At 36.1% G+C, this 72,089-nt stretch overlaps 2 protein-coding genes across 12 annotated transcripts; both read right to left on the reverse strand.

The window, feature by feature from the left end:
* Positions 1-8,463: 8,463 nt before the first annotated feature.
* On the reverse strand, positions 8,464-11,000 carry LOC108373856 (titin). The gene is made up of 2 exons (XM_017629802.1): positions 10,926-11,000; positions 8,464-10,866 (listed from the first exon to the last, which is right to left on the reverse strand). The coding sequence occupies exons 1-2, from the start codon at positions 10,998-11,000 to the stop codon at positions 8,656-8,658; spliced, it is 2,286 nt and encodes a 761-aa protein (XP_017485291.1). The 3' UTR covers positions 8,464-8,655.
* A 6,574-nt stretch (positions 11,001-17,574) lies between these two features.
* Positions 17,575-57,149, reverse strand: LOC108374088 (uncharacterized). 11 transcript variants are annotated; one of them, XM_017630097.1, is made up of 11 exons: positions 56,843-57,149; positions 53,389-53,873; positions 52,759-52,892; positions 48,083-48,213; positions 35,336-35,872; positions 33,981-34,083; positions 22,872-22,992; positions 22,460-22,778; positions 21,850-22,362; positions 21,068-21,280; positions 17,575-18,211 (listed from the first exon to the last, which is right to left on the reverse strand). In XM_017630097.1, exons 5-11 carry the CDS (start codon positions 35,495-35,497, stop codon positions 17,987-17,989), a joined length of 1,656 nt encoding a protein of 551 aa, XP_017485586.1. In that variant the 5' UTR covers positions 35,498-35,872; positions 48,083-48,213; positions 52,759-52,892; positions 53,389-53,873; positions 56,843-57,149; the 3' UTR covers positions 17,575-17,986. The 11 variants fall into 11 exon arrangements, with proteins under 11 accessions (XP_017485586.1, XP_017485567.1, XP_017485559.1 ...); XM_017630078.1 differs by having other exon boundaries at positions 53,389-53,880; XM_017630070.1 differs by having other exon boundaries at positions 53,389-53,842; positions 56,577-57,149.
* Positions 57,150-72,089: the final 14,940 nt, after the last annotated feature.

Consider the following 72,089-nt stretch of genomic DNA (forward strand, 5'->3'; position numbering starts at 1 on the left):
CCAACGTGTGCCAACAGCAACAAAAAGGCAACCTGCAAAGCGTTGTGGTCACCCGCCGGGGTCGCCTCTGAGAAACAGCGATCGGAGGAGGGGCCATAGACAAGACGAGCACGGAGCTGCTAACCAGAACCAGCAATCAAGTTACGCAGACGCAATGAGAGCAACAAGGATAGCGGTGCTACCCCAAGAGTACCCCGCCATGTCTCTCACTCCAGAGCAACTAACATCACTGCAGGACATCATTATGGATGAGGTTCTGAGGGGGTGGACCCGCCCACTTATTTTTACGGGCGTCTACTTCAGACCGGGCCTGCTATTGGTGGACTGCAGAGACGAGGCAACTGCCGAATGGCTGAGACAGACAGTACCGTCGCTCAATGGGTGGGAAGGGCCGGCGCTTTACACCAGGAGCGGAGATGACATACCACCAACCCATAATGTCACCATCTTCCTCCCATGGAGCATAGACAGGGGCCAGGACTATGCACTGGGTCTCCTGAGAGCTCAGAACGAGAGCCTCAACACATCACTCTGGAGAGTCATGGAGGCAAAAGTTGAGGACGGCTACCTACGGCTGAATGTGGCTGTCGATGAAGACTCCTTCTGTAGCATGAGACGGCAGAGTTTTAGGCTCAATTACAGGTACGGGAACGTCCTCGTCAAGCCATGGAAGCAGAGAATTCCTGGGGACGCTGCCCACACGACGCCAACAGGTGAGGCATCAACAGGCATGGCAATGGCCGTCGATGAGCAGTGCGTAGAAGGGCCTTCGACCTCCGCAGCTGCCTCATCGACAGCAATTGATAGAGACAAAACTGTCGACGAGCACCGCGTGGAAGGGCCTTTGACCTCCGCGGCTGCCACCGCGACGACGGAGACGACAGGACGGGCAGCTCAACAAAACGTGCCGTCGACCAGGGAGCTGGAGGAGCTGGCAGAAGGCTTGAACCTTCAAAGCCCTGGCAGAGAACTGGAGGACCTAACGCTCTCAGAGATAGACGAGCCGATGGTCCAGAGTAAAAAATGAGGACAACACCACGCCTTAGGATTGCCCAGATTAACCTCCACCACGCGGTAGCTGCATCTGCAGTCATCACAAAGAAGTTCACTTCGGAGGATCTGGGCATAGTCTTAGTCCAAGAGCCGTGGGTGTATAAAGGTCAGGTGAAGGGCCTGACGGAGAAATCTATTAAGGTAATCTGGGATTTGGCATGTGATAACCCAAGAGCCTGTGTTATGTTAAAGAAGGAGACTAATTACTTCTGCATTTCAGAGTTTTTAACGAGAGATCTGGTGGCTATCCAACTAACGGTAAATCTCCACGGACAAGCAAGAGAGGTAGTTTTTGCTTCGGCTTACTTCGCAGGGGATGCCGCCATACCACCGGAGGAAGTCAGAGGACTTGTAGAGTACAGCGAGAAACTGCGCCTTCCATTGGTTATTGGATGTGATGCCAACGCACATAATGTACAGTGGGGCAGCACTGACACCAATAAAAGGGGTGAGCTTCTACTAGACTTTATATTAAGTAAGGACCTTAGTATTTGCAATGTAGGTTATAAGCCCACTTTTGTAACTAGGGTAAGAGAGGAAGTTCTGGACGTTACTCTTGGGAACACCTGGGTGGATAATCTGATCTCGGACTGGAAGGTCTCCTCGGAGCCCTCAATGTCGGATCATAGGATTATACAGTTTTCCCTAGAGATCTCCATGAATAGAGCCACGCCCAGTAGGAATCCTAGGAGGACCGACTGGAACAGCTATCACAGACTATTACAGGCAAACCTAACCACCACAAACGTAGAGAACAGGGCTAAGCGATGGGTGGAATTGGAGGCGAAGGTCGGCAGCCTAAATGAGGCAATAACGGATGCCTATACATCAAGCTGCCGGCTGACTTCACCAAAAGGACAGAATAGAAACCCATGGTGGAACTCCAACCTCTCAGGTCACCGGAAAGAGGTCAGAAAACTCTTTAACCGTGCGAAACGTACTGGGAATTGGGATGACTATTTGTCAGCCCTAACCACCTATAACAAAGCGATTCGCGAAGCCAAGAGAAACAGTTTTAGATTGTTCTGTGAAGGCATCACCTCCACCCCGGAGGCTGCCAGATTGCACATATGGCGATAAAACTACCAGACGGCAGCTACACCAAAAGTGAGGAAGAGAGGGCCTTGGCCCTCCTGACAACACACTACCCAGGAGCATTGACTCCGGTAGCAGAGGATAGTGATGAATACCATAAGCCGGCCTCGGAGGACTGGAAGACGGCAAAATGCCTGTTCACCTGGTCGACCGTACGATGGGCCATCGATTCGTTTGAGCCCTATAAGACCCCTGGGGTGGACGGCTTATGGCCGATTTTACTCCAGAAAGAACTGGACCTGCTTACCCCGATTTTAATCAAAATCATGCGGGAAAGCCTGGCACTAGCGTATCTCCCAAAGTCGTGGAGGAGAGCCTGTGTCAAATTCATTCCTAAGATAGGCAAGAAAGACTACTCGCTGGCGAAATCTTTTCGCCCGATTAGTCTAACATCATTCCTCATTAAGGCAATGGAGAAGATCATAGACAACCACATAAGGTCCACCACCCTGACGTCATTGCCGTTACATCATGGGCAACACGCCTATCGTGCAGGTAGATCGACGGATACAGCGCTGTTCCAGCTGTCATCTACCATACGGAATGCACTTGAGGGGGGGGAGGTAACACTTTGTGCATTTTTAGACATTGAAGGAGCCTTTGATAACACCTCACACGAGGCAGTAGATCGAGCTCTAGAGAGAAGGAACGTAGACATCCCGATCCGAAGATGGATCAGTACAATGCTGCGAACAAAACTGGCAGAGACCGTAGCTGACAATAAAATCATACAGTTGATGACGGTAAAAGGCTGCCCGCAGGGGCGCGTACTGTCTCCCCTGCTTAGGAGTATACTAGTAGACGAACTACTTGAGTTACTATCCAACAACGGCATTTTGTGCCAAGGATATGCGGACGACATAGTAATTATAGCGAGGGGCAAATTTGAAAGCACCCTCTGCGACATTGTACAAAGAGCACTTATCCTAACTAAAAGATGGTGTGGCACGGTGGGCCTTAACATAAACCCCGCCAAAACAGCCGTTATTACTTTTACTAGGAGAAGAAACCTTCCAGGCATGCACCCTATAACATTAGGAGGCATAGAGATAGAAATATGTAATGAAGTAAAGTATCTAGGAGTCATCTTTGACAGCAAAATGCTATGGAATAAGCACATTGAGTACGCTGTAACAAAAGCCACACGAGCTTTAATGGTGTGCAGGAGACTGGCCGGCAAATCATGGGGGTGCAGCCCCTACATCCTACGATGNCAAGAATGATAGAATACAAGATTGCGCCGTCCTGCGTGTTGACATTTGCGTACCACAAGTAAACAAAGAATAGAGCGAAAAGAAGAACGAGTTGAAACAGCCAAAGCAGTTCACTTTACTACGAAAAACGTGTTTTAATTTTGCTAAATGCGAAAATATTGAATTTTTCACCTAATCTATTAGAGAACAGTGAACATTGTAGTGCACTCCATTGCTTTGCAATTAAGGCTGCTGCAGAAAACTGCAGCAGCATCTCTGCGGGACTGATAAGCTAACTTGCTAATGGAGGCTGCGTGGAGCAGAAACAAAATCACTGTGAGGAAATGCTGTTAATATAATAATAGAGAAACATTTTGGGAACGGCTTTGCCGTGCCCTATGTACACAAAATGCACCGATTCGTCTCAGCGCTACACTTGCATCTACGCTTCTTGCATCTTGACGGTTATCGCAATTTAACACACAGCACTTCATTGTATTAGTTTTTACGCAGTCTTCAACTCAAAAATCACTCACAAATTGCAAATTAACACGATTTAAACTGATTCTTCACTTATAATTCAAATTTCTCTTTCGCAGATTTGTAAACAAAGGTTTATTTAAAAGTTACCACAACTGCCAAAATCGGCAAAACCAAAGTAGCGGTACCACTGACGGCGCCACCTTTGTTCGCTGCACCGTGGTTCGAATCGTCGAAATTTTGGAAGATCACAGGGTTGCTTTTAGCATTTACATTCTTAATGCATAAATGGAGTTGCATTTAGTTGCATTTAGGTGACGAATTTTGTATGGATAAATGTACATTTAGAGCTAAATGCGCTAAATGTGCTTTTACGCGTAAGCAAAAACAGCCCATAAGCAAAGAACCTTATATTTGTAAAAATATGGAAGTAAACAACGAAATATTTGAATATGTATAGATTTTAATAATTAGTTAGTGATATTTTAACCAAATCAGTGTTGTACAAATGACATGTAAACAAACCGACTGACGTTTTTACAGGAAATAGTGCTTTTTGCGTTCCCGTGCACTTCTGCATCTGTTCTCCTTTTACTCTCACTAGAGAGAGTAAAATTGTAGTTTGACAGTTCCACAGGTTTTAGTCCGAAGTTCAAAGGAACAGACTAATAAGGTTCTTTGGTTACACCGCTTTTTGTTTTTGTTTGCACGTGCAAATCAGCTGATCGTTTGACACTTTTCATGAACTTGCAGGAAAAAAAAACTCCGGACTAAATCCTGTAAACCGGACTGCTATTGGAACAGACTATATATTTGCAAAAAAAAATATAGGTAAACAACGAAATATTTGAATGTGTATAGATTTTAATAATTAGTTAGTGATTAGATCGAACTGCTATTGGAACAGACTACATAAGTTTTGCGTTAAAAAATTTTCTCTTGCTTTCAATTTTACTCTCTATTTTTCTTTTACGGTCTGCTGCAAGTACTTACTGGAAAAGTTACTGAATGGACCTAATATTTATTCACCCCACTGAGGTTGTAGACTTCCTCCTTGTGAAGATTTTTCAAATTCACGCAACTTAATCCTACACCAACCAACTGGACTATGAGGACAGCGACAAAATTCCGACTTTTAATCAGCCGGAAAAGAGGTCGCCTACCTGAAAAGCTGAATTCTCATCGGGCATCCAGTTGGGAAACAAAGATAATGACCCCACGAAAATCAACATTTTTCCGGTTGTTGTCATCAAGCTCAACTAACTGGAGACCCAGGAAGTGGGCAACTCCTACTGTGTTAGTCCCTAAGGACAGGGGTGTTAGTGCGGTATAGATGACATAGGTGTTTCGGGTCGTGGGGCGTCTCTCCGCATGCCGGGCACGTTGGTCAGATCTGCTCTGGTAAGAGTTAAGCTTACTGCAGTAGCCAGATCACTGTTGGGCTATGGAGGTGCGAGTCTTCCGAGGCAGACGAAGCTTTGTCAGGTGGTTATGCCCCCAAAACGGCATTCACAGGTCGAATTCTGTTTATGGCCTCTTGGTAGGCTTCGTCCGTCAATTCGTATGGATGTTTTCCGACATGCCTTGGCGAGGACTCTGCTGTTCGGGCGCCCGCGTCAGTGGCACCCTATTAGGAACTGTTCCTCGATGGGGAATATTTGCGCATCGTTGCGTAGATGGTGCTGTGGCGACATAAGAATGCTTCCGGTTGCTGTCCAGAGAGCCGTGTGTTGACAAGTCTGTAGCTTCGTCCACTACGACCTGATGGTACCTTGGGACCACACGGGTGCTGCATAGTTTAGAATTGGACGGCCAATTGCGTTGTATGTTGCCAGCAACGTTTCTCTGGCTCACGACTAGCGACTTGAAGGCCTTTTTGCGGCTCTGTACTGCTGTGAAAATTGCTGTTGTGTGCGCCGAGAAGGTAACTCCGGCAATTTTCGGGTTATTCACCGTCGGAATTGGTACGCCATCAACGAGAATTCCCAAGAAAGTTCGGAGAGGTACTTGATCCGCAAAACGCGGAAAATGATTTTCCTTAAATGAAATCTGACATTGAATGAAATGAGAATTTGTTCCACAACTCCGGGTTCTCATTAAATTTTTTCATGGGTAATCGATCAACTTTGGTAACTTGGACGTCATACCGAAAGTAAGGGATACGAACGCTGAGTATCTATCGAGAGAGGAGCTCCATCTGGGCGAAAAATCTAGCAAGCCTATTCGAGGACTGGTCGCAGTTAAAAGTATATAAGGGCAGGAACTCTCCATAATCCTCTAGTTTAGGCTTCCAGAGGCAGCGGCAGGCTAGTCCTGTCTCATAAGTGTGAAAGAGATAGAGAGAGATAGAGGTTAATATTTCCATAAAATTATTATGGAAATTATTTTGACATCTAGAGAGCTGATGAAGTCACGCTTGCTCTTCATAGGAGTTTGAACTGCACACTGTTAAATAGGAACCCATGGAGCAAGACCTAATATTGCTTTAAATCAGTGGTCGGCAGGCCATAGCTCACTGAGCGCTCTCTGAGCACATGTGTGTTTCACACGTATACGAAGAGCGGAAGCTGAGCAGTGCATTTAACGCACACAGTCTCACTTATTGAATCGTTTGAAAATGTTAAAATGCCGACCACTGCTTTAAATGCTTATTGCCATAGATATATGGACTTACTGCAGAGTGGAATCATTTGAATATTTTCCTCTTAGCTTACTCCAATTCGGACACGCAAGAAAAACTAAAACAAGTGCGAGAAGCACACACTGAGGAAGTTAGGTCTTAGCTGCTATGCAATGAATCCTCGCGCTGCACGAATTTCCGCTTCACACTATAGTTTTATCTTGGCCAATCAATCAGTGCGAATTTCACTCAACAACTTAACTAAAGCGATAAGTACACTGGAGTCTAAACAATTTCTGCAGTACCGATCTAATAATTAGTCTGTTCCTTTGAACTTCGGACTAAAACCTGTGGAACTGTCAAACTACAATTTTACTCTCAAGTGAGAGTAAAAGGAGAACAAATGTAGAAGTGAACGGGAACGCAAAAAGCACTATTTCCTGTAAAACCTTCAGTCGGTTTGTTTACATGTCATTGGTACAACACTGATTTGCCTGAAATATCACTAACTGATTATTAAAATCCATACATATTCAAATATTTCGTTGTTTACTTTCATTTTTTTTACAAATACAAGGTTTTTTGCTTTCACCGCTTTCTGTTTTTGTTTGCACATGCAAGCAGCTGATCGTTTGACACTTCATGAATTTACAGGGAAAAAACTCCGGACTAAATCCTGTAACTTCCGACTAGGAACAGTTGCTCAGTTACTCTCTCAAAAGTGGCCCCACTAACAGGTTTTATGTCAATAGGAACGACTTCCTGTAAGTTCTGACTAAATCCTGTAAACCGGACTGCTATTGGAACAGACTAACTAAATCCTGTAAGCCCGACTATGTGATTACTTACTACCATCGTACAGTTTCATAAGTAAAAACACTATCAGCTGATTGCTAAAAAATGCTTACACCTGAGATCACCTGTTTTTTGGCTGTGCTCTTATCTTTTACAAAATCTTTCATTTCTATTACAATTTCTTTTATTTCTATTACAATTTATTCAAAATACACTAACACACTGAACCAAAAACACCAATACACTAACCAAAAACACACCTACAGCCTGCCAAAAAAAAAAAAACAGTAAGAAGAAGAGTTACTTTACTTATGGAACTGTACGATGCTTACTACACAGTTTTGAAACTCAAATCTTTTGAACATTATACCGACAGATATGAATTTCTATGAAGTTGAAGGCTTACATCGTTTAAGAAGAAGGAATGAGTAAATGACATACTTCTATGTTGTACAAAGATAGGAGTTACTAGAAATATGGCTTTTTTTCTAATATGCCCACTTATATTTTTCAGTCCTACAATAACCCACAAATTAAGACACTTAAAAATAAACGCCAAAGTGTTTTTGCCCAAGTGAAATTTTAGCAGTTGATAAATAACCCACAACGGAAAACACAAAAAGATCGCACAGAGTGATTTGCCACGGTTAGAAACACTCCTTGCTTGAGAGATGAGTGTTTGTGTCAGTGGTAAACACCATACGAGACACTTGGTGACGGTTATTTTCGATCTCTGGTTATAACTGATAATAGTGACGTGCTTTCCAGTACGCAAAGAATTTTTCTGTGTCGCCAGGAGATATTTTGGTTTATCCTGGTTTACATTTTGATTCGAATGGGCTGAACGTATTATGCTTTGCAACAGCAGACCAAAGAAGTCGCACGAAAAGGAATCGCTTGGTTTAAAACCTCACCTAGTTTCGAACGGCTCGGAGAGATTCCTCTTATTTTGGACGAAGCCACAGGCAGCTTCTGTGAGAGGTGATTGGCTTATCACGTGTCTACTCTAAGAATTGATTCGCGGTGATGATCAAATGAATGGAGTATTTTCAAGGTCTGAAGTCACACTGTCTAGGCTCAATCAGTTGGTTATTGAAAGGTTCCAGCTTTTGTCGACATAGTATGTAGGGCTACACAAATCGTATAATCTCCTTTCTCGTGACGTTGACAAAGTTGGAAAATCAACCAATGAAGGAAGGAGATGGAAAAAATATCTACCAAGCGGCAATCTATCGAACAACGATTCCAAATGTACATAATTCTGTCAACTCAGATTTGAAATGCATATAAAGATTTTATCTTAGGAAATAAGTTAAATAAAAATTATAAATTAAAAAACCATTTCTTAAAACTAAGTATTTTACGCGTTAAGTCTGCTCAGTCTTACTATCCGTCTTTGGTGTTCATACTTGGGGCATTTTAGGCACCGTTACTCGTTAACGAGGTCTGCATTGCTGGTAACGAGAAACCGAGCGGTTGTTGGAACGGCATTGAATGCAGCTGATACACGTGCAGTGGCAAAGCGATGGGCTGCAGGCGCGCCAACATGCGGAAACTGTGAGTGCTAGCCTGTGCTTGCATATCATTCGCCGCAGATTGTGTTTCCCTCAATGAGCCGCCATTTTCGGCTTCCACGCCGTCATCGACGTGTATTTGGAAAGGCAGCGCAGTGGGTTCGAACCGTACCACGGTTGGTTTATTTTCTGAAGCTGATGAATCGAGATCGGTAGGCGTTGAAGTGCTGCGATTCCTATAGCCAAAAATATTAACTGGCGTTGGCTCGAAATGCGTCACAGACGGATTATTATTCGAGGCTGCTTGGTCGAGGTCCGTTGGCGTTGAGGCAGTGGGGTTCTTATAGCCGAAGTTTTGTATTTGTTGGTTTAGTAATTCGGCGCGTATTGCTGCTGCCGCTGCAGGTGCATGTGCTTTGGGCGGCAATGATGCGCCGGCAGCATTCGCTGCAAGACGAGATTGTTGGTGTTGCTGTAGATTCGCGTAATTCGCATTTTGGTTGGTGGCAAAACTGGATAGGTCATGATCTTCGAAATCGTGCTTATCCTCCTCGTCATGCCCGTGATGTTCGTGCTCCTCCTCCTTGTTTTCATGATGTTTGTATGATTCATGTGGCGCATGTATGAAAATAGGTACTTTCTTCTCCACTTCCACCTTATAGGGTACTGGTACTCTCTTTTCCACTTCCACCCGATAAGGTACGTGCACTTTCTTTTCCACGGGGTAAGGCACAGGTTTCTCGATATGCACGGGCACTTTAACCTCTACCGGGTATGGTACGTGCTTGATAACTGGAAATGGTTTTGGTACGTGCACTATTTTTTCGATTATTTTCTCTACAGGATATGGTTTGGGGATGTGTATAACTTTTTCCACAATTTTTTCAACTGGTATATGCACTTTCTTTTCCACTATTTTCTCGACAATTTTCTCCACGGGGTAGGGTTTTGGTACGTGCACAACTTTCTCGACAATTTTTTCCACCGGATATGGTACCTTCTTCTCCACAACTTTTTCAACAATTTTCTCAACCGGATAGGGGACTTTTTTCTCAACGATTTTCTCTACCGGATACGGTTTTGGAATATGCACAATTTTTTCCATTGGCACATGCACGATTTTCTCGACAATTTTCTCCACCGGATATGGTATCTTCTTCTCCACAATTTTTTCGACTATTTTCTCCACCGGATAGGGCACTTTTTTCTCAACAATCTTTTCCACCGGATAAGGTTTGGGCACATGCACCACTTTCTCGACAATCTTCTCCACAGGCACATGCACAATCTTCTCGACGGGATATGGTTCGGGCACCTTTTTAATGATTTCCTTTACGTGATTGTGATGATGATGATGATGGTGATGTTTCACTTTGATCTTTTCGTGTTGATGCTCTTTCTCTTCTTCGTGTTCTTCGTGCATATGTTCGTGGTGTTCGGAGCCGCTCACTTGAGCGTCGTCCTCGTAAGGCACTGCGGGTGGCTTGAGAAAGGCGTGCGTTGAGAAACTTTCTGATGCCTGCGTCTGCGGTTCACTGTGCGTCGTCGCGGAGTTGGGCGCGTCATATGCCGGCGAGCGTGAAAATATAGTCGATGGATGGAATTCTGAAGATTGTGCAGATGTGCTGGCGGCACTGTACTTTTCCGCTGGTTCCATAACATGCTCATGGGTCTCCTCGTAGGTGTGATACTCCTTAGCGCCTCCTTCACCGTTAACATTTTGCTGATGATAATGTTGATAGTTGTTGTGTCTTGTTGCGACGCTTGACTTTTTCTTCTTGTTACTGCTGTGAGCCGGTTTAACCACATGCACGAAGTGACGAAATTTTTTGGCGCCACGTTTTCCGCGCGGCGCTCCAATATCCTTGTTGCCATTCGGCGACGGTGACGCCGGCTGCGGTGCTGGTTTTACATGAATTTCTACGCGTTTCGACTCCTGCGCCTGCAAATCCGCTTCCTGAATATCGCGTTCGGCATAGTTGTACTGATGTATGGCGTATTCGTGGATCTCATCGCGTGGTAGGCGGCGTGAATTCCTTTTGGCTTGGCTGCTCGCGAGGTAGCAGAGGAAAAAGAGAAGCAACAGCGGCAGGCGTAAGCGAAGCAGAAGATGATGCTATGGGGTGGTTGAGGGTAAGGTGAAGGGGAGGGAAAAGGAAAACAGAAATGAATGACTTTGCAAACACACGCAGTCGAAGGAATAGCTACCAATGACAGCTGGAAATGCATTTTATCCTTGTTGGGGGTCATAGACGTTTGCTGATGCGTTTAATCCAATCCAAGTGCGTTTTATTTTGCTCGTTTTGATTTTAGAAACCCTCCATGTATGCCAAAGTGTTGACTCTTTGCCGACGATATACAAACTGTTTGACGTGTTGCACGTACTTTCGATATTTATAACCAACGTTGGATTTTTCACTTTCAAAGCAATTCCGTGTAAAAGTAGAACAATTAATTCGAGGGAGCTCGTAAAACAAACGCAGACGCAGAAATATGGACTTTGATTTTAATTATTTGTGTGTGTGTGTGTGTGGAGGAGGTATGGCTGTGAGTTAAGTGAAGTTTTGCGCTTTGATTCAAGTGCAAGGCAAAGCTATGAGCATTGCAATCAAACACAGATGCTAGAAACATTAGGCTGCCTCATTTAAAAAGTGGCTGTTTTTTTTGCGCGGACCATATAGTTTGGTATATTTTAAGACTCCCACCAAGATACGTTACCTGAAATCAAGACCATTCCTGAGCTGAACTACGTCAAAATTACCTCTAAAGGGCCGTTTAACGTTTAAAAATAACTAGCTTTAGAGATCTGCGTGCAATGTAATAAGACCCAAGTAATCGTCGATTACGGATGCCGTGATTTAGACCCACGTTAGTTCAGTACAAGTGCAAAGTAAACTATTCCTTTCCAATACCGCCAAACACTCGGCAGCACTCTTCATTTCGTCAATGCGATCTTTCCCGAACTTTTCCGGGCTTCAAGTATGACCTTAATCGATTTTGTCTGGTTTTATCAGCAATAAATTCGAGGTAACCATAACCTTTAATTTTTTTGACAGTCGCCATATCCAAAGCGGTCAGAAGTATTCGATAGAACGCAAGTTCGACTTTGAGCAACGTCCGCAAGCTGTTTTTTTTATTAATGGTCGCTTCTCGGGCAACAATGTCAACACTCTGAAAGCGTTTACGCCTTGAAAAAGCTGCTCATAAAACTATTTGCCGTGCACGACGTGGTGTAAAATTGTAGGCTCCTTCATTTGTGTGACAGCAACAAGACCAACGCCACAAATCGGGGGAGAAGCTCGGCGAAATTCCATCTTATTTGGCACTACCTCCATGACGGAAAGTGGTTCCAAGTAAATCTTTTCACCACCCTGTCGAAAAATCAGCTTACACCAAAAAAGCCTAAAAAAGAATTTTTGGTAAATAAGCTGAAGTGGAAGTCCTTGGACAAATACACTGGCCTGGTGGCCAAAAGCTAGGCGCCACCTTGAGCAAGCTGCACCAGCTGGTCTGCGTGGCCATCACAAGAGCTATGCGCACCTGTCCAACGGATGCCCTTGGTGTCATTCCAGGCATTCCTACTTTGTCTATTTTCCAGATTTCAAATTCCAGAAAAGTCTACCAAAGGGCACATACCCTTTCGCAATCGAAGTCTGTGTTCGCGAATATCTTCGTAGAAGGATAAATGGGTCCAGAATAAATATTATGACGGATAGTCAGCGTTAAAGGTCTGAGACCCTTTTAAAACGGCATCAAGGCTTGTGGATATCTGTAAAACTCTTTTGAACCACCAGGGAACCCACAACAACGTAACACTATGGTGGGTTCCGGAACATGAAGGGTTTAAAGGCAATGGAAGGACTGACTGTCTCACACTGGACTGACTGGAGCCCATATGTGCTTGCATGGTTCCGAGCCTTTCTGCGGTAAATCTAAAGGATACACTGCAGAACTACAGAAGTCAAAGGGAATGAGATAATCAATAAGACTCCTAACTCCTTCCAGGTGGAACTCCGCAAGGTTCCTTGAACTTAGCCGGGAGGGGCCTGGAACTATTACAGGCTATCTGCCAGGAGACAGCAACTTAAAGTACCAATCGAATAAAATGGGGATCTCTGTAGAGACGGACTGCAGGTTTTGAGGGCTGGTAGAGGAAACCACAGAGCATACTAGACTGCCCACGTATCATGAATAGCAGACTAATACACCTTGGAGAACGATTGTCTTCTCCATCCAAAATTTGGAACATGGGATTGGATACGTGTAAATATTATCATTTCTCTCATTTATAGGATGACTTTTCCGTCGTTCGAAAAATTATTTTCGCAAAATTACGCAAAATAAATCTGAAAATTATAAAAATCGAAAAATACCTATATTTGCAAGGTCGCAGTAAAGATCGAATTACATATCCGGGGACTGCATGGAATTCTCTAAAACTTGCATCTTATTACTAGATCTAAGAACCGGTTTTTTTTCCAATAATACAGGCCAACATAATGGATTGGCGCTTACACATATGTTAGTGTTTGGCCGAGCTTCTCCGACTTGTGGCGTGCACCTTGATGTTGCCACACAAAGCGGAGGGACCTACAGTTTTACGTCGACTCCGAACGGCGATTGTATTTTTATGAGAGTAGCTGCTTTTCATGGCAGAAATACACTCGGAGTTTTCCCATTGCCTGCCGAGGGACGACCACTGTTAAGAAAAAACTTTTTTTTTCTTAATTTATTTGCGATGTTGCTTTGACCAGGGCTTGAACCCAGGTGCAGCGGAGTAGAAGCGCGCACTGCTTACCACAACACCACAGCGGCCGACTCTCTACTACTATCTCTGAAATACCTATCCATCAAAAACAGCTTTAACATTTGCCGCACCAAAATCAGTGTTGCCCTGTGTAATATAAAGCTTGTACATTTCCGAGTAAATTTTTTTGATGACAAAATACCAAATATTTAAATGATAAAAAACACAACTAAACGGATTAATCGAAATGGCGTGGATTCTGTTGTTCCTTTGGAAATTTACCATTCGGTAAGAGAGGGGTGAGTAAATTATGAGCAATTTTGTATTTACGACTTTTACTTTCCCTCTCTAAGTTTAAGACGCTTTTTTTATCAACTATCACCATGACTTTTTCCACCCATCTCCCCATAGTCGAAACACCGTGCGCTACAGGACCCTGGTGAAACTAGTCTTGTCAATTTTAAACCATACACCCTTGGTCCATCACCCTGTGTGATCTTGAAGACGTCGAGTATCAAATATACTACTGGGACTATTTATTCGAAAATTTAAGAAATATTTTTCACATGGCTGAGTTCTAGATTGATTTTGAATCGAGTTAAAATATTTTGGTGAGTGTTATAAAATATTTATGTAGACGAAATTTCATGATTCGTTTGGGAAAAGCGTTCAAAAGTTTTTTGTATGAAACGTGGTACATCATAATATACAGATTAGCAATTAATTACCAACTAGTTAATTTGCGCATGCGCCTGCGCTTCACTCGCTTCAGCATACCTTTCAGCGCAATATGCGTGTTCAGATATGGATTCAATGTGCAAAAATACAAACAATCATAAATATATTAGTATTAGATGCTATCTGCTAACTTAACACTCGTACATTATGTAGATATATATATATATATGTACATATATGCATTTGTATCTATAATTGTTTGTTAACTCATACTGAAAATAGTTTCAAGTGTTATTGAAAACTGAATTTGCCTAGTCTTACATAATGTTGGCTTTATATAAGTATTATAAATAAATACGTATACATATATGCATGAGCATACATACATGTATGTACAAAAACAAAAACCAATTGCATGACTATCAACAACCAGGTACCAAACGCTTGGTTGCATCCTCATCGATATGCTTCCTCAACTCACGTAGTTATTGTACATATATTTTTCTGTAGTATTTCCCACTTTAAAACGCCACTTTTATTATTGTACCTAATACATATATTTAACATTAGCTTAAGCGCCCATTGCCAAGAAATTAGCGCAAAACTGTTATAAATTGCTATTAATATGCTTATGATCTTTTGGTTTTACGGTCGTTATTTTATATATACATATTACTGTTATTCACGAACATTTGCGCACATTTTTCACAATTTTGGGGCACATTCTTCCTGTAAACAATTTGCAAACATGTCCGCTCTACATTATGGCGCACATCCAGGTTGAACTGAAATATTTATTTATATGGGTACGAGTATATATGTATGTATGTATGTAGTTAGTTAGATGGTGCAAGCTAGTGGGCGAAAATGCTCACATGCCTAGTTACGAAACCGTTAAAACATATTAAAGTGTTTAATACAAAAATAATATGTGGATTAAACATTGACTCCAAAACTTACTCCAATGAAATCCGCCTTAGAAGAATTATACCGCGTCTACCTTTTTGCACAATGTCAAGACGGAAGCAATACACCCTAGGCTTCTCTTATGAATTCAAAAAGGACCTTGGTAGTGGAATTCCTTATTAATAGGGGTTTGACCATTGGAGCTTTCAAATAAATTAATATTTATCTAGCAAAGGCTAGCCCGTTATAAAGAGTGTGGTCGGAAGTTTACACGACCTCGAGGCAGAGTCAGCACTCCGACTCTGCGATAACACGTACTTTTATTCGGTGCACATTAAATCGCAGTGACGTCGGTTGTGACTCGTTGGGTAATTTCTCACACGCTCTACGTCAATTGGAACACCCCAACTATGACCGGTAATAGGTATCATTACGAGCCACTTGCTCATGGGAACGCACGCTAGGTGAATGGGATTTCCGGCGAATGACTAAATACTGCTCTCAGCTGTCGTGACAAGAATCGAGCACATTCTTTTCCAATGCCCAGGTCTGGCTTGACTTGGTGTTTTCAGAATATTTTCGACTGTCTGACTGTCTATCGGACCTAAGCACGACAAAGAGTTGTGAACTACTACAACGCTTCATTAGACTAACTAAATAGTTCTATTTCTAGGTAAACAGTTGAAATCAAAATTGATCCAACTAAACAGGATTAAAACGGGACTCCGTAGGCCACCGGGTGCTTCAATCCCGTACTTGGATGTAGGCAGCCAATACAACCTTACCAAACATTTCTAGGTGGTGCTATTTGCCTGCTCTTTTCCGCAGTTAAGGCTTAGAGGTTACCTGATGAATTACTTTGAAGTAAAACATCTTTGCGCTCTCGGTTGGGCATAAATACAAACAGTGATGTAACGAAAAAGCCACACGATCGCTGAGTTCTAATTCCAAACTGCAATGAAACAAAAAAAAACATGAAAAGAAACCTGGTGATGGTCGGGCTGGTAAGATTACGATAGCGACTAAGATGAACATTAAGATTAAAATTAGGACTTCCATTGAGAGTTAAGGTGGGGTCTAAAATTCAGATTGCGATTGATATTCAGATTGAGATTGAGATAAAGATTAAGATAAATTTAAAGATAAAGATAAAGTAAGAATATGATTAATATTAATATTAATATTGGAAATAAGATTAATATTGAGATTACTGTTCAGAATAAGATTGAGATTTAGACTGAAATTTAGAATAAGATTAAAATAAAGATTCAGATTAAAATTTTAAGGTTAACATTAAGACAGAGATTAAGACAAAAATTAAGACGAAGATTAATAAGATTAAGATCAAGGTTAAAATTAAGATAGTGACAAAGATTAAGGTTAACATTAAGATTCAAGTCAAGATTGAAATTGAGATCTAGATTGCGATTAAGATTAAGATAATTTTTCCATATTGCGCACTACCCATCCGCAGGGCCTTGGGGTTGAGCCCAGTTTCGACTAACAAAAGAAAGGTAAAGTTTTTTCTGATGGGGGTCGCCTCTCGGCAAGCAATGTGGGAAACCTCCGATTGTATTTAATCAAGGCGCAAGCCACAAATCGGAGGAGAATACTAAGATATTGTTAAGCGCTAAGCTATTATTATTATTATTATTATTATTATTATTATTATTATTATTAATTGTTACATATTATGCAGAAAAATACTCTTAGAATATATTGAGGTATACCGTAATACAAAGAAATTTTACTTCAGTCGCTCGTGAGATCCACACACAACATTTATTTTTTTAATTACACTTAAAAGATCGTGTTTGTTTTTTGGTGGGGAAAAATCGTTCCACATCTGAAAAATATTTCACAGTTTTTGGTGTGAAATGGTGGAAATCAAATTAATTCTATAGTTATAAAAATTATTATAATATTTCAGAAAAGAGTTCAAAACAAAAAATTCTGTTAGTTTTCTTGTTCTTTGACTAGTATTTTTATTTTATTTTTTTTTAATGTTTATTAAATATATTAAACATTTCTGACGTGCATGCTTTTAAGAAATACATAAGTGTGCACTACATCCATACGTTTTCATGTATGTAAGTATATGCTGTACATATTATAAATAATTTGAGCTTCTTTTCTAATAAGATTCTAAATACATACTTAGTACATAAAATTTTAGGAATACGAGTATGCAAAATAAATAAGTTTCATAAATATAAATCAGCACAGACAAAACACAAAAAAAAAAATATACAAAAACGGAAACATACGTACTTACTATATGTATATATATAAATAGAGCTTAGCGTAAGGATGACCAGCGCAATATTTTTCATTAATTTATTAAAATAACTTCACAAATAAATATGTGTGAATGTATTTTGTCATATTTGTGTCACTGGTCTCATGTGTACATATGTATGTAGCGGAGTCATGTAAATATTTACGTAAGTTTGTGTTTTCCAAAGTACTACATATTATTTGTATGTCTGTGTCATGACTATCATTTACGGTTAGTACTTTTTGTCTCAAATTACGATTAATATATTCATACTTTCAGCCTAAATTTATTACTAAGGTTGACTTTCTTCTACGAAGCAACACATCTGGATACTCGCATCCTTCTTAGTAAATGCTTTCACAAAAAATATTATTGTCTCATTTTATAGTAAGTAAATTAAAATTATTAAAAAAGTGCACAACTTCATATCATACGTTGTTTTGAATTGCCACCAGCTACATAAAATACTCGTACAAGAAAAAATTGAAATGATTGAGTGCATAAGAAATTGTGGGAACTGAGCAGTAATACAAAGCCTATTTTTTCATCAGTTTCAAGAGAGTTGACGAGTATGTCAGTGTAGATAGAGTCTATTATAGTTAATATGCAGACAAGCAACTGGCCTTATTACTTAGCCGATGGATAGTAGTATAAGACAGTGTTTCCGGGTAATTGCCAGTGTGACGCCTGTAGCTCAATTAATTGCAATAAAGTACGACGAATAGCTGGTGCAGCGTCACTTGCATTCAAGAAAGCATCACGCACCATCGACAACAGCAATTCCAACTGCTGTGGCAGCTGCACTTCCATATCCAGTCCGATGCAGGTGAGAACATAAAAAAGACATTCGATCTGTAAAAAAACATGTAATTGGAATTAGATTTGGGGTTTCTAGTGGCTTTGTTCCTATGTGAATTAATATTTTTGAAGTGAAACTTCTTAATCGAGTTCGGAGATGGTTGCGTTAAATATTTAACACCACGTCATAAAATCTGTATCGTTCGTTCGATTTTTAAAAATGAGGTGTCACATGAGAGGCGTTGTCCTTCGGGTGTGCAACGTAGCTTTAGTTCCATGAAAGGAGTTTCCACATGTTAGAAAATCGAATTCAAAATTTCTCTGCCGCAGAGGGTTGCGTAAAATATTTAACATCAAGTCATAAAATCTGTATCGTTCGTACGATTTTCAAAAATGAGGTGTCATATGAAAGGGCTTGACCTGCAGATGTGCAGTATGGTTTTAGTATTTTAAAGGGTTGCCATATATACGAAAATCAAATTCAAATTATTTATTAAGTTAAACGAATTATCCCAATATGGGTATCAAAAGAAATGGTTTTGAATAAGTTGTATTTTCTAGCTAAATGTAGGAGGGTTGCCACCTGTTTCAAAAGTAAAATTTAGTTAAATTATACAAAAGTCTTACGCTTAAAATACTATACAGTACAGAAAATATTTTTGAGGTGCCTGAAGAGGGTGGCCACCTGTTTAAAAAGTTAAACTCAAATTATTGAAGCAAATCTTATTATTATAGCTCCGTTATGTTTGCGATAAATATTTAACGCCACGGTACAGGTAGCATATGACGGGTATAGAAAACGAATAGCTGCGTTAAACGCCAATTGGGCGGGAAAAGACTAATGCAAAGACAAGAATATAATCAAAAACAAATATAAAGATAAGATGAAGATGAAGATGAAGATGAAGATGAAGATGAAGATGAAGATGAAGATGAAGATGAAGATGAAGATGAAGATGAAGATGAAGATGAAGGTGAAGATGAAGATGAAGATGAAGAATTTCCTCTATTAAGTTTCACTTCTTCCGCGCGTAGGGACTACACGCACTGAGTTTTTTTTTTTGCTTGGCAACGGTTCTCAACGGTTTGTATATGAAAGGGGAAATACACGACACCAGCTTGCTGGCACCTTCGAGTGGTTGTACCATCAAGTTCGAAGCATATAGCATACCAGCATGCTGGTACAATATTAAGAGTGTTCGCTATGCAACTGCCAGTTTTCAGCCGAGTACCTTTCAAATGTTTGGAATTAATTGAATTAGTAAATCGCAACAAGATTGTTCATTTCTAATTTAACGAACTTGTTGATTCAAATTAATGTTGACAAAAATGCAACCGTGTGCCACAATCCTGCTTGTAAATTCTTACTGGCAAAAATTTTCCCAGCACGAATTTACAACTTCCCCTCCAAATGAAATGTGAAAATTGTGCTCTCTCCTTGCAAGTTTTCTGGGTTTTTGGCTAAACGAACACGATTTGGTAACAATTGGTACCAACTTGTACAAATTTTTGGCATAGCGAACACTCCTATTTATTTATTTACAAATGAGGTCCGGAAAAGATCGAAATGAGTAGAAACGAAATTTTTTTTTTGGCCGAGTTCATCATAGCACGCCAGACATCACTTTTCTCGCTAATTGATATGAATAAGAAACAAAGCGAAGCCCATCATCTCCAACAGCAACTGACCATGTCCCTCATATCACCATCGGTTACTCGGAATCGGTTACTTTTTGGCATTGTATACTCTTAGGTCTTACTGCTTTTCATATAAAGAATTTTGGCGACGAAGATTAAGCGCAGCGATTGACCGAATTTCACTGCAGCTTTTTCAAACACAGAGTAGTTTACCGCTACCAGTGGGTACCGCATCGAATACTTTCACGGCATGGCCTCTGTGTCTTAAGTTAATACAATTCAGGGTGCCACAACTTCCAGTACTTGTCCTCACAAATGCGCAAAGGCTCAGAGCATGCGGGTAGGCAATTGAGTAGTTAATCCTTCTCTCGTACACTCGAAGGCCCATCAGATCAGATGATATCCTCGTCACTCTTCTTCGACATACATCAGAAAGAGAAATACTTAAGACTTCGTTCGTCGAGAGTAGGATTAACTGCTCAATTGCCTACCCGCGTGCTCTGATAGCTTTTTTGATGACAGCTCGTGAAAATTACCCCCACAGCATGAAAGCTTTGCTCGGCGCTAGCGCCGCGTTATTGTGGGATGCTCCATACAAATTGTACGGGCATGAGGATTTTTGACACTGGTTTGGCGCTTGGCCGGATAATTTAGGGACGGCAGTTACTTCAAGAGGAGTTAGACGTGGTACAAATTTCCGCCTTGGCTACAAGCTAAAAACAGTCAAAACTCAAATTTTTCTCACAACATTTTCAAGTGTCTCTGTGGGAACAATTTCAATGGAGTTACAAAAGCTCATTAGAACGGGGGCCAGAAGGACTTAGCCATCCAACGCTTGTGGAATTGACTAAACGCCCATCTTTCCAGCATCCCATTATACGTGGCCCTCACACTCTTTAACAGCTAAGCAAGGGTGCCCTGTCCTTGAAAAAAATACCTTAATTTTCCATTTCACTCAAGTTAGCTCCATCCGTGAATGAATAAATTAACGGAGCCCTGATTCCTAAGATTGTTCTCCTTTCAAACTTCGATTCGAAAGGAATATGAGAGGTTAAGTCTCCTGTCGGTACGCAATGGTCTCTTAAGACCGTAATCAACTCAGGGCGTTTTAGAATTTGAAAGGGCATGTAATTAGAGGACAAACTGTAAGGCAACCTTGACAGAGGCTACAGTCTCATTTCTTTTATAGTGAAAGCGTATCTTTTCTTGTACAATTTAAGGATAGCTAAGAAAACATATTAAGCAAATAAAAATATGTAACATTTTACTCACCTCGGATAGTGAACGAACAGGTGGTTTGACACAGTCTTCGCAACATTTTGAGAGCAAAGTCAATAGGACCAGAGGCGGCGGAGCTCCTTCGCATTGGGTGCGTAATTGTAACTGGCGACGTTTCAGCTGGCAGAACATTTCAGTTAGGAAAGCCATGAAGGCGGTAAAGCGCAGACGTGAAGGTGATTTCATGCCTTGTATGGAGTATAATAGCTGCAGAAGAAATATTGTAAACACTTTTTAATAAAAACGTAAAAAATGTAGAACAAAAAAAAAAAAATAAAACATCTGAAAATTGAACTAGGTTACGAATGGCTCCCTCGTCTGGTATGTTTCCTAGATTGAGCCCATTTTCATGTTTTAAAATCTGAAGAAGAGGCTCGGTGGTAAAAGATTTAAACCGAAGGAAGCGGTCATCACTGTATCCAGTACCTGTTTTAAGGATCTTGAGAAAACCAACCTACAATTAATTTGGAAGGGATACACAATTGGAAAAAAGTGCTGGGCTCGAATGTATTGAGCTAAAATGAGACCTTGTTGAGAGAGAAAACGACTTTCTTTCGAAAAATATATTTTTTATTCAAGCAGTTATTTACTTGTAAAACTGCCCCCGTATCCAAACGGTAGAAATTTCCCAGGGAACTTTCTCTCTTAGAAATCTTCTGTAGGTTAGCCATACTCTTTGAAGAAACGAAAGCAATAAGAAGACTTCACGTTCTAGGTAATCCATTTAGCAAAATAAGCACAAGTAGTTGCAATGAATCTATGCATAATTTGATTACCTTTTCACGCTCCTGATACCACTGTCGGCATGTATTCAATAATGCTTCCAAGAAGGTCTCCTTCTGCTCCTTAGCTATTATATTAAGGCACAAGCGCGAGATGGGCAAAGCATAGCGGCGGCCTTCAACAGCGCGTTTTATGAAGTGTGACGTCAGTTCCATAAGCGCACGCGAATTTAACTTGTTGGGATCCTCCAGAGCAGTGTCGATCAGTGCCTGTATCTCCGGCGTGAATTGACCGATGTCAGTGACCTCATTGCCCAAGGCCAAGCCCAGGCCGGCAATGCCACGTGTTAGCGCATCGGCGGAAGACAATGATTTGGAACGTTGCAGGGGACTAACATTTATGTACGAGTCTGTATTGATGCCATTTGCCGCCGCATACTGTGACATGGCATTCAATTGCTGTTGCTGCTGTTGATAGTCATGATTGAGGTGATTCTGTCCATTCTTATGACTGTGATGCTTCTGCGGTTCATTGGCGAATTTCACGCGATTCGTATTGGCTGTTTGCTGTAAAAAGATATACGAATTTGTAAAATCAAAAATAATGTTGGCAAAATGGGTAACAACTAGCATATGTTAAATTACGTAACATAACATAACGTACATGTAATATATTGCCACTGGATGGTGAATTAATTAGCGGAATTTGCTGCGATACACCACCTGAGTAACGATTCACAGCCATCGGATGAGAATGTGTGACCCAAATCGGACGATGCGCACCGACGTGATGCATCTTGGCGCCGCCCATGGCATTATTCGATATTGGCATACTGCCGAGCGAAAGTCCAGCCTGCCGACGATTAGCCATCGCATTTGTGGCTGCCATAAACTGCATTTGCTGATGCAAAGCCACCGATGATTTGGATTGTGGGATCAAACCTTGTGGCGAAGATGATCCAGGATAGATGACTGCTGATGAACTAGAAGAATGTTGTAGGTTGAAGTTAAGTTCTGTAAATGAAAAATCGAAAGCAAAATTCTATTAGCAAAGCCTTGTGAGAGGCAACAATTACCGAGCGTCTGCACGTGGAGGTGTAGTACGTCTTGTGTTCGTGGCACCCATTGTGAACTCCTGGGCATGAATGTTTAACTTGTTCAAGGCCGCCGGCGAAATGGCGCCATCGTTGCGAACATCTGAACATTTGAAGATGGTGCAGGTGTGAAAATTTTATGGAATGGTAAATTTTTTGTTTTAACAAACAACCGATAGTACAAAACGGTTGAACGTGCGAAGCGGGTGTTTTCGCAGATGGAAAATATGTTTTGAAAAACACAGAAAGGAGAAATGCTTCGATTAGAAATTTTTCAAAATTTGAATACTACTTAAGCATATGCAACGCAACTGCTGGAAGCATTTGAAGCTGGAGTAAGCCCGCGATTAAGTCAGTAAGTTATACAAATGTCGGCGTAGAGTTAAGCTAGGCTTTTAAACAGAAAAAAGAACGTAGCGCACTATAGGGAAGCGATTTTGTTTTCCATTGCAAGTAAGCAAAGAGCTGCGAATTAAATAAATTTACAAATTACTCTCGAATGGGAAACTTAAAAATAGGAGTTTTAACAACACTTGGTTTAAACAAATTTTACTACATATGTATATTATACCGCACCAGAAAAAAGTTCGCCGTGTACCCTTGAGTCTAAGAAACTTTGCAAGGCAATTTCGAATTAATTTTTTTTTTAGTCGAACGTAGAGGTCGCTTTTTACAGTTTTCGTCATATCATCAGCATTCACAGTTGGATCTTAAAGTATAATATATCGGTGAACTTTGCTCCAATGTTCATTGACCTCAAGGACCCGTTCTAGAACCTATCCATCAGATCTCAGTTCCTTCCACCATAACGTATCTTTCTAATGTCAGTAAATTAAAGCTCGCAAAAAATTATTACACTCTTTCTAAGGAAGTATTTAGGTTCTAAGGCAATTTCGAGATTTTTTTTTTAGATAGAGATCCCGTTTTATCAATTTTCGTCGTATCTTCAGCATTTGCAGTCCGATTTTAAAGTATGATAGATCCATATTCTTGTCTCGAGAAGATATATTTTTTGTTCCAAAGCTCATTGACCTCGAATACGTCGTTCTAGTACTTACCCACCAGATCTCGGTTCCTACGTGCCTATTGTACTATCCTAATGTCATTAAATTAAAACTCGCCAAAAATCATTAAACTTTTGATAAGTAAGTATTTTCATTATTACAGTAGAACTTTTTGAAATATTTTTTTATTGCCGAATGTACGTGTCACCGAAAAATGTAAAAAGGCGACTCCAAAGATCGGTCATTAAAAGTAAACATTTTCTATAAATTGCCTTGTAAAAATACTTTGGACTCCGGGGTATACGCCTAACATTTTTTTTTGGTTTCTTGTAATGTGGTACGATCTAATGTACATAGCAGTATACTTTGACAGTATACAGTGAAAGCGTAGAGACCTCAGAAATAGAGTCCGACCGATTCCCAATTTTTGGCCGATGCCGATTAATCGGCCGTAGGGCAAAGAATCGGCCAATTCCGATTCCGATGCCGATTCCTTAAAAAAAAAACTACCTGAATATAAATTCATTCAGGAACAAATGCTTTTAATATATTTGAATAATAACAAAAGAAAAACATAAACAAATAACTAAATAACATTAAAAAAAGAATCTGTTCACTTATTTGTGTACATACATAAATATAGCATATCGCTTATACATACATATCATTAAAATACTTTGTTCTGCTGACTAAATATAAATGTGTTTCCAATTCAGCGATTTGTTTAGGGAGTCAGCGATAAATTCAACGATAATCGTAATAATACATACAGTGCTGAAAATATAAATTCGGAAGAGACATTTTAGCATTCTTTGGCTATTTCCCTTTCGTTTATTTAGGGCTGGTTTCTCCAATTCAACTTAACTTAGTTTAGCCACTTTTCGGACTTAAGTCAAAAGTTAGCCTACGTTTTACACAGCTTATTCTTGACCAAGTCAAGAAAATTGGCTTAACTAAGTTAAGTTGAGTTGGAGAAACCATGATACAAAAAAGAAGGTAGTTCCATTTAATGACATTCGTTGTTGTTGTTAACCATTTGACTTTTAATAAAATTATGACATTTCATCAAATTCATGCTACCTGATCACTAGAAAAAATATTTTTTTGAAAGCAGAAGATTTTATCTGTACATTCAAAGATGTGGAATATGATGGACTTTAAAATTATACCGCCTACATAATTTCGAAAATGGGGTTGATGACTAGGGTTCAGAACGCATGAGGAAAGTGATCAAAATTATACTTACATATCGTCGTTTATANGTATAAATATGGGAAGGAAAATACTCAGATTTATTGTTTTAATATTATCAAAGTGGCAAGGCCGATGATAATACTCACAATTTATGAAACTTCAAAAAAATTTATTATCCGTCAAAAGTTGTTTATTGAAACTACCTTCTTTTTTGTATCATGGGAGAAACCAGCCCTTAGTGTTTATTACTTTTGAAGTGAAACTTCTTTAGCGGCGGTTGGTTGGTTGGGAGTAAATTGGCAAATTCAACGGAAATTGCGCAACGGAAATGGGGCAATGGGAATGGTGCAACGCAAATGGTTGGGCTGAAACAGGTGCTTCGTGTGTATGCATATGGTATTAATTTAACAAACATTTGCTAATAAAAGGTTAAAGAATAACACTTAGAAAAAGACCAGTACAAGAATGAAAGTAAAGGTGAGTACGTACATAGATAAGAAAAGGATAAAGGCAAAGGTAAAAATAAAAACAAAAACAAAGATGCGTAAATATATAGGCAAAAATGAAGACCAAGGTAAATTTAAATACTTCACTTATGTATATAACGGCAAAGGTGAAGGGGAATATGTAGCTGGAGAAAATGATAAACATAAAAGTAAAGACGAAGAGGAGGATGAGGATACCGATAAAAGTAAAGATGAAGATAGGGGAAGAAAGATTAAAATAAAGGTAAATAAAGAGGAAGGGTATAGAGCGACAGCGACCCAATTTTGGGATTATCGATAAAATAATCAATATTTTTATCGGTTTTGTTATCGATACTTATCGATTTTGTTATCGATATTTACCGATTTTAATACCGATATTCATCGATTTTGTTATCGATAATTATCGATTTTGTTATCGATATTTATCGATTTTATTATAAATTTTTAACGATTTTGTTTTCGATTTTGTTGTAAATATTTATCGATTTTGTTATCGATATTTATCTTTTTTGTTATAGATATTTACCGATTTTGTTATCGATATTTATCGATTTTGTTTTCGATATTTATCGATTATGTTATAGATATTTATCGATTTTGGTATCAATAATTATCGATTTTGCTACCGATATTTATCGATTTTCTAATCGATTTTGCTACCAATGGCATTATCGATGTTGCTATTGAAATTTTTATCGATATTTCTATCGGTTTTGTTATCGATATTTTGTTGGACGTTGTTATGGATTTTGTTATCGGTAGAGTACAAAGATAAAAATGAAGATAATGGAAAAACAGAATAACATGAATGTTATTAAAATGAACAGGGGAAGGGTAGGAATCTAGATATAAAAAAATATAACCTTAAACAAAAGCAGATGTGTGGATGTATACATTGGTTATGAGACAAAATAAATAAGTAACGTAAGTTTCACTTCTCCAGTGTGGCCCAGGCGCACTTAATTTTTTTGTATAAAAGTGTAGCTCGTTATCTAACAAAAACCATGTAAGTAAAAATTTCAAACTTTGTACCAAAATTAGCAAAATTTGACAGCTTTTTAATTCGATTTTCTAGAAACATTCTGATTATGCAGCTTCATAGCCCATTCAATTCTATTATACGAAGTGTAAATTTTAAGTAGCTAGGACTTACCGTTGATTTTTGGCAACTTTTTTGTGGAAGGTGTTGCTTGTTTTTTTCCATACAGCAAAAAAATTCGAACATACTTTGATGAAAGAAAATGCGTGAACAAAAAATTGCCAAAAATCCTTTATTATACTAAAATTAAAAAACTGCATACTCAAAAAAGTTCTATAAAATCTTACTAAACAGTTTCCAATTTTGATGCATTTTTTAAAATTTGTCGAATTTTAATAATTGTTCTGCGAAGTTTGAAATTTTGATTTACATGGTTTTATTTAGATAGTAAGCTATATTTTCATAAAAAAAGTAATAAACATTATTTAAACAAAGAAAAATAGCGAAAACTTACTACGATGTGTCTTCCCTATTTACATTCTCGCCGCCGTACATCATAAAAACGAAACATGAGAACACATTTATGACAGGGGGACTCAGATGCATTAATATTTTAAGATTTAAAGGAATTAAAAAAGTAAAAAATAATAACATGGAATACAGTGCAAAAAAAGTAAAAATAATCGGCCAAAAACGGGCGATTCCGATTCTTTTCTTTAATCGGTCGGACTCTACTCAGAAATCTATTTTGCATGGTCCAATCCAGTAATCTATGACCGAACCTTTAATTTCCTGATTAAATTTTTTTGTTAAGGCGAATTCATACATACAAGGTGGAATTACTATTGATACAAATGTCAAAATATTATATTTTGATAAGGGAGAAAGTGAGAGTATTTGTATTTTCATTCCCTTTTCTTCCTTGAGAGAAGAACAGATAAAATTTGGCATTAAGAAATTAAAAAATATAGTGAGACCTCGGCATAACAAGCCTTGATAAAACGAAAAACTCATTTTCCGAGTCCCCTGAAACTGTTGCGAAATTTTCCGTACAAAAGTGCACCATAGATGTCCGAAGAAATTATGAGCATGGAAAGCTTCGGAATATATTGACAGTTAAAGCCCCGTTAGGAAAATCCTCTACATTGCGAATTCTGAATATGTTAACGGTTAGAGTGTCGGTAGTGTTGACGAGTTGAGTTGTTGAGTCGGAGTTGTTGACCTTAATGCTACTAACAACTTGGTTACAATATGGCTTTAAGAGAACGTTCTATATGTTATCAAAGTCCAGGCCTAATGTGACAAGACTCGTCGCCGATTTTTGCTGGTCACTGGCTTATTGCTTCCCAACCCAGAAGGCAAGGTATCGTCTACAATTACTGAAGTTGTGTGTGTCCCACTTAAACGAGGAATGGCTAGACCGATTTGAAAATTTTTTAATATATACCAGTGTATTTCATATTGCTTCGAATATAGCCTTAATAAAATCCCAACTTTTATGAACAGACCGTAAACCTGCGTCTAATGGACTAATGCATTGTTTAAGAAAAACTAACGGTCATGAAGGAGTCATCCTCTGGCTCATGAACTCTCTTGAGACAGATAAGTTCTTACACTCTAAAATGCAGCAACTAAACCTTTTTCGAGGCAGCAATTGGACGTTGGGTGTTCGGACACAGAGGCATTTCATCAAATTGCATCGGCCTATTTGTCCATTATACTAACCTCAAAAAACTGTGGCTCTTTGAGCAAAAAACTACAACATATGAGCTAGGGAGCATACTTACGAGATAAATCTCACCAAGAATTTAAGTGCCAGCTAATTACCCATAAGTGGTCTTGTTGTAATTTATATAACTTTAACTTGGTGAAGGACTTTTTATTTACCTAGGATGCTGCATTAACACCAACAAGAATATCAGACTGGAGATCAAGTGAAGATAAACTCTTACCAATATGCGCTACCATATGTGCACGGTAGGCGAACCAAAATACGGTGCCACTAATCCCTCATAATGAACGTCTGTTAAACAACCAGTGCACATTATTGGGCCAGAGTTCAGTCAAAAGTCAAGTATTGAATTAGAATGTGGTGGAAAAAGAATTTCGGATTAATTTAAGGAGAACTTTTATATTAGTGCACCCTTAAAGATAAAAATGGTTAGAAATGAGTAATTGAATAATGGGGCGAAAAAAGCTGTTCTGATTCAAATGTTCAGACAACAGAGAATACTTTATTCAGTCACGTAATTTGTAGGTGTGATAGTTCTAGAAAAAGCTGTAAGTGACAGAAAATAATAAATTGCTTTAAACAGAAGGACGTAGATTGCAAATTTTACTGGGCTTAGAGAACTGCTAATCTCCCCGATTAACCGACTATAATAAACTTAAGATCATAATGGTTGTTGCGTAATTTTATTTATTTTTCTATATGCTTTACCCCACGTCTCGATTTTCTACTAAATGTGTCTTAACATCTGTAAAATTTCTGTTTTAACTTTGTCCCGTTTTCTAATGTGGGCAACTTGCTGTCTTAACATATCACTTTCAAAATGGCATCAAGCCAATCAGATTGATCTCTACCCAATGTAGATGACGCGGCAAAATGAAAACTGAGTTTGTCAAACTACCAAGTGACAGCTAATGTTAAGACAGAGATGGTAAAAAATTTGGCAAGACAGATATGGTTTAACAGTGGAAATTTGCGGTCTCCACCTAACATTTCTGTCATACCACAGCTTTTTTAACAGAACCTGTAGAAGGTGGAGACGTGGGGTTAGTTTAAGTGTGCGGAAAATATGCGGCTTTTGATTTTTAGTGGTTCACAATTGACTTTAAACGGACTCATATGCACTAGCTACAAAAAGATTCTGATTACAGCGCGCGGAATATCATATTTTGTTCTAGTATTGTTTTGTTAAAACAACTTCCGGAGTATTTTAAGTAATAGTAAGGTTTTTAATTTGAACCCTCGTCAGTTTGGTCAATGGTAAAATAATTTTCGCTTTATTTGCTCTATTGGATTTTGCTCTATTTCTGTTTCTGATATTCAACCTTAATATTTAAGTGGTTAGGTAGGTTCGTTATTAGTTTAAATTACTTTAATTAATTATACCCGGAAAGATTTGGGTTATTTTTGTTATTTTTTTTTATTTTCATGCTAATAAAAGCATGCGTGTCTGATTTCGAAGGAGGAGAAGTTTCAACTGAAGATACTGGAAAAATTGATTTTCTTTTTTGTTCCATTCTACTAAATACTAGCTATAGAGTTTACGTAGTACTGACGAGCGAAACCGATAATTTTAATACACATTGATGTGAACTTACTTCTAACTTGATTTATCATCAGACGCGTTATTTGTTATTTATTTATTTTTTTGAAAAATCTGGAGTCAGGTTTGTTATTAATTGCTATTTCTAACAAAATGTTTAAAATATTTTTTCTATAGAATTTAGGGCTATCACACATGCCCTTAAGTACAATCAATACAAAAATAATATTTCTTGTGGCGTTAACCCTTAATTATTCGCAAACAGAAAATCCCACAACTAGTCGCATGGGGTCCCAGCGACCTCAATAAAAGTGTTGAAAAGAGTTTTCAAAATAAAAATACGAAGTGTGTATTATTAAAAAAATTAAATTACTCTATTATCGTTAACTTAAAAAAACAGAAACATAATTTCGACATAAAACTTAACAAAATAAAAATGAAAACTTCACCTCCGCCAAAAAATGTTTTGTTTGTTGCGGCATGGGGTCAGCACTCAAGCGAATAGCGGCACATGTGTACACGACGATGTTCTAGCCGTGACTAAATATATAAAACGAAATGTTTATTGTCATAAATATTAAAGTTCTTTATAGTAGTTAACTTTAAGAAAGAAAGTCATAACTTTGACTTCAAACTTAGATACAAAACTAAAAAATTACCTCCGTCAAAAAATATTACATAAGTGGTCGCATGGGGTCAGGGCTTACATTAAAGTGGTCCAAAAATGTATGTAAAAAAATAAGGTCGAATTTTTAATGCCGCCACCCCCTACGATTGTTATATACCGAAAATAATATACCCATATTTTCGTATTTTGAAATCAAAAAATATTTAGGGAGTGATCAATGCGCACAAAGTTTTCCATGTATTTTATATGGAGAAAACACAATTTTTCGTAGAAATGGTATAAAACTCTTGAAAATCAATATTTTTCGACCGGAAAACTGTGGTTCTCTTCAGGAGACTTCCAGTATTAATAGCCAATTATTTATTTAACCATTTTTTATGATAAAAGATTATTGGTCCCCCAATTGCATTTTCTAAGGGCTTTGGAGGATCTATAAAATATAGTTACCATGAAAAAATTGTTAAAAAAACAATTGGGTATTATTATTGGGAGTCTTCTGTAGATAAGTAAAGCTTTCCAATCGAAAAATATTGATTTTCAAGAATTCTACACTATTTCTACGAAAAGATGTTTTTCTCTATATAAAATACATGGAACGCTTTGAGCGCTTTGAGCACTCCCTAAATATTTTTTGATTTCAAAATAAAAAAAATTGGGGTATATTTTTTTCGATATAGATCAATCCTAGGGTGTGCCGGCATTAAAACTCCGACTCTATTTTTTTGGACCACTCTAATATACATACTTAAAAATCGGTGAAAGTGTAATTTATTTTATTGCAAAAAATCCCAAAATTCCATTCCACATAGACAATAAAAAGTGGCAAAAGTTGAACGTAATGTTTCAAAAAGTCACGGTGGTATGTAAAAAGTTGTGAATCATATCGCAAGTGTATATGCATATTTTTGTGCTATGAGGGGTTGGGGTGTTCAGAACATTTTCAAAGAAATCACCCGGTTTTGCGTCACACAAATATGGCAGCCCTAATCATAATGGACATATCGTTTTATATTCTGAAAATATAAAGTTAACTTCGTTACCACCAACCAGTTTTGATCCAAGTGGATCAAAGGTGATACATTTGCCGATGAATTTTGGAGGGACACTTCTTTTTAAATTTTGATACTTTTCCAAACGTATAAAAAAAAATCCCGTAGAAGTCGTAAAACTTGCCAGAGATGTTTAAAATTTCTTCGCACATAGTGCTAAAAGGGTGGATGAATTTGCCGAAAAAATTTATTCCGCACCAAAATAAATTTATTTATTTTTCAAAGTAAATCATATAAGTTATATAACAATTTTGAAAGTCATTATAAACTTATTGTGTATTTTTTGTCAAACTAAACTGTATGCCAAGTAACCTAGCTGATATATACGTTTGTAACTCAGATAATCATTTACCTTTTCCTATATATTGTACCGCAGAGACGTATATATCGACAGCGCATTTACGTAAAATCCAAATTAAAAAAAAAAATATTCAGCATTGTTTTATTGAACTTTGTTTGCAAATAAAAAAGAGATTTAATTTTAACAGTGAAATTTTGAAAATTTTCATGTATTGATCCATTGTCATATAAAGAAAGCGCTAAATCGACATTTTTAACTGTTTTAAAAAATTTTCCTAGCTTGTACAAAAAAGCGGCAAAGAGAAAATTTTTATACAATGGTAAATTTTGAAATTCGCCAACAAAATAGATTGCTTTGAAGTAATCGTCATTCTCAAAAGCTTCTAAGAAGCGAATTCTAAAGGGATTCACTGATGTCGTACATTTGGAGGTGATATTGAATAGGCTATTTTGAATTAACAACATTTGATACTAAATTTTTAATTTGTGACTTCAAAAACACGAATTAAAAATTGTCCACCATATTGGACTTTTTTATTCTGAGTTTGTCTTCACAATCAGCGCCATTTTGAATTTTTAAAATTTAACGTCAGATTCTTAGGGCCGGTTGCTCAAAGTCTGGTACTTAATCATCGGTTAACATCGTTATCGACGTATTCGACTCCATGCATATAACACGGTGTCGGTAACGTCGATAACGATGTTTAACCGGGGATTAGTGTCAACCAGACTTTGAGAAACCGGCCCTTAATCAGCGAACCACAAAAACCCAAAAACCCCAATCTGATAAGATTTTGAATTTTGGCAAGTTGTGATCGCTTCGCGGCCCATAGTGCAATGGTAAAAGAAAAATTAGATATAATAAAACGAGTGTATATATAGCCGCGTGGCCGCTATATGCCAATACATAAATTAGTAAGAACCACAAACAACAATTCTCTAGAAAGGGCCCAGGTTTAGAAGACGCCTATCAGCTGGTACCACTGAACTGAGTATGAACTCAACTAGTCAAATGTCGATCTATCATCGCTTGGCGTGCAATACCTCGTAAACGCCAAATGCAAATACCAGGTATGAGATTGCATAAAAACAAATCTATTTTGCTTATCCTGACCCAATGGTGTCGTAAGTGTCGTATGTATTGTTGTACGGCGTAAACTTTAAACACCTTAAAATGTATTTAGGAGATTCGCAACAAGCCATATTATGAATTTTCACACTAGGTGCATTTTTTTTGTAAGCGAGAAGAAAAATTTCCTTTTAGCTACTTAAGCAACCCTGTTGGTAGCTGGCAAGTAACATGTGACCAATTTAAATGAGTAATTATGCGAAGTATTTGCGTAATATGTATACTTATTTAAATTATAAGTCGCGTATATGAACCAATTGGAACAGATCTGACCGGTTGACAAGCATCCATTTGAGAAAAAAGTGTGTGGCGTTCGTAATTTTGAAGTTTGCTATTTCTGTTTTGTTTTTTGTTTTTTACATCTCTTTCTTTATGTGTATTCTGGCGGTGGTTAATTTCAGTGGTTTTTAAGCGATTTTCAATAAATTTTTTGTTCAAATATAATAAAAATGAAGTAAGTGCGCGGTAATCGCACTAATCGGTAATTTTTCTTTATGTTTCGTCTTCATATTCTTTGTTTATGTTTGTTTAATTTCAAAGAAAATAACATGGTGCCGAAATTACAAACATCAGCTAGAAAATTACTTTTTTCTTTTGCTTCATCTTGTCAGATCTTGTGTAGCTGGATCATAAGTCACGTATATAAGGAAACAAAAATTTCCATCTCCACTTTCCCACTAACAATTTACAATAGAGCAGTTTTTTTTTTACTTGACAACACTACCCTTCAGGTCGCATATTTTTTAACCGACCTGGCTGAACTCGGATAAATAGCCGGGACCATCCGATATGTCGCATTGCCTTTGGCGTATGAGAGGTTTTGTGCGCCAAGCGACGATATAATTTGAAAAAAAACCCACTATACTATAAGAGCTCATATTATTATTATTATTTTTTAATTTACAAGAAATATTACTTTAACAGTACTATACAAGAGTAAGTTATCAAAATCAATGTTTAAAAAATTAATTCAATTAATAGTAACTTTTGCTACTGCATTTTTTAGTACAAGCTATTTGAAAGTGATAAAAAAAAAGTCTTTACTTACTCGGTGGTCTATATATGTCTATGGCAGGTTTTCCACGCATTTGTCCATGTTGATTTGCAGCAGTTTGTACATTGAAAGCGAGACTGCGCCTTTTGTTAATATTCTGAAAAACAAAAAGGATAAGTTTTGTAAAAATTTATCAATTAGGGTGCGCTAGTGGAACTTAGATCAACAATAAACGTTTGACGTGCAATAGGCAATAGCGTTATCTAAATGAAATCTATTGTCTCTATGTTGTATGTTGTCGTTGTCTGGTGAAACAAGAAAAGTTTACGTAAGTTAAGAAGTTAGAGGGCAAAAGGCACGGTTAGAGCTGTACTTTTTTGATTCAGCTGGGAGTTCCAGACCACTCCTACTCCAACGTTTAACATTTTAAACAGGTGGCATCCCTTTTCAAAAACCTAAAAAATATCCCAAATTATAGGCACAATAATAAGCGATCCGTGTGCCAAATTTAATCTAAATCCGCTCAGCCGTAAATATTACATCATTCCTGCTTCGTCTTTTGGAATTTTAATGCTCTTACCCCTTAGTGTTGTTTTATACCGAAAAAATATACCCCTGTTTTTTTTTTTTTTTTTTTGAAATCAAAAGCCGATTAAAAGCCCATCGGTACAGGAGCAGTCCACGGGTTGTCACACGAACGCCTATATCATCCTTGTCTGTAAAGTAAAGTACGGGAAATCAAAAAAGTTCAAAGTTTTCCATGTACATATTTTATATGGGTAATTTTTTTTTTAATCGGAAAACTCTGTTTCTCGTCAGGAGACTTCAAAGAGTAATACTTTATTTAAACAGACTTGTCCGATATAAAAATATTAAATGAAGAGAAATAGAGTTTTCCGATCAAAAAATATTGATTTTCAAGAATTCTCTACCATTTCTACAAAAAAATATTTTTTCCCCATATAAAATAAATTTTTTCGATATAGATCACTTTACTTTACTGAAAAGGTGGGCTGCCCCTGTACCGATGGGCTTTGGTTTGGCGCTGACCGCAAAGCTCGCAAAGCTCGCATTGCTAAGTTGAAATCCTTTAACCTGTTAGTCGACCGAAGATGGTTAAAGGTCAGTTTATTAAGCGTGAGCTCTCGGTATCGGCAGATGTCCTGAACGGGGCGGAAAAAGGTCTCACAAAAACCATCGGCTGCTCGGAGGCGCCGTTAAACGTTTACAGCTCTTTTGAGTAATTAATTCAGACCACCTGCTTTTCTTATGGCTTATTATAATTTTCTCTCATTCAAAAATTAAATACATTCACTTAACAGCTTATATTTTATATGCACATATGTTTGTATGTATGTGGGATGCATAAAACATAAAAGAAAAGTTAAATCCCCATCGCAATTACCCACCTGTTGATTGGAGGTGCGCACAAAGCTGCGTTCTCTGAGTATGGCACCAGGTGTTATATTGGCCATTGGCTGAAAATCTGGCGATTTACGTATTTTGCGTGCATCATTATGTTGATTGTTCAGCTGTTGTGTCGCTTGTGTTTGATCCACTTTTTCAGCCATTTCAATTTTTTGTTTGTATTTAATATATTTTTGTATTTGTTTATGAGTTTTACACTGTTTGCGTTAAGTGATTGTTCACAACACTAATTTTTATACAATATATGTATGTATGTAATTTTAATTAAAGTTTCTTTGAAACTATAAAAAATCTTTGGTTTTTCCAACACAATATTTTTTTTTTCAATACAACTAATAATCATGAATATTCAGTTCAATTAAAATGAGTGTTTTAGTTTTTAAATATCACAAAGTAATTTGCATTACAAATCTAAATACAATTTAATTATATTTGTTGCTTTATATACATGGTATATTTTTGAATGGCAAATGGCCTCATTTACGGTGTAAGTGTGTGAAGAATATTTCTTGAGTCGTCTGCAAAAAAAGGAAATAAAAAACATTAGTAGAATACTGTAGGGCTTAGCAATTATTCTGCATTGGAATTAATTTTCACATTAAACTATGCATAACAAAAAATTTAATAAGATAGTAACTATGAAAAAATAATCATTCGGAAACTATATGCAATCTACATTATTGCGTTGGCATTCTAACTCGACGATCGCACCTACTCGTTGCATGTGACATTGTGGGCGGTTGTGACCAGTTAGTTTCCAGAGGGTAGCTTGTTTTATTTTTATATTTCTAATTAATTGAATAACATCCTTTCTATTGAAAGGCAAGCCGTAGAGCCTGGCCTGTCCATGCCCCACTACTGCTCCCTAGTAGTAACCTCTTATGGCTCTGATTTTAACTTGAGTGTTGTCCAACTGAAAGTAGAAGGTTCGGGTTGCAGTACTATCGAGGCCTCTCGTAGACGGACAAAAAAAATATCACAGGAGAGAACAAAAACCTTTCAAATTCACTTTCTTCAAGGACTAGTTTTTCTAAAATTTTATTAGAAGTTTTTGCGTACTCCAAGCTAAAACTACTCTAAACGAATCGAATTCCATGATGTTGATAAATAATTTTTGTATTCCTTGGGACTTATCACATTTTCTGTGACTATTTTGGACTTAGCAAATTTTAGTTTCACTGAGTAGAAATGCCTAGAAATAAAATAGGTAATCGGTATTTTAGAAAACGATGCAGTTTTGATTGCTTCTTGCATTAAAATATATTTTTTTAGAAAAAGCGGACTCTGCAACATTTCACTCTTAGCTAGCTTTATGTTAGATATATATTAATAAACTTCTTTCTAACAAACGGGGTATTCACAACGGTGTGTTAAGTGTCGTATTGTTGTACATATGTCTCTAACTCTAAACGGCTAAAACTATATTAGGGAGGTTCGCAAGTTACCATATTATGTATTTTAAAAGTGATAAAAAATAGCTGGTTGTGGTTTCAAGTCGTGTAAGCATTTATTTAAGCTTTTAAATTTTACGACACACAATAATCCGATACTTACGACTCCGTTGTGAATACCACAAATAATATATTTAATACTCTTTAACAAAGTAGTCCTAAAAACAACTATATGACCAAATTTAGGCGATTTAGTACTCAATCAGGGCACCCAACTTGGCTCGAATCGTGCAATTTTTGGCCCTGTTTTACATCAAATGGCTTTCAATTTTGCACAAAGTGCCGAAATGCCACTTTCCAAAAATAGTAATATTTTAATACGTTTTTGTGAAATCCTTTGCGTGTACTTTTCTTTCGTAACTAAAATTTTATAATTTTTCAAGATTATTCAACTGGTTTATCTTATTTTGACTTTGCACTTTTGTTTTAGAAATGTGGTTCTTCTTTTATTGCTCAATGGGATGGATTAAAAAGGATGGCACTTTTAATTTTCTATTTGGCACATTTTGGCACTGTTTTATCCTCAATATGGCTCTTCATAGCTAAGCATAGTTGGCAGCCCTGTACTCAATGCTATTGAAGAAGGGGAAAAATTTCGGAACTTTCGATGTATGTAACAGGGACGTGAACCGGTTTTGAACCGGAAAACCGCTCTTTTCCATTAATTAACTAAACCATTAACCGAACCGAAATTTTCCACAAAGGTTCGTTTCAACCAATTTTCAATAGATAAATGTACCCACTTTTTTGCTTTTTGGTAAACATGGTAATACCCACCATTTTTGTTTACCATGTGACAATATCAAATGTAAAGGCATATCATTTGACATACACTTGACCCTTAACCTTGCGCGTTGTTGCACTTGACACTTGACACTTAAACTTGTGCGTAATTTTTTTATTTTTCGAACTGTTGAACCGAACCGAACCGAAATCCCGGTTCACAGACCAAAAAAACCGCTTTGACGAACCAATCCAAAAGTGCAAAAACGGTTCGAACCGCTGAACCGAACCGACCAAGTTTTTCATCCGGTTCACGTCCCTGGTCTGTAACACTGCCAAATCAGTCGCATATATTAAATAATATATATATATGGGTGTTTCCAGCGGAAGGTCCACCACGACAAAAAAAATAAAAGTTTTATATCTAACGTATTTACGGGCCGATTTGTCTGCTTTTTAAAATATATACTGGCTATGTAAGTAGAATCATGTTTGCATAAAATGGTCTTCCTAGGTGGTGCCAAGGTCGAGATATTTCGAAAAACCCTATTTATGGTCTGATTTGGTTCGAATTTGGCGTATGTGGTTGAAACATAATAAATCATAGATTTCTAATAAATTGACCCTGAATTGGCGCTGAAGTCAAAATATAAAGTATATTCTACATAAAATACATGTTTTATTTGCGTTCAAAATTCATTTAAAAGCAATATTAACACAAATATAACGATGGAAATTTATGTGACGTAGCGTCACGTGACGTTTCACACTTAGGGTTGTAAAAGAAAATTGAAACAAGCTGCATTAATTCAAAAAACTCTAAAAACAACTAGAATTGCTCCAAATCATATCAATCATGAAAATAGCCATCCCAAATTCGCAGAGTTTTGCGATTTTGTAAGAAAAGAAATAATCAACTTCCATTTTTTGTCTCGTAACGACACACTCTTTAAATGCTTATATTTCAGGACCAAGCAGTTCGATTGANCTGTAACACTGCCAAATCAGTCGCATATATTAAATAATATATATATATGGGTGTTTCCAGCGGAAGGTCCACCACGACAAAAAAAATAAAAGTTTTATATCTAACGTATTTACGGGCCGATTTGTCTGCTTTTTAAAATATATACTGGCTATGTAAGTAGAATCATGTTTGCATAAAATGGTCTTCCTAGGTGGTGCCAAGGTCGAGATATTTCGAAAAACCGTATTTATGGTCCGATTTGGTTCGAATTTGGCGTATGTGGTTGAAACATAATAAATCATAGATTTCTAATAAATTGACCCTGAATTGGCGCTGAAGTCAAAATATAAAGTATATTCTACATAAAATACATGTTTTATTTGCGTTAAAAATTCATTTAAAAGCAATATTAACAAAAATATAACGATGGAAATTTATGTCACGTGACGCCACGTCACGTCACGTTTCACACTTGGGGTTGTAAAAGAGAATTGAAACAATTTGCATTAATTCAAAAAACTCTAAAAATAACTAGAATTGCTCCAAATCATATTAAAATAAGTTTCATGAAAATAGCCATCCACAATTCGCAGAGTTTTGCGATTTTGTAAGAAAAGAAAAAATCAACTTCCATTTTTTGTCACGTAACGACACTCTCTTTAAATGCTTATATTTCAGGACCAAGCAGTTCGATTGATTTCATTTTTCGGTTAAATATAGAGCTAATTATGTGCTATACAATGGCCCAAAAAAGTTAAAGAAAACAAATGGTATTCCTTTTTTGTATCACATTGAAATCGTACGACTGTCACGTGCGCCACCATGGGAATGCCCATATATAATAGTCGAATAACTTAAGTTAACTTGAATAAGGCACTATTGTTGTGTGTATACCCAACATACGTACATCCATGGGTATAAGTTGCCTTTAAGTTTTCCTTATAGTTTTGAGGTGATAGTTAAAAAATTACAGCCTACTTTTAATATTAATTTAGATGTCTTCCAAAAATAAAAAGTAGGGGAATCTAACAACCAGGTGTCTATCTTAACTTGGACAAGTACAATAATTTAACCGGGTGTTGAGGGTATAAACGTAATATGTATTTATAGAAATCTATATACACTCACACTTATTGCTGTGAATGCTGTGTAGGCGTTCAAGTTTATCAAGTGTTGTTTCAAATTATTTCTGCTGAAGGTGAGATCAGCTAAATCTTTCTTTCTTTTACTTATCTACCTACGATACTTGAGAACCTACTACCCATTTGCCAAATTATCGGTCAAGAGTTTGAAAGTGCATACACGTTTGTATGTACATACATACATATATTTAAGTACATTCCCTGTTGGAAAATCAAATACTTTAAAAGCAATTTAATGAGGGGACCCTTTTATTACCTACAACTGGTTAAAATGCTTTTATTTTTCTTGTAAGTAACTGACTACATTAAAATGGCGATGGATTCAGTTTTTGCGGAAATATTGCACTTTTTGCAATTTTTCAAAATAGCGTTGTATGGGAGGTGAGCGTGGCTTAATCTACTTTTCCCTATCCCGATTCCTTTAGGTTGTACAAACAACCGTTATGCGTACAAAGTCAGTCCGTAAATAAGAGTGCACACGTGCCCTCGGGTATACAAATAATAGTCGAAAAGTCGGACAAAGTAACATATTTCCAAAAAAAATTGTTAATTAATTAATTTTTTAAACTGTCTCTTTAATTCCGATAGGGATTATACACATATATGCATATACATATACATACATATTATTAGATTGGCGCTAAGACATATGTTGTGGTTGGCCGAGCTTCTCCTCCTATTTATGGAGTGCGCCTTAATGTTGTCATACAAAGGGGAGGGTCCTACAGTTTAACGCCGACTCCGAACGGCGACTGTAATTTTCTGAGAAGCTATTTTTCATGGAAGGAATATACTCGAATGTTTGCCATTGCTTGTCTAGTAGCGACCGCTATTAGAAACAACTTTTTTTTGCTTTTAATTTTTTGATACTGGATTGAACCGGCCTTGAATCTAGGCCCTGCGGAATGGTAGCGCGCACTGCTAATCACTATCCCACAGGGGCCGCCAACATATGTATACTACCCAGTAGAAACTCATGCATACAACATGGTGGAATGTACTTCCGTTTCCATTTAACACGTTTGGTAATTCATGCTTATAAAATTACTAATGCTGCATTAATGAAACAGTATTAGTGCTGAATTAATACAATAGCAGTAAAATTCTTATATTATCGCACAACACGTCCGTTAACTAAAATTTTTCCACAAGACTGAGAATATACAAAAATTTTACGATGCTTTATAGTAGTCAAATTTATCAAGAAATGTACTTAAAAGTACGTTCGCTTGCAGTTTACTAGAATTGGACTCATGAATTGTTCAAATTTTTTCACTCATACAGCATACATACTTCATGTACTGATTTCTACTGGGTTCCTATATACATTTATGTATATTTGTATTGGCATGCATGTATAGGCATGTCTGTACAACTATGCATGAGTAAGTTAAGAACCGGCATTGGTTAGCAAACTAAGCTGGTTCTCTGATGAATCATTCGAAAACTTGCATTTTTTGTAAGTACTCACACATTTGCTATTAATAGAATATCATTAGTTAGGAATTACTTATAAATAAATTTATATCGTTGGACTTAAATACCTAAGAGCACTGCAAAACCAATTTTTAAGGCCCTTCAAATGTTTTTAGATTCTTATAGGATTTTGTCTGAAATTAAAATTTCTTTCGAATCAAAGACCCGTACCGAGTAAGCATTTTATAAGATTTTAATTATTATTTTAGGCCTATTATCAAGCGGCCGCTGTAGTAGGCTGGTTAAAAGTGCGAACAACCACCAAAGCCTTAAACCATTGTGAAAGAGAATGAGATGTAATGGGGTCACTACGACGTACTTAGTTTAAGGTTGCACTCAGGGCTGCCAACTTGGCTCAAATCGTGCCATTTTTGGCCCTATTTTACATCAAATGGCACTTAATTTTTCAATTCGGCACAAAGTGCCGAAATGGCACTTTCCAAAAATAGTAATATTTTAATACGTTTCTGTGAAATCCTTTGCGTGTACTTCTCTTTCGCAACTAAAATATTCTAATTTGTAAAGATTATTCAACTGGGTTATCTTATTTTGGCTTTGCACTTTTGTTTTAAAAATGTAGTTCTTCTTTTATTGCTAAATGGGATGGTTTCAAAATGATGGCACCTGTTTTGGCACTTTTATTTTTCTGTTTGGCACATTTTGGTACTATTTCATCCTCAATATGGCACTTCATAGCCAAGGATAGTTGGCAGCCCTGGTTGCACTGAAATATGCAGCGTCCGTTCACCAAGAGTTGCGAAAATTCTACGATGGATTTTAGACACGCATCGTAAAAACTAACTCCAAGGAGAGGATAATTTTACCTTGAATGAGACCCCGTCCGTTGTAATGACGACCCCGGAAACGTTTAAAGGAAAATGATTTAAGGATATACATCCAGAAAGTGCTTCTACCCCGCAGGTAAATGTCCTCGAGATGTCTAAGAGTTTCGATGGACGGGGCACGGTAAGGGCAGCACAGGACGTTGTGATAGCTACTATAGCTGCTATGTAAAATGAGTGCAAATTCGAGGTTAAATTTGTAGAACACCTACAGTGCCAAGGTTTGCTACACCAACACTATCCCTCCAAAACTCTTAGGGGAATTTGCTGTTGCAACAACAACAACATTATTGGCCTCAACAATTGCAACGTTTGTTTGCCTTTGCTGGATATGACAGTAAAGCGAATGATGATAAAATTTGTTTTCTGTTGTGAAAATTTCTAAATTTTCGATCAATTACATTGTGGAACAAAAAATAAATAAAAAAAATCTAGAGTGCTCATTTATCGGGTTTGAGAAAAAAATCTTCATGATCCAAAAATCTGAGTATAGCGGCTAATTTTTTCCTCAAACTTTGAAAATTCGTCGTTTTTTAGCTTATGTTTGCTTTGTGGGCTATTTTCAACAAATATAAGCCCAAAAACCGATACATTTTCAAAATTTGTGAAAAAAGTTTGGCCCTTATACTCAGACTTTTGGATCATGAAAACTTTTTTCTCGAAAACACGAAAAAAGCTATCAAACCTGATATATGCGCACTCTAGTTTTTTTTTGTGTTCCACAGTGTTATATGAGTATTTTAAATTTTGCTCAATCTTCATGTTTATAATTGAGTTAAAACTTTTATACCATATTTGTGCTATTTCCGAATTAAAATAATTAAGGCTAAAAATTACGGTTATTATATGATTGAAAAAAAACCGAAATCTTATTTGAACGGTTAAATAATGATTTTCATCAATTACACAAGTTCACAAGTTTACAGAAATAAAAAAATAAGTAAACAATTTTTCAGTTAAGCAGTTTTATTGAAAAAAATAATAATAACGATGTTGATAATGATGTGCAGTAGAGGGACAAGGCTCTTGTACAGCAAGATGTGCCAAGTCTTGAGGGGAAAACGATAACGACATATCATTTTTATCAACGCTAATGCCACACAGTTCTCGGCGGGCTTTATCCTTTTACTTTAACTTGGGGAGTGTATCATGAGGGAAATATCAATTTTAGCCACCCTTATGCCACACAGGCCTCGACACGATACGAAATCTTGGCTTAGGTGGGAGATCCATTCGAAGGCATTAACTCTCTAAACTCGATGATCCGACATGCATTGTGTTCTAATTGTAAAGGCCTTCCATTTAATGAATGAAACAATTATGAAATTCGCCATTTCGTGGACGAGGCCATCTTGGATATGAAACTTTTCGGCCAAACACAAACATATTGTGGCAAGTACTGCAAAACACGAATTGCGGTCCAAAGCGAACAACAAGAGAATGACAGAATGCGTGATAAAATATGTAGAAGTTCTGACATCGAGAATCGTAGAATGAAATGTTCGATAAATTGAGTTGTATTGAGTGCCTTAGCAAGTATTTTAAACTGTTTTAATTGCCTTAACAAGTATTATAAAGTGTTTGTTGTACAATAAAGGTAATTGTACGGTAATTTGGTCACTTTGAACGTTTATTTAACAATCCAGTGAAACGAACCCGAGGATTTAGGAAACCCATAGAATATACCATGATAAAAATATAGTAAGGTAGAACCGCTGAGAGTCACTTTTAAAATTCTTGACGTTTCCAAACAATTTAATTTTTAAATTTACTCACAAACTCACACACACATTTTCATTTTCAATCTCAANAACAATTTCAATTTTTTATTTTCACTTTTATATGATTATTACATTTGGTGCAAAATTGAGTTAATAATAAAAGAAAAATCACAATTTATGCATTTTTCTGTGATTATTTGGCAAATTTGTATTGGATTTTTTAATATATATTAGAGTATAGTTTAAAGCACTACAATCCACCATAAAAATATTAAATTTCGCTAACGAATATGCACTCCATCAATTTTTGTTAATTAACACATTGACACAATTTTGCAACCATATCATTTATTAGAGATATTGCTACGCTGCAACTCGCGAAAATCCATAAAAATTTTGCCGAATAACCATCGAAAAACGCTGAAATTGTGATTTTTTTATTATTGACTCAATTTTGCCCCTAAGTGTAAGTAAAAATACTTACAAAAACTTTCTATATAAATTTATGATTTCAATAATTAGTTTAAACTTTTATTAAAATTATATGCCACAGCTCGAATTTCTAGTCTATCCGACATTTATTATTTAGTACAATAATTTAACTGAAACTGCAATCATTTATGAAATTATGATGTAAAAAATGACGCAGCCAACGCGCAGTGCGAGATTTTGCCAATCTACGACATCAAAATTTAATTTTAGCCAAAGTTTTAGAGATATCAACTTGAAATTTAGCATGATTTTCAAAAAGAACATAAGCTTTAACATGGTTATGAATAACTAGTTCCAACTAGTGTCAAAGAGAACTAGCTCCGAACTAACCCTAAAAAGACTAGCTGGAGAAAATTTTCCGGAGTAAAACCAAAAAATTTGTATGACATATATTGGGCAAATTTGAAGGAAACTTCATGACAATTTTAAAAAACAAAATTAAAAATATAGGTTAATAGGACCTTTTTTATACCAAAAGACTAGCTGGAGAAAATTTTTCCGGAGTAAAACCAAAAAATTTGTAACACATATGGCGGGCAAATTTGAAGGAAATTGCATGGCAATTTTGAACAAAAATTAAAAAATACAGGTTAGTAGGATCTTTGTTATACCATAATGGCCGCCAAAGTTAAACAAGGATCGAAATTTCACTTTATAATGCCTATATTTCCCTAGAAACTAAAAATATTTTTTTAAAGCTGATAAAATTAGCTAAAAAAGCTCCATAGGTAGTTTTTCATTAGGGTTTTTGGTTTAGGCGTGAGAATTTTTTTCTAGAACTACTGCCGATCACCTTCTTAAACCTATAACTCCACAGGGTTGCATTTTAGACCCCACCTCTCATACAATTGTTTGTTCGTCTAGACCTCTCCAATCACCTCTCTGAACTTGGCAGGACAACTTTTTCTCAAAGCAAAAATTCCTATCGCATAATTTGCCGTTAATTATCCGTAAATTATCCGTGAAAAGAATAATTTTGCCGCGGACATATTTTAAAAAATATCGAGTGCCCTGCTAACTTCCGTGGAAGTTAGCAGGGCACCTTCTGAAAACCAATAAAGGAAACCAGCTAAACCCAAACTAACTATCTGATAATTTGCCGTAAATTATCCGTTGTTTATCCGTGAAAAGAATTATTTTGCCGCGGAAACATTTTAAAAATATCGCGTGCCCTGCTAACTTCCGTGGATATTTATTAAAATGTTTCCGCGGAAGTTAGCAGGGCACGCGATATTTTTTTTAAATGTTTCCGCGGCAAGATAATTCTTTTCACGGATAAACAACGGATAATTTACGGCAAATTATCAGATAGTTAGTTTGGGTTTAGCTGGTTTCCTTTATCGGTTTTCAGAAGGTGCCCTGCTAACTTCCACGGAAGTTAGCAGGGCACGCGATATTTTTTAAAATGTTTCCGCGGCAAAATAATTCTTTTCACGGATAAACAACGGATAATTAACGGCAAATTATGCGATAGGAATTTTTGCTTTGAGAAAAAGTTGTCCTGCCAAGTTCAGAGAGGTTCTCCAATCATCCCCCAAAAGAAAAGCACTTTTCACTGGGACACCCTGTATAGGCTTAGTCTTTTTGGCATAGTTCGAAACTAGTCCCCTTTTACACTAGTTGGAACAAGTTTTCCATAGCCATGCTGAAGCCTATGTTTTTCTTTGCACGCATGCCAAATTTATAAAATATTTTGATTAAAATACATAAGTGCAAATATAAGGGTAATGTATATTTTTAGAGAAAGTATTGAACTATAATACAAAAAAACTGTTTGGCAAAAAAAACCCGCACAACTTTAATTTGATCGCTCAAAGCTTTGTTATCGATCCAATCAACTTTGTTTTTACATGCTGTTCAATAGCACGCGTTTGATAGCTGTTATCATGCCATTGACATTTCTTTTATTTTCTTTTACGCTTATTTTCGTAACAATGTGGGTATTTTCTAACGAATTACAAAATATGATCGATTTTCAAGCACATTTATTTTTTTTTCTTTTGACGTCCTAGATTGACCAAATCTCACACTGTGCAATGGTTTCTTCATGTATATCACACTTTCCGAAGCGTGTGCATTCCAAAAGTGTTTAGTTTTTTGTCGAAATTTACATATTTAAGATTTATGCGGCAAAATATATACATATACACACATAAATAATGTTGTTTTCGTTTCGATTTAACGATTTTTAATGCAGCAGCTACTAAATCACTTGTACGCCCTGCTGCCCCTCGTACCCGTCAATTGCCGAATAGCGCCAAAGCGGCTATATTCGGGACATGCGGTTTTCTTGACAAAAAACTAAACGAAAATCAAATATGGCACGCATATTTCCGCTGTTAAAAATTTTTTACTACATACGCACCAACTGGCCGAGACGCACCATAGACCATATGACTTCTTTGCCATATTCAGACAAATACACACATACAGAGCAGATGTATGTATATTAGACTGCATCACCAAAAAAAGTTGCGGTTTTTCCGCCGGGATTATTCTATTTTAAGACGTCCACCAAAATATTTCGGAAAAATATTAAGATTTCAGCGAGCTGGACCGATTTGAAAATACCTCCAAAAATGAAGTTTTTTATGAATAAAAATGTTTCTTAAAGAACTTTTTGAAAAAAGTCCTCTTAGATGACATCTAATCTAAAATCTGCATAAAAATATTTAAAAATCTTTTCAACGGAACCGTAAGAATGAGATTTTTGATGCTGTTCTTTTACCTTTTTTCACAGATTTTTTTACGAAAAACTTCAATAACTGGGCCAAAAATGTTCTGATTTAGACTTATGGGATCTCAATAGAAAAGTATTTTCATACTATTCTTATTTCTGGCCAAAAAGACGTCATTCGTGTCCCATCTTGTTTTTTCGAATACCAACACATCTTAATTCAACTTTGAATGACGTTCGTTCATCCTACCTTTCTCTTCCATCCTTTGAATGAGTTTATTAGTAAAGAAATAAAAAGGACGAGAAAATACGTTTCCAATGACACCTCTTAAGTCTAAATAGGAAGAGTTTAGGTTCAGTTTTTTAAGCTTTTTCCTATACCAATCTTTGAAAAAAGTTAAAAAACAGCATCAACAAACAATCTCATCATTACGATTCCGTTCAATTTTTTTAAAAATTTTTTTTTTTAAATATTTTTATGCAAATATTTTAAACTTAAACCGTTTTGTCATTTGAGGGGATATTTTCAAAAAAAGTCTTTAAGAAACTATTTTTATTCATAAAAAAACTCCATTTTTGGAGGTATTTTCAAGTCGGTCCAGCTCACTTAAATCTTAATATTTTTCCGAAATATTTTGGTGGACGTCTTAAAATATAATAGATTTTATAATTCCAATGGAAAAATAGTACCGATTTTTTTTTGTATGGGGAGTGATGCAGTCTAATGTAAGCTTCCCTATAGCTATATTAACTATGATTTTCTTACAAATGCATATATGTACATATGTATGTACATTTTATGTATACCCACGGCAAAAAGTATTGGCACAGAGAATTTTCCACAATATATGCAACCATTATTATTTAAATATTTTTCCGCCAATTTTTCTTATAAAAATATGGCTCATACTACAACAGTTCAAAAAAATTAAAATTGCCAAAAATCGACAGTAAGTCCAACTTCAAACATGTAATTCGTTATGCTAAAAAATTCTAAAAAATCTGATGAAGAAGTTTAAAATCTGCATAAAAACTTATTGACTTTTCATGAGTTTTGTACAAAGTTTAGAATTCAGTTTTTTGTTTTATTGTTTTGTGTAGTAGTATGAACCATATTTTTATAAAAAATTTGCGGAAACCAATTAAAATAAAAACTGTTGCAGAGATTGTGACAAATTATCTATGCCAATATTTTTTGGCGTGAGTGTAGCCGGCATAATTTATTGCTGATACTTACTTTTATTTGAAATTGACTGTCTTCCAAATTCTTCCTTACTCCGTTTTTGTCGATCGTTAGCGTATGTGTTCAGAATTCAGTTCAGCTGCTTTGTTTTTATTACTTGATTAATAATTCGCAGATCGTTTTGACTAGAGACGAGAGATATGGATTTGCATATACATAAATATTTATTCGATTCGATTCGTTTGTTAAAAATAAAAATATGTATGTATTTTATATTTTCTTCCTTTTATATTTCATTTAAGCGGCGTTTTAATTTTCGGCAACTTTTTCGCTCTTAAATTAAAAAAAAATTATTTTACAACAGTGCCACAAAACAACAATAGCAAAAAAAAAATACAGAAAATATATAGAAAAACTCTCATTAAAGTTGAAGTTTATTCAACGCTCTTTTATTGCAAATTCTCTTCAGGATTTTTTTAATGCCACATTTATCTCGGCTTTTATTTTCATTTGTCTTTCGATTACATTAGTGACGCTCAGCAAAACGCTTTTGTTACACTCCATAGTGTTTGTTTGCGGCTCCGGGTGTCAGATGAGTCAACGCGTGGAGTATGTGTGTGTGCGTGTGCGTGTGCGTGTGGGCGGCCGGTATGTGCATTTGCGCATTCTTGCGGTTGGAATTAATTCTTCTAAGAATCTTTTTTATCAAAATAATGCATTTAATATACATGTGTACATACGTTTGCAATGTTAGGGTCAGCCGGAACCGCAAATGTTAACAGGAGCGGGGTATTTTAGATCACTTGACGAATATAATATATACATATAGAATGTTTGTGGTTATAAAAAAACGGGTTGAAATTACAGATTCTAATGTACATACGTGCATATTATCTATACATATAATAAAATTGTAACAAACCGATGTGTGTACATTACAGATATTAAAGAAAAATTAATATGCGGGCCTTTATTAAAGCAATAGAAGCTAAATCAACCACTTTTAGAATTATTCTCGCCGATGTATTGCTAGAGGTCTAACTTAAACTAGAGAGTTGCCAGCTGTTTGAAAATTGTAGTTTAAGTATATTTAGAAGATATAGTAAATATTGCAGTATGGCTGTCAAAATAGAGAGGATTAAGAAGGCTCACAGCCGAAAATAGAAAATTTTAATTTAGTTTCTTTGATAAGATAAATTAAATATTACTATATGGGTATCAAACTGAAGAGGTTTAGGAAAGTTCACTGCCGAAAGCACTTTTTATTAGGGCTGCAACCTGTTTGAAAAGTTTTCATTAATTATAATTGATAAAATAAATGAAATATTACAATACGGGTATGAAACAACATAAAATTACTTTTAAGGAGCGGTGAAGCACGCCGGGTATTTGATAGTTCGTAATAAAATAATTATTGGTTCTTTTTAGGTACTGGTTATGCGATCACTGCTGACCTTCCTCCATCTAAGCGTTCTTTTTTGAGCAGACTACGATGACTGGTATGAGTGAATAGTGCGTTTGTTTGTCTCTGCGTTTTATAATTTTTTGCTATCTTTTTCAATGTTCGTAGCTACATATGTGCTATATGCATACATATATACCTAATTAAATTTAGTTAAGTACACAAATTTGTTGTTGTTGTTTCTGTAGCAGTTGTTCATTTTTTTTTGTAGTTTATTTGCTGTTATTTTGAGCTTTACTGGTAAGAACTATGCTTATTTATTTTCCAACTCCGATGTACAGCGACCTACAGTTTGTTCAATTAATAAGCCAATTCACACTTTCTGATGTTATAACTAATTATAGGTAGTTTGCAGTATTCATGCAAAGAATAGAAACACTAGAGAGGGAAATATACCAGCTTATTTTTATTTGTTTCTTATCGGTTTCGCTTACTCTTGCGATGTGTTTAATTTATAAGTTTTTTTTCCTGATCCTATGATCGGATCTAAACCAAATTAGTATGGGACCACCTCTGAGGTTCGCTTCCTTTAAAAAACGTCAGCAAATAGATAAGGCCTTATTGGTGTGACCTTAGACCTGGTAAATTTTTCAAAGACCTGTGATTAACCATACGTCAAACATTGGAAAAGACCCGCGAGTACACTGAGGGAAATAATGCATAGTAAAAATGAATACTTTATATTTGATTATCGTTTAAAAATGTTCGTATTTAAAAATAATATTTTCATACAAAATTTATTACGCACGTATTTGACTGTTCACATCTGAGTATGTGTATGTAAGTGTACATACGCACCCCAAGCATGCAGAGCGCCGCTCTGAGAGCGGTGACAACACACACATTCATACATAGTACATGTTTATCCGTACAAATCGCGTGCTGTGGTGTTGATGGATATTCAACATTTGAAAGCAAATTTATATGTCTGGGTGTAGCTGAGTGCGCAAAGATGCTTGCCACAAGTTGTTGATATCCGGAGATGGTCGGGCTCGAATTCCACTGCAGGCAAGATGCAAATTAATTTTTTTTTTTAGTTTTTGTCTTAATTATTCACTTCATGGATGCTTTTTCAGTACGAACACGGTCATTTTAATATGCGCGTAATTGAATTGAATATTTACCAATATACAGTACTTTCGTTGACGTTTATAGTAAGATCAATTACGTTTCTATTTGATTTTAATATTTTTTTCCCTCAGTGTAGAGGCTCCACACACGGCTGAATGAAATGAATGGCAATGTGCAATATCTCCAGCTCAGAACTCGGATGGTACTTTACAAACCGTTTGATGCCAAACGAAGTTTCTGATGGGGCAAGTCTTTATCGTGCGACGTTCTTAAACTGATGCCCGACTAGATAATGAGAGCTCTAGAATTTCGTCGCGCCGAAAACCTCGACTTCATTGGCATTTCCAAGTTGGATATGAAAGCAAATCAAAGCCTGGAAACGACGAGGACATTTTTAAACTGTTGGCGCATTCGCGCCTTTGCACTCGCATCGCTGTTGATAGTTATAATTTCGAAAAGGACTTTGTTTTATTTGGGAACTAGCCTTAACAGCAATACATATGGTATGTGTGTACATATGCTTCCGCTGGGGATATTCTATCTCCCTTCCTATGAACACTGGTTGTTGATGAGCTCCTGGAAAGCTTAATAGGCAATGCATTTAACGATTTTGACTATGCAGATGATCCAGAAGACACCCTTACCCCTATATTTCCGGCAGCCTTGAAGCTAATTAAGAAATTTTGGTCTCAAAATGGCTGCCAATAACGCCACTAAAGTTCCCCATAGTCCCCTTAACCAAAAGAAGGGAAATTTAGCTAAACCTACACTGAGAAGGATGAAAGCTTAAACATTGTATGCCTGTCAATGACTACATGGGTAAACACTGGGTACATATGCGTGTTTGTATAAAAATGTAAACCGAAAAATGAGTTCAAACGGCTTTACAACTTTAAATTTTGTATTCATTTAGCGAAAAAAGGTTATTAAAATGCGAGATGGTGGAGAGAAAAACTGAAAAAATTCAATAACAAATTATAGTTTTATTACTAGTAAAAATATTGTATGGGGAAAAAATCTGGTACGTCCGTTATCACATTTTAATTGCCCAGTTAACCAACAACGACCTTCTTCTACATAATTAAAAATGAATTGGTTGTAATGGTCCGTAATTTTACTTTATTTAAAGAATGTTTAAGAAAGGAAAACCTCACAGGATTCGCAGTGTTTTGCTTATCTTTACATGTACGCTGAAGCCACTTCTGTTTTTGTAACGTCCGTTATCACCTCCTTTCCATCGATTTTCTCGACACCAGTGCTCCAAGCGCATCTAATTTTTTTTGTCTACCAAAGGACGGTACATATGTATATGAAATACACAACGGCACATTTTTTTTATAAGTGACTTCCGTTTTCGTATGATTTATTTAACTCCAAGGCCGTATGAATGTCACGTCCGACACCATGGAAACACCCATATACATATGTGTACATATATCCCCAAAACTGACGTTTTAGTCATTTAATACATTGATCAAACCGATCACCACTAATACAGCACTGTCCTGATGATCGGTCAAAGTTTTAGCGATTGGTCTGTCTAGCCATACGCACCTGTGCAATGGAAGCATTGAGAATCATCATAGTTATACTACCTCTAACACAAACCAATTGAAAAGGGCGAAACAAATCGTAATTTGATGTCGGAATTCGTCAATCGTCTGTAGTGCCAAAAATTGCCCAAATGGCGAAAAAAAAATTATACGCAAAGCTAAGCCCAATGACTAATGACGACGGGAAAAGTCAATCTATGATCTGAGAAAACTCGGAGGCCTTTGGAATCTGAGTCGAGAGTAGCCGGTTATCGTTTCCGTTAAGAATATGAAGCAAGACAACCTCTAAGGTAACTTCATAAGTATTCTGAGGTTGAAGTAAAATTATCCAGGGTTAGCTAAAGAGATTTCCCCAAATCTCTCAATCTGATTATTAAAACCTACCCATCTAACATCATCCACCTCGTCGCTATAGTTGATCTATTTTAGGGAATAACAACTCAATCGATTCAATGACTAAGTAAATCGAACCTGACAATAACACTGGATGAAATAAGTGGTGATGTTTAAAGTAAAACTTACTTTCCTTAAAAAATTTTGAACTGCCTTTTTTTAAATGCTACTAATTAGTTTGTAGATAGTTTAAGCTGTAAGCCAAAGTATTTTGTTGAAGTATATTTGTGCTTTGTTTTTTTTTTACTTACTTTCGTTCGTTAGGATCGTAATCGCACCGGAAGAAGCGCGGTAAATGTGTATTTGTCTAACGCAACGCAGTTCTGAAATCCCGCTAAAATGATATTACATATGCTCTAGATTTTGCTTGCGTCACTTGTGTCGCCTGAAAAATTTTAATTGTTAATTTCGTTTTTTTTTTTTAATAATTTCATTTAATTATTATTATTTTCGTGTGCTGCATTCATTAAACGTAAGCATGAGAATTGCGTTGTACGTTCTATATTTTGTTGTTGTAATATTTAAGTGTTGCCACTATTTTGATTGTCGTTGTTTGCTGATCAAGGCGTGTGTCGTTGATTCTGCATATAGTTAATATACATATGTATTATGTATGTACATATATCTTCCTGTACATGTGTACCTAAGTTATAATAATTTATTTCAAAGGCTTCCACTTCCTCTTATTTGGCGTATACGCTACTTCACTTTGTTTTCTTTTTCTACATATGTATGTATATATACATATGTACACTATATAGTATTTTTATGATTTTCTCAGTGATTTCAAATTGTTTTTGTATGTAATTAGTGTTTAGAAAATTTTGTGTGTGCAGCTTTGGGTATTACGAAAAAACAAAAATAGATTTTTTGCTGCGTACAATTTTCAGTTTTTAGTTTTGAATTTTTGGGTTCCTTGGTTCTTGGTTTGTCGATTCTATTGTATTCCCATTTAGTTATTTCGTTGGTGGTGCCGTATGTGCATCTATTGCTGCTGGTTGTATTGTATGCCGCCTTCCTCTTGCACTGGACCGTTCTTTGATCGTCGTTGTTCGTTGCTTTTTATCTACGCCAGATCGTTTTCGAATAATCTACGGAGATTTCTTCCGTTCGTTGGTTCTGAATTTCTATGAGTCGCTTATCCGTTTTGCAGATTTTCCTTGCTTGCTAATATTTTGTTTTTTTTTTTCGTTTAAAATTTTCGTTTTGTGTCTTTCTTGTGCGCTAATCACTTTCAATGATTTTCACACTTTTTATCTAATAAGTATCTCAATCTCTCTCTCTCTCTGTATTTATGTATAATTTTTTTTTTTGTTTTATGTAGATCGCTGATATCTAAACGCATATGTATTTTGATATGTGTTGACTATAAGCTAGAAGGCACATGCTACGATTATTCATATATACGTATGGTACATAAATACATACAAATTATTCATAAAGGCGTACTCGACGTTGTTTAAAAATATTTGTACAAATGCGCTCTTCACAGTGACTCAAGCAAGGGTTCATATGTTGTATTTCTTAAATATTTGCAAGTTAAATTTTCTTGTTTTTTAATATTGCTCATGCTTTAACCAAAATCATATATGTAAGTCCATCAAGCTTTATACAAAACTTTTAAAAATTCAACAAATTTTCATAAAAATTTCGAATTTTTTAATCTGAGAATCTTGGGTATGCAGTTTCATAGGCCATATAATATTAGTATATTTAATAAAATGCAAGTTTAAAGTCTATAAAAAAATCGCATTGATTTAAATCATTTTTTAAAACTTTTATATATAACAAGTTCAATTTATATAAACTGACGTTGATTTTTTGTTTATTGAAACCTTGTTTGAAAGCAGTTTGAGAATTTTATTTTATAAGAAATACATGTTTATATGGAAAAAGTACAAACGTGATTTTTTAGCCGCCCGACTCATTCACATTATTACATGAAACTTTGAAAGGCTATAAGAATTCCTATAAAAAATGTTCATGAAAATTTTTTAAATGGTTTTGGTTAAAGCATTAACAATATTACAAAAAAAAAAAAAAAATGATAAACAATTTTAACTTGAAAAACATTATGAACATGTGAACGCTTGCTTGAATCACTGTATATACAGAATCGATCATATAATTAGCACCCCATTTCAAAGTGATATTGTTTGCCACTCATGCTTATCTATTTATTTTTAACAATAAAATGTAGTTTATTCTCTTACGAAATCCATGTAAATCCAAGTTTAAAACTTTGTGTTGTAAAAAAAATTAACATTTTTCGCAACACCTTCGGAAAACAATTCTAAAAACTAAACGGTAATTATTAGTTACTACACTACTTACACTAGAATTGTCGACTCAAAAAAATTCTGTGAAATCTTCGAAATATAGAAAATTTTTTTTTATTTGTTTTTTAGTTTTCTAAAAAGTTTTAAACTGGGTTTTATATAGGTTTTATTAGAGAATGAACTGCACTTTAATTGAAAATTCTTAAAAATAAACAAATACGAATGAGTGGCAAACAATAGCACTTTCAAATGGGGTGCTATTGATATGACCGATACTGTATGTACATACGCACATACTTATGTACATTAGGGTGGCCCAAATTTTTTTCCTCCAGCCACCTGCAGGATCTGAAGAATATCAAAAATAAGGAGATACGTATTTTTTATTTTGAAATCGAATAATATTTATCCGTACCGCCGGGGCTTTGTATTTTGCATGGGAAAAATAAATTTTTTCGTAAAATTGCTATAAAATCGTTAAAAATTAATGTGTTTTGATCGAATAACACTATTTCTTTCAGAAGTCTTCAAAAAATTACACTATGATGCTTATTTAACTAAAAAATTTTACTAAGTGTGTTTTAATAACCGAAAATCCGTCCTATCTGTTATATACAAAAATTAGTTATTTTATGTTTTCATAACCACATCTCGCACGAACAGCTCAATGGATGGGTTTAATAATTTTTTTTTTCATTCTACTCGATGTTTTCTGTAGGTTTGTGGTAAAAAATTTTGACAAATAGAGTTTGCCAGATATTTGAAAATATAAAATTATTTAAAGGTCAAAAATAGAAGAATGATTATAAAAAATTTAAGTGTATTTAATACCACAATATCGGTATCACAAGAAAGGTGTACGCATATTGCTTTGGATTAACATGTTTTTAAATAGGGTTGCCACCCATATGTTTACCAAGATGTGGTAAGTATGCAAGTTAAGTTAAATGATGCAATATGCATTTTTGCACACATGGTAGGGACAATATATTGCACTCATTTTAATTTTTTAGATAGGTGTCAACTCTATCCAGAATATGTAGAGGTTAAAGCTTTATTTTAGCACATTTTAATTGAAACTCATATTTTACTTAACCGCAAGTAGTATGATTTAAAAAAAATAATCTTTGCTGGCAGTGCATTAATCTTCCCTTTGATACCCATATTGTGGTATAAAGTAAGCTTAAATTTTTAATAACCATTGCTGTAGTTTTTAGGAAAGGTCCGTACAAAAATGTTTTTAAATCTCTTGAAACGATTTTAGTTTTGAAGAAGAAACTTAAATTTTTCATTGACCTTAAAGTAATTTTATATTTTCAAAAATCACCAAATTTTACCACAAACCTACAGAAAACATTGAGTAGAATGCAAAAAAGAATTAAACACATCCATTGAGTTGTTCGTACGTGATGTGGTTATGAAAACATAAAGTAACTAATTTTTCTATAAAACAGATAGGATGGATGTTAACCGATAACAAAACACACTTAGTAAAGTTTTTAAGTTAAATAAGCATCATAGCGTTATTTTTTGAAGACTTCTGAAAGGAAATAGTCTTATTCGGTAAAAAAATATTTATTTTTAACGATTTTATAGCAATTCTAGGGAAAATTGTATTTTCTTCAAAGCCCTGGCTGCACGGGTAAATATTACCCGATTTCAAAATATAAAAATACGTTCTCCTTATTTTTGATATTCTTCAGTTCTGGGGGTGGCAGCGGGAAAAATCAGAAAAGTTAATTTTCCAATGTATTTTTGGGCCACTCTAATGTACATACGAGCATACATACATATATTTTTATTTAATTTAATTTTTTTTTTGTGTATGAACGCCAGCGAATTTCTTCACTGTATCTGCTTTTCTTCGCTAATCGACTATTTCGAGCACAAGCATGAATCACTTCTATTCCGTTGTGTTGCTCATATGTACCCAAAAGCATACTTTTTGAAACTCAAATATCCATTTAATTTTGCTTTTTAATTAATTCGCACTTATGTACATACATATGTACGTAATTTTATAATTTCGTTTATTTCTTTTAACTTTATTCACTACCGTTGTTGTTTCATTTCCGATTTAACTTTTTGTATTCGTTTTATATTTTCAATAGAATTGATTTCGTTAACTCGCTATTGTTGTAGATATGTAGATATTAATTTTTACTAAAACTCAAGTAATTTTTTTTTAATACATATTTCTATTTGATTTTGTAATTAGCTGTTAGCAATCATTTGTATAACATTCGTTTGAATTTGAATATCCAAGAGAAAATTCACTTCGCGTGGGAATTTCAGAACAAACAGTGCGTTAACTTGTAGCTTAAATTAAATCATCGGGGCGATCAGAGAAAGACTAACGATAGAATTTTTGCTCTAGCTAGCAGTCGCTGCCAACTGAGAGTTTCCGCTTTTTGATTTAACCTCTTCCATCCATATCCCCTTGCACATTCATACATATGTATGTATGTACATATTTCACACTGCCACACTTGGTTGGGGAGATATATACAGTGCATCACAAAAGTGGTCATTAGAAGTGGCACAGTTAAGTTACCAAGCTCATTGAAAATTGTAATTGCATTTAATTGATGAATTAAATATTGCTATATGGTTATCAAACTGAAAAGGTTTAGGAAAGTTTGCTGCCAATAATATTTTTGAGGACGGTTGCCACCTGTTTGAAAAATTGCATTCAGTTAAAGTGATAAGATATTTAAGGTAAATACTGAGTTAATACACCTTTTATATTAAATTTCCAGGCTTGACTCTCACTTTATAAAGCTCCTCAAATCTATTTTATTTTTTATGAATTAAGCCATAGGAGTTTCGGGAGGGAGTAAAAACACAAAAATACTTTTAAGGCAGAGTGAAGCACGCCGGGTATTTGCTAGTATGTGTAATAAAATTGGTTACAAGTCCGAGCTTTAATGTAAAGAAAAATTAATATGCGAGGGTCTTTATTAGATCAACAGAAGCCAAATCAAAAATGTTAGAACTTTTGTCAGTCTGTCTGTATGTTTGTACGCGCATCATTCAAAAACTAATGCATGTAATCGAATGCAGTTTTCACCGATGTATTGCTAGATGTCTAACTTAAAATATAGAAAAAGTAAAATAAGAGGGTTACCACCTTTTTGAAAATTTCAGTTTAAGTTAATTGATAAGATAAAGTAAACATGCAATATGGCTGTTAAAACCAAGAGGTTTCAAAAGGCTTACGCCGAAAAAAAAAATGAAAATTGAAAATTTTAATTTTATTTGATTGATAAGGTAAATTAAATACTGTAATACTGTACCAAACTAAAGATGTTTAGGAACATATTTTTTAGGAGGGTACCTGTTTGTAAAATTTTGTTCAATTAAATAAATATGTAAAATAAAATATTTAAAACACAGATAACAAATTGAAGAGGTTTAAGAAAGTTTAATGTCAAAAATATTTTTGTAGCTACTTTATAAATACCTTCGAAAGTATATTAACTAACACCCACATTCATAAAAAAATAACGAGTTCTTCATAAATCGAAAATTTGCTTAAAAATCTCACTTCATAACCAACCGTGGAACGCTAAAGGTGAACCATTAGGGATTCAAACCACGTGGGTTTCGAGGGTTGCCCCCCTCGCCCTAATCAGAGGGTGCCTTTTGACTATGTTCCCGGTTAGCGCAGTCCATCTCAGGTAATATCATCAGACTCGCTACGGTGAAGGGCTCTGCCTTTATAAGTTCTTTCTAGTCAACGAAAGAACTGATCTGAGTAGGTGGTTGACGATACAGTAAATAAAAATGAAGGTATTTATTACTGACGGGGACTCGGTGAAAAGAAAATGTATTTACATCTTCGGTCATCCGATCCCACCATGGGTAAAACCAAACCTTAGAATGTAAGTCTCCCCCTCGGAATTTTCAATTGTCCATATGAAGAGACCTTAAGATGGCATTTCCGATGAGTAGGCTATGAAAGTAGAGTCGCGATCATCTATGGAAAGCCTTTGAATTTCCATACAAGTTCCCTGCGAAAGTAGGCATGCCGATTTAAATTAATAAATAAAATTATAGTTTTAAAAACTAAAACCTCGCCACGTAGCTTGAGAATGGAAATCGCTGCATCTTTTAGGCGCATCATTATTACATCTTTGCATCCCAAGCTAAGAAAAGCGAGGTAAAATCAATGTGTCTTGTTCGACGGTCGAATTTATTATGTTTTCTATAAATTCAAATATTTACATAAGACGAACGTTAACATTCTTGTTCTTATTTGATAATTTGTAGCTGTACCTAGCGTTGCCGTTTTGCTTAGATTTAAGCAAAATTGGTACATTTTTCCTGACTGTTTATGTGTTAAATTTTTCTTCGGTTTGCTTACTTTTTGCTACAACTCCTGTCAAACGAAAGGGAATACAAAAATTTAAGTTTCATGAACTATATTGTAGTTTTAATCTACCCTGCAATCTCTTATGATCCCGTGAATTGGCGAAATTTGACTCATTTCTTTAATGTGGGAAAAATCTTGTTGTGTCAAAAAAGCTGCTTACTCTTCAAATCTCACCCGTTATCGATTATTATATTATTTTAAAAATTTCCTTATTTATTTTATTGTTAGGAGATGCTGCTGAATTTTTGAATAGCCGTAAAAATTACAACGAATTCAGCGCAGACTGATGGTCTAAAAGTCTATGCCTGGTCCCAGCAACATGGATGTTTTTTCTGATAGCAGTCGCCATTTGGCAGGCAATGCCAAATAACCGAATGTATTTTTGGCATGATTGAAAGTGCTGCCACATATTTTGTAGGCAAACATAATGTGGCGAATACTGCGGCAACGCGAAGCGAACAACGAGAAAATGACAGAATGTTCGGGGAATGACGTAGAATATTGGACATCGAAAAACGTCTAGTGGATGAATACTGCGAACAGCGAGAGAATGAGAGATAGACAACAGAACGCTCTAGAGTTACCATGAGTGCGAGCGCATGTATGTAAGGCCGCTAATACAGCAGAAGACATGTTAGTTGAAAGTCGGAAAGCTACCAGACAAGTTGATTGCGAATCAGGAAGCTACAAGTCAAGTTGTAAAACAGAGATAAATTGTGTTAGCAAGTTTTGTAAAGTGTTTTAATTGCCTTAGCAGGTATTGTTAATTGTTGTTATTACATAAACAAGTATTGTAAAGTGTTTGTTGTTTTGCTTACAGATTTGCTGTTCCTTATTTTAAATAACGCACCGTTACGAGATATAAATGTTTCTCAAATTCAGATATCTATTGAAATTAAAGCATAAATATCTTTATGATATACTTACCTACAATTAAAAATATCGTTCATATTTATGGGATGTGCAGGTCAAAACCCGTAAAAATTAAGAAATTGCGATTTTCCAAATCGTTTACCGACCTATGAAATTTAGCCGATTTTAGAATAGGTATTGGTTTTATAACAATTAATACAGGTTTTTAAAAGCGGCATAGTCTAAGCTAAGAAAACAAACACTGTGGCTAATATGGAGCAATATAACAAATTCCAAATAAAAAATGTTTGGTTTTAGGCAGTTTCAGAACGCTTTGCCGTTATTTTAAAATCTTTTGTATGTAGTATATCAAATGAGTCAGGAACTGAACTTTAAATAGCTGCATTATCTTGAAAAATTACTGAGAAGAATTTCCGACACTACCCAAAAATGTACACTCTATTTTCGAAGATGTTACTTTTCTGTAAGGCTCATTCAGGCTATGTTCGAAAAGTACATCGATATTTTTCGATACATCGATGCATCGATTTGCCTAGGATTTTTCATTTACATTTTATTTTACTTGAAAATATGTTATAAGCAAAATTGTACATAATTTCAAATTATTTACTGTAATTGAGCTAATTCTGTTTCTATCGGAGAGCCATTTCAATTTGTTGGCCAAACTCGCTTCTCTTGTTTGCACAATTGAAAACTGAAATGGCGGTACGACATATTAGAGATGTCAGTTTTCAAAAAACGTTTTATACATGGAAAATTTTCAATGCATCAAAGCAAAACATCAATATTTTCGATGCATCGATGTTTTTCCGACAATCCTACTGTGTTCAACATACTTAGGGCCGGTTGTTCAATGGCTGATTAGCACAAATCGGAGGTAGAAGCTCCGGTTAAGTACAACGACTGCTTTATCGATCACATGTTACATGCATGATGTCGAAAGCGTCGATAGTGTAGTGGTAGTGATAACCAGACATTGAACAACCGGCCTTTAAGCTAAAATGATGTTATTGATGTGTTTGAACCTCCAATATTAAGTGAATGTTCAGTTTAGTGAAAAAGCTATCATTTGAAGTACATGGTGGGGTTATCCCATTTCTTCATATTGTGTAAATTATAAAAAAATATGCTCTTTCTCGCAAAAAACAAGTTGTCGAACAAACGTTGAATAGATATTCTGACGGAATCCACAATAAATCTGTAATGTTTAACTTCGGTCTCAAAATTACAACGCCCATTTCGAGGGGATTCTTCGATTTAAAAAAAGTTGTGGAGCAAATGTTGTCCACGAAGAGATTTTTGCCGCCATACACATTTTTTTATTTCCTAGCTAAATAAATTACGTACAGCTTTTATGAACATTTCTTTGGCTCACTGTAACATTTGTTTTAGTTCTCAGGAGAGCAAACCATTCGAGCGATCGTGGTGCGCTGTCGCTAAAAATGACATAAGCGCTGCCCGACTAGATCGTCACTGCCTTTGGTGAGCCATGAATGGAGCGCAGCAATAACTATTCTTCATATTTACGTTGCTATTAAAAATTATTCGCTATGTCCGAATGAGTCAAAAACCTAGTAAGTATGTACATACATGTAAAAATCTCAAACACACACGCATAAAAAATGTTTAAGATTTTGACGCACCCAAACTCTGCTACCACATACTCTTATGTATGTAAACATATGATATGTACTTATTTACAGACGTAAGGCGGTACTTTCTTGGCGCGCGCCAGCTGATAAATCCATTATCGGTATGTGGGCATATACCTACACCCATACAAATACGAGTACGTACATATCACTAAGTGCTACATGTAAGCGTACATATATAGTATATCGGCAAATCCATCATATCACTTGCCATAAAATCCAGTGCTCTCCAAACTTATCAGCCTAAGAACTAACACGCATGGGCGGACTAAATGGATTAAGCGGTTTGTCACAAAATCCTATTACATATGTACATATACATATACTGTAGTTCACAGTGGTAGTTAATGTGCTCTGCTGTTTCCTCTTTTTCGTGACACTACCTGCAACACAGCTCGGGATGAAGAACTTAGCCTATCGTTTTTTCTCTCGGAGCTGACTCATCGTCAAAAATTAATGAATCGGTGAACTTCGTGACAAATGCCTGTGATGCTGCTTTCAGGGCCTCCTGCCCATGCACCCTCCTGAAAGGCAAAAGGAAACCCCAGTGGTGGTGTCCTTAGATTTCAGTATTGAAGAAGAACCACAAGTGGCACTCAAGCCAAGAGAACAGGTTTTTGACAACCTTACAAGGAAAACACTCTGAAGCCACCAGGCGGCGAGCAGTTCTATCAAAATCATCTTCAATACTGAACTCTATGCTGAAGCCAAACGGTGAATGCATGCCCGATCCTAGAACCCACTCGTCCCTTGTCCACGCCGTAACGGACATCGTAAGTTATGATAGGTTGGAATGGGCTATAATGCCCTAACAACCATATAATTCTCCACGACTTGATGGAAACTTTCCCGCAGAACACTGCGAGTTTTCGACGATATCGGGGGAACCTTCAACAATGTCTATCCTGTAGCTCGTTTCTATAACTCTTCTCTACCGACTATTTCTCTACTGGTAGAGAATATATGTCATATACGACTCATTAGCAGTAGAGAATAGGTCGGCGAATTCATATCTCAATTCGCCTTGGTAGAAAAATGTTACAGAAACGAGCTACTGAATCTGAATCCCATTTGTTGCGCTCCTTCTCGAGGAGAGAACTATTTTTTCAGAATTAGAGAACGGTTCCGTAACTAAACATGTGACCTGAGGTATTCCAAAAGCGGGTGTTCTCTCCCATCTAACCGTTAACGCCCTACTTCTAAATCTAATACCAATTTCCACCAAGAGCTTAAATGCAGTCAAGAGCGTATGTAAGTGCAAATAACGCTAACGTTAACTGCAGTTAAGGCTTGGTGGAAATGAACTATAAAGCTCACAGGTTGTCAAGTCATAGCGTATGCGTATGACATAACAATCGTTGCAAGGAGTAAATATCTGCAGGTCCTGAATGAGTTATTATAAAATGCACCCAGTCTTGCAAACATGTAGTCTAAGACCTGTGGACTCTGCGTCAATTCTTCTAAGATCGAAAAGGTACTCTTCACGAGGAAATAGAAAGTTCCTCTATTCAAACCTCCCACCTTAAACGGGGTAGATATTACTCTCTCAACCAAGGTCAAATAACTTGGAGTTCTTCTAGGCAGGAAACTTGACTGGAAACAAAAAGTCGAAGATAGCTCCAGGAAGGCCAATGCCGCCCTGTATGTCCGCAAGGGGAATAAAGTGCCTTGCGGAATAAAACCACAATATAGTACGCAGCTGTAATAGGACTCATCCTGCTCCTAATAACTTCCGAACCTTTTTTTGCAGCTGCGAATACGTGGAATAGGTGGGAACGACGAAGAGGTGGGGAGTATCGAACACTATCTAAGCCACTGTACCGCCCTAGCCAAGAAGTGCAACCACTCCTACAACAAGTACTTTTTAGATTACTTAGCCGAGCAATAAAGGGCCATGTGGAATTTTTTCCCCTTCATTGCATGTGACTACTATGAGCTAGATCCCAAATGATATACATCGAATTTCTGGATGTGATGAGAGTATTAAAATCTGATGGTGGTCTCCCATCAGCTTGCTTTGACGTAAACTCTAGCTCTTCAAAAGCGAGGAGCGCGGCTGTGATATCAGAGTATATGTAAATGTGTTTGTTGATTGGTTCTGTTTAAATAGAAGAGTTAGAATATTTGTGTGAAGTTGAATCTCGAAAACCGCAGGTACACAAAGCTGATTGCCTGCTTTCTGCTGGTTCTATGACCCTGAGAGTGGAAGGGTGTATAAGCTTCTTGTCCTTCACATTGTCACCTGAAATGAGCTATATAAGTTATTTCATGGTTTCCTCTTATAAACCCAGTCAGACTACACTTTCTTCGAAGGACTTTCGGATCTTACACCACGTCGTGGAATGGCACCTATAATACAGTCCTTGAAACCCATAACTCAGGTGAAGGGATGCAGGGCGGACGTGCAGGACAACCATATTGAATTGGTACATAGCATCATGATGAATCAGTGGGGTTCTCACTTACCGCCTCCAGAAATACTGAATATTTGTGTGAGAGATATATCGCGAGTCCCTGTTAGGACGTATGTATGGATGTACATAGCTCATCTGGCCATATCTACACTTTTTTGAGCACAGTTACGGCATTTCCCATTGGCAAATCAAGGAAAGATGATTATAATTACTAGAGAAGATAAAAATATGCGCGAAAAATCCCGTTTTATGCGCTTAAAATAATCACAAAAATCAGCGAAATATGCTCAATAAACAAAAAAAATATGCACAATAAAATTCCTTTATTTTGATTAAAAGAAAGACAATGTTATTTACTGTTAAAGAACAAATGCATTTATTTCAGTGTCAGTCTTACAATACCTTTCGCATTAAGCCTCTGATTTTAGTTACTAACTAATTTAAAGCGTGAGCAAAAAAACTTAAATAATAAAAGTGAATATACTACAAATTGTATATGTACATTAGACTGCATCACCAAAAAAAAGTTGCGGTTTTTCCACCGGGATTACAAAGTTTATTATTTTTTAAGACGTCCACCAAAATATTTCGGAAAAATATTTAGATTTAAGTGAACTGGACCGATGTGAAAATACCGCCAAAAATGTAGTTTTTTATGAATAAAAATTGTTTCTTAAAGAACTTTTTGAAAAAAGTCGCCTCAGATGACAAAACAGATTAAGCTTAATAAATCTGCATAAAAATATTTAAAAACCTTTTCAACGGAATCGTAAGAATGAGATATTTGGTGCTGTTTTTTTTTTACTTTTTTCAAAGATTGATTTACGAAAAACTTGAATAACTGGGCCAAAACTATTCTGATTTAGACTTATGGGATCTCAGTTGAAAGGTATTTTCACACTGTTTTTATTTCTGTCCAAAAAAAGTCATTCGTGTCCCAATATTTTTTTTCAAATACCAACACATCTTAATTCAACTTTGAAGGACGTTCCTTCATCCTACCTTTCTCGTTCATCCTTTGAATGAGTTTATTAGTAAAGAAATAAAAATGTAGAGCAAATACCTTTCCAATGCCACCTCTTAAGTCTAAATCCGAAGAGTTTAGGTTCAGTTATTCAAGATTTTCTTATACCAATCTTTAAAAAAAGTTAAAAAACAGCATCAAAAATCTCATCATTTTCAAAAAAATCTTTAAGACACTATTTTTATTCATAAAAAAATCAATTTTTGGAGGTATTTTCAAATCAGTCCAGCTCACTTAAATCCTTATATTTTTCCGAAATATTTTGGTGGAAGTCTTAAAATATAATATATTTTATAATTCCAATGGAAAAATAGTACCGATTTTTTTTTTTGTATGGGGAGTGATGCAGTCTAATGTACATATTAGGGGAGGATGAGGAATGCTGAAAAACCCACAAAAATAACGTTTATATCAAAATTTGGTACGAAAATTTCACTCAGGGAGCTCCGAGAAAAAAGAAATTTTTACTGGAAAAAACTTACATGAATATGTATGTACATATGTAGTGTGACCAACTGTACGTAAATGACACGTACGGTACGTAAATTTGTAGCCATGTACCGTGTACCGAAGCTAACCACATAATCAAGAAAATGTACGTAAATTGAATCGAAGAAATATTATTGTTGTATTGTTGTTTTTGATTCTAAAGATTTTGTTCCTTAGAATCATGTATCGAATACATTGAAAAGTGGATTGAACAATTTGACCATATTATGATATTCGCCTGGTGTGCACTTGATCAACCACCGAAATGGGAGTTTATCGAAAGTATGCACCGCGAAGAGCATTGCAAAGAATAATAATTTTCACATAGAATCATCTGACACTGATTTATTCGATCAGTTCACATATTTGGAAGAATACGTTACCCCAGAGAAGATCCAATCGTGGGAAGAAAATAACACTGACACCGATGAACGCTGGGTTGAATGCTTTGGACATTTTGACCAAAAGAAGGTCCCATACAATCACATGGTGAGAATCGTATCGTATGTTCTCTGCTTACCAGCAGTGTTGCCAGAACTTTTTGGACGAACCGGCTAAATTGGCAAATAAAACCGGCTAAAAACGGCTAAAATGTTTCAACTAAATTTCACATGTTTTATTTAAATAAATCACGAGTAAAAAGACTATTTCTTGGAGAGAAGTTACAAATTCGAGCCGGAAAAAATTTTGCCAGCAAGAATTTGCAATTAGGAAAAACATATGATTGTGGCACATGTTTGGATTTTTTGTCGACGATAATTTGAATAAACAAGTTCGTTAAATTTAAAAATTTACAAACTGGAGCGATTTTAAAGTGAAAAATGTAAGTTAATACTTGTTTAGTTAATTAATTTAGTTAATTCCAATGATTTGAAAGGTACTGGGCAAAAAAAAACTATCTATTCTATTACTATCTGATATTTTGAGTGATAATAGTCTTCCCTACAAGGCCTTTTCAGACTGAACCGATTCTCAATACACTCAGATAGAAACCAATACATATAAAAAACGCTGTAAAAATTTCCCTTCAATTTTAAGGCAGTAAAACAACGACCTTAAGTTAACATCAACCGAGGAAATATGTTGACAAGGGATGCAAAATCACAGTTACACAAAAGAACTGGTCAGAGTTTTCAGAAATCACTTCAATTCTGATGTAAAATATGATGCCAAAAGACTGCAGATCTCCCATTTAGATGACCGGTCATATGACCGGCAGATGTCTCGTAGGATTCCCAGAGAGTTTTGCTTTACATAGAAATTTGTGTCTTTTATTTTATTTTGACTCACTTCAGTGTTGGTTCCTTTAATTCAAGTTAGCATTCGGTTTTTGGAATTTAAATAAGTTCTCAGCAAAAAAGTTTGTTTAAAAAAATACATATGTGTACATAATGCTTGAAAATATCAATTTTTCCCTTTCCTTAAACCTTTGGGAGTGGGCAAAAATGATGTTTTGTAATTTGGGCAGAATTGAATATGCGCTATCTGGGAAGACATATTCTACATGTAATATTTATTCTGTTTGTTGGCACTATATCCAAACACAAACGCATCTTAAGTGTCTTAACAGCATATATGTAATACTTCTATATTGTTAGTAACCCTGTGGGGAAAATCTCTAGTTCTGAACTGGGGCGCTTCTAGTACATTTAGACCCAGTACTGGTTCGCGATAAATCTCTTTTGCATGCAAGCAACTGGCGAATTTTACATGGGCGATGTCCTAGGAAGTGTCAATTGCCCCCCGCTGCATCCCTTTTTCGATAGTTCCGAACTAGTCCTAAATTCTATAGTTCCGAACCAGTTCTGAAATCGACAGACGAAAGAAAAAAGTATCATAATTTTCAGTCTTTTTGGTTCTATCAGTGTGTGCGATTTTAAGTTATTTTGGAAGAAATATGTTTTCAATTTGAAATTAAATTTGTTTGAATGATTGTAAGAAATGTACGTTTACATACCTTTAGCTGTAGCTGAGTTTGCAGAGGTGCTCGCTGTTATTTCTTAGATTCCAGACGGTCCCAAGATTTTGAAATGTTAACACAAATTTTAGTTTTGTATTACCAAGCTATGAAAAAGCATCTGCGAAGCGCAGAATAGAAGCGTATTTGAACGAAAAAGCCGCCGAACACATATCTATGTAAAGTAAACAAGCCCCCCGCTGCATCCCTTATTCGATAGTTCCGAATTAGTTCTAAATTCGACAAATAAGATCTAGTTCGTTCTGCATCCCTTTTTCTACAGTTCCGAACCATTTCTAAATTCGTCACTTTAGATATCGATTTCTAGTGAAAAAACTGAAATAAATTAGTTTTTTAAAAGTACCACTTTTCGCCGATTTCGGACTGGCGGGGATTTAGTTCATATCGGACTAGTTCGTTTTTGGCGATAAAGACCTAGTACGGAACTAGAAATTTGATTCACTAGTCCGCGGTTTCCCTGCAGGGAAGCTAACATCTCAATGTGTAAGCATGCTTGATTGGGCCAGTACCTTAAGCATTCCGAAATCAAAGCGAGACAGTCTAGTACTGTTTTTGTCAATGTATTGTGTACTTGAGTGCCGTTTTTGTAAATGTGTCGTGTACATGTTTATTTATAAACGTATGTGTTCCTTTTCTTTCGTACGTGTTTATTGATATATCTGTACTGTAGTGTTTTCGGACGGTACTAGCTCTTACTGCCAATATAGGAGTATTACATATATGCAAATATGCATATAAGAAGAAAGGGGGTTTAATCGCCTTTACAACGATACAAATTTTTATAAAATCGGTTAGTAATTTTTTTGTTTAAAATATTTTTTTTATACCAAAAAAAAATATTTTTTCATTTAAATTTGTTTTGTCGCAAATTTTTATATACGAAGTATACAAGCATGCATATCGCAAGAAAGGGGGTTAAATCACCCTTACAACGATATGAATTTTTTAAAAATCAGTTAAAAATTTTCTGAAATATTAAGTTTTTAATTTTTCAAAGATCTGACCTTTGACCCGTTATAGCACCTGTAATATAAGTTCTCACAAAAAAATTNCGAAAATAGACGTTCAGGAAAACCACTCAAGATCAATGAATTGATTAATGATTGATTTCATTATTTCAGCTTTGAATGTATATATGTACCTAAATATTTCTCGATTCGCAAATAAATATACTGAAGTTTGTACGTCAAAAATGTGTTTGGATATCGACTAATAAACAGAATAAAATCGTTTCCAAAATTTTTCTTTAAAATTTTGTGTTGCTACAATCTTTTGTGTACGTAAATGAGTTTTTGGAAAAGTGGTCACACTATACATATGTATACGTGAAAAATTCCATGTGAATTATGACTGCGATCAAAAATTGGTTTCAAAATTTTTATTTTATTTTTTTAGATTGACTTAGATTTTTTTTTAAGATAAATTCAACAAATGTTCACTAAAATTTCGAACTTTTGAATCTGAATCTTAACAACAATGTTAGTCTAATACAGTGCAAGTTTCAAGGGGCTAAAAAATTTAATGGATTGTTAAAGACTTTTTTTGCTGAGGGATTTTTGTACTTTTTTTCATATAAATATGAATTTAATTTGAAGTTAAATGCGCAAGACCGTTCGCAAAGAAATTCCAAAAAATCAACGCCAGATTTTATAAAATGCACTCGTTATACAAAAAAATATTTAAAAATCAACGCGATTTTTAGCCCCTTTAAACTTGCACTTTATTATACTAACATTTTTTGGGCTATAAAACTGCACACCCAAAAATGTCCTAAGATTCAGATTCAAAAGTTCGAAATTTTTGTGAAAATTTGTTGAATTTATTTAAAGTTTGTAATAAGTTTGAAAATTTGATTTATAAGTTTTGGTTAAAGCATGAAAAATATTTTTTTTAAACAATAACAAAAAAATTTTAACTTGAAAAACATTATAGATATCAAAAAAATCAACATGTGAACACTTGAATGAGCCCTTGTATATAGAATTTATGGAATTTTCGTAGGTGGTACTGAAAAAGGCATATAGTATGTATATGAAAATTCCAAGCATTGGCATTTTGCGAACAGCTGCGCGCGCAGATTTGACAAGTGCATGACTAGATATTTTGTGTATGCGAAAGAGAGACGACTGTATGCTGCCAGATTTTTTATGTTAAAATTAAAATATATGTAAGGGATGCATTTATATAAATTTAGAAAACACTAACAAAAGATTTTTAAATAATCTTTTAACAAAAAATATGCCGAAACTATGCTTGATAGTTAAAATATGCGCTATAACTTTAAATATGCTATCACATCGAAAAATGGCAAAAATATGCAAAAATATGCTTTTTATGCAAATGCATATTTTTATCTTCTCTAATAATTACCATATCAAATCATTTCTGGCCAATAAACTTGATATCTTTCTTGCTAACCGATCTGGAATGCACGAGGGCTTTACGCGAAAGGCCATACAGTAAAACATTAGCTTAAATACCAAAGTAAGGGGTTCCAGCAATCAGCGCTACGGAGAACATTTAGTAAAACTTTAGGCACGCACTTGGAGCCCGGTGGTACAGTTGTTGTGCCTTGTAGGGTGCATAAAATCATTGTGTAGCCTTTGGATTTGGAGTTTGATCTCTAAACTATAATTCGTAGGCCTTTAGGCGAAGGGCGAAGTTGCCGAAGAGTAAACACATCCTCGGGTAGGAAGTAATACAATCACCACACATAAGTGGAATCTGGCTATTCTACTTCGTCGCATTGGGTAAGAAGATATCTATATATTAATACGCTAACATACATTTTGTGATGTTTGTAATTTTTGTTCGTTTGGCGATTTTACCGAACCGATCAAAACCAAGAACACCATTGAAAATTTATCTTTCTGTAGATGAGGAGGGTTTTTATGGTTTCAAAATTGGTTGAAAATTGCGGCCCAAATCGTCGTTTGAAAATATCCGTATTTGTGTTTAGTTCTGGTGGAAAATAAACTTTGTAATAAAGATAAATGTGGGGATGAAGAAATAAATGATAACGATGAATAAATAAATGATAAATGAAACGAGAAGGAAAAAGAGAAGATAAAGACGAAAATGGAGACAATGAGAAATACATAAGTTTTAGGGTAACGAAAAGGTAAGTAAATATATTGAAATTTTTCGATAGGAATGGAAGTAAATTCAGTCATAAAAAATGTAGTTATCGAAAGTTAACTTATCGAAACATAGAAGTTTATAGTTATCGAAATTTATCATGTTATGCATGTTATTGGGTTATCGTAATTATTCAAATTGATCAATGTTTATTGAGTTGTCGAAATTTATAGGCACAGAAAATTAGTTGTCAAAATTTACGGATAGTTATCGAGCTATAAAAATTTATGCGATTATCGAAATGTGTCAAGTAAATAAAATTCATTAAGTTATCGATATTAATTGATTAAATACTAGAAAACCGGTCGAGTCGAATGGCGCTCCTCCCATTGCTTGTGCATAAGTTATGTTTACCACTTACTTAGGTTCAATACTCTTGAGCTGGGGTACCCGGCATAAGTCTTCTGACTACTTTGCGGAAATGGCCCCAATCTACGCGAGCTGCGTTAGATACGGGTACAATCCCAGGGGCTGGAGGGTCATCAAGGTGGTGTTCATCCCGAAGGCCGGAAGGAGCTCATGTTGCCCCCAAGGACTTTAGGCCAATCAGTCTTTCATCGTTTCTGCTGAAGACGTTGGAGAGGCTGGTTGATATGCACATAAGGAGCATGATTCCTCGGGATCGCCTGTCTAGAGCCCAGCATGCTTACTTTTGTGAGGTGTATAGAGGAAGCCTTCACTTACAAGGACTTTGCCGTAGGAGCCTTCCTCGATATCGAGGGGGCTTTCAATAATGTCCTGCCGGACGCAATAGTTAAGTCGCTAGATAAGCTTGGGGTTGAGGTCAGTCTCATTAGGCTTATCGAAAGCTTGCTGCGTGACAGAACTGTCATGGCCGTCTGGGGTAGCGCCTGCTTGTCTCGCATGGTGAGCAGGGCCACCCTTCTCTGGGTCGTCGTGGTGAATGAGCTACTAGTGGAGCTGGAGAGACACGGCTGTCGGGTAATTGCCTATGCAGACGATGTGGCGCTCCTAGTTAAAGGTAAATACCTGAACACTCTGTATGAACTGACCCAACGGTACATTAACATAGTTATTAACTGGGCGGCCAAAAGTGGTCTTGCCGTAAACCCCAGTAAGACAGAGCTGGTCTTATTCACAAAAAAATATAAAATCCCCGACGCTGCTCTTCCCTCGGTTGGAGGTCTGCGCTTACAGCTGTCTGACAGGGTCAAGTACTTGGGCTTGAGAAGTTGTCGTGGGTACCAAACATCGAGGAAAGGGCAAGAAAGGCATCAGTGGCCTTATATTGCAGTAGGTAAGAGATGGGGCTACACTAGCTAGCGCAGCATTATCGTCTATTATTGAAACTGTAGAGTTCTGCAATAAAAGACCATACCTTAAGAAATATAGTCCCGTT

This window comes from Rhagoletis zephyria, unplaced genomic scaffold, assembly GCF_001687245.7.
Source record: "Rhagoletis zephyria isolate East Lansing unplaced genomic scaffold, Rhagoletis_zephyria_1.1 Rzeph_scaffold_00085, whole genome shotgun sequence".
Lineage (NCBI taxonomy): Eukaryota > Metazoa > Arthropoda > Insecta > Diptera > Tephritidae > Rhagoletis > Rhagoletis zephyria.

Excerpts from the sequence above, each read along its gene's own strand:
- LOC108373856 (XM_017629802.1), bottom strand. The coding sequence starts at position 11,000 with ATGACCCCCAACAAGGATAAAATGCATTTCCAGCTGTCATTGGTAGCT. Across the intron at positions 10,867-10,925 it reads CGACTGCGTGTGTTTGCAAA|CATCATCTTCTGCTTCGCTT; the intron begins GTCATTCATTTC and ends ACCACCCCATAG.
- LOC108374088 (XM_017630109.1), bottom strand. The coding sequence starts at position 35,497 with ATGGCTGAAAAAGTGGATCAAACACAAGCGACACAACAGCTGAACAAT. Across the intron at positions 22,993-33,980 it reads AGACATATATAGACCACCGA|ATGTTCGCAACGATGGCGCC; the intron begins GTAAGTAAAGAC and ends TCAAATGTTCAG. Across the intron at positions 21,281-21,849 it reads GGTATCAGGAGCGTGAAAAG|CTATTATACTCCATACAAGG; the intron begins GTAATCAAATTA and ends TTTCTTCTGCAG.